Genomic DNA, 72,089 nt, shown 5'->3' on the forward strand with positions numbered 1-72,089 from the left:
TAAGATCCCAAAATAACTCTTTGCTGGCAGAATGAGGTCCAAGCACTTTTTTCATGGCAGACAAGGCCATCCATGACTGGGCCACCACATTTCTCTCTGGCTTCATCTCCCCATATTATAGAGCAGGGTTCTCAAACATTAGCGTGCATCAGAATCACTGGGCCCTCTCCCCAAAGTTTCTGATTCTGTTAAGTCTGGGATGGAGTCCAGGAACTTGCAGCTCTAGCAACTGATAAAAATGCTGTTGGTCTAGGTACACATTTTTAAAAATTATTATGCTAAAATATACATTAAAAATGTACCATGTTAACTATTTTTAAGTGTACAATTCTGTGGCATTAAGTGCATTCAGTGTTGTGCAACCATCACCATTATCCACTTTCAGAACTTTTTCATCATCCCAAACAGAAAGTCTGTACCCATTAAACAATAACTCCCCACTTTGCCCCTCTCCCCCAGGCCCTGGTAAACCTCTATTATCCTTCCTGTGTCTATGAATTTGCCTACTCTAGGTTCTTCATACAAGTGGAATCATACTATTCCACTGTTTGTATAGACTACATCTTATTTATCCATTCATCTGTAGATGTACATACGGGTACTTTCCACCTGGCTGTTGTGAATAATGCTGCAATGAACACTGGTGTACAAGTATACCTGTTTGAGATACGGCTTTCAATTCTTTGGGATATATACCTAGGAGGAGAATTGCTGGATCATATGGTAATTCTATGTTTAAATTTTTGAGGTCCTATCAAACTGATTTCAAACTGGAGATCAGAAGCTCAGAAAAGAGATCCTGGCATAGAGATAAGGAATTGAAATTGGAAAAAGAAAAAAAAAAGATGGTAATTAAAGCGATGAGAGTAGATGACATTTCTCAGGAGGGTTTCTGAGGCTGGCAACTACAGGGATAACTCTTGCAGCGGAGGCGGAATGGAAGCAGATGGCGGCAAGTTGAGTATAGAGCAGGGAGGAAAGGGCAGCTTTCAGAGGGCTCTTGGAGACCAAAAGTTTTCAACTTAGCTGATTTTTCTAAGGTTGTTCTTTTTTTTTTTTTTAATTTTAAGACAATTTTTTTAGAGTTTTAGGTTTATCACAAAATTGAGAGGGAGGTACAGAGATTTCTCATGTGCTCCCTTGTCCCTATATATGCATAGTCTCCCTCATTATCAACATCATTCACCAGAACGGTGCTTTTTTTTTTTTTAACCAAGGATGAATCCAAATTGACATACCATAATCACCCCAAGGACACAGCTTATCTTAGGGTTCACTCTTGGTGTTATATATACATTCTGTGGGTTTGGATAAATATAAATTGACATATGGGCATCATCATATTATCATACAGAGTATTTTCACTGCCTGAAGGATCACAAAAATATGTGCAAGAACAAATGACACAGAACAAGTGTTTTTATTTTGTCAGCTACCCTCAATGACCAAACTCCACCAAAGACTATTTGCTCTCAGTTGGTCCCATTTTCTGCCTGTAACTTCCTACAGTTGCCTCCCTGAGATCGTACCCCCTCTCCCTTCGGCCCTCTCCCCTCTCCATTTTCTCTAGAGCTACAGACTACCTCCAAGAAGCATTTCTTCCCTACACAGCTAAGACCAGGGGACCATCATTTCAGTCGATCTCACTCAACTCTAGTCCCTGGGCCTCACACTGAGCCCAGCTCTGGCTCAATCTATTTCGACACATAGCAGAATTCTGCAATTACAGTGTTTGGCCTCAGTTTGTGTTTCACTCCTGTTTGGCAAATCCCCTTACTAATTTTCAATCTGCTTACTACACTTTTCCCAGGCCCTTATGCCACTCCTATGGCCCTCCTTCAACCACCTCTGAGTTAATAACCTTGCTTCCTACTCCACAGAGAAAACAAGGCACCAGTCACACACTGAGGCCAGAAAGCTGGGCATAGTCTTTGACCCTTTCCCTTTTCTGAATGTAATATCCAATCAGTTGCCTTTTCAAATCATCTTAAAGTCTTTAGGGAAGAGAGGAACTAAAAATACATGGTAATCAAGTATTTAAAAAAATTTTTTACAGCAAAACAAAAACATACATTACTTTTAAAAAGGCCACATAATACATTAATAAAGTATCGATAATTTTATAAATAAAATCATTTTAAACAGTAAATACATGATAAAATTTCTCTGATACAAGATTACTTACATAGTTCAATGACCAATTTTGAAAATATAAAAATGACATCCTTCTTTCAAAAAATATTTAACTTAATTGTACAAAATTATCAAATAAAAAGTGCTAGATATGCTTCCATTTGTTCCATTTTTAAAGCAATTGTAGCACATCAGACCTTAAAAAGATAAATTAGGGCAAAAGGCTCATCCTATACTGCCTAAAAAACTTCAGAGACTGTCTAGGCAGTGGGAAAGGATGGGAAGCTGAGTTCAATGCCAGCGAAGGCTGTCATCTGCCCAGAGCTATTACCTGTCCTTGTTCTCAGAACCAGGAGATTCCTCCTTCCTGGCCCACACCTACAGAAGAGTCTTTCTATGCTTACTGGTTCCTAATTTTTACGAGAAAAGGTTTCTGAGAGAATTTTGATATTTACATCCTATGCTAATACTGAACCTCTTCTAAAGACTGAGGCATTTTACATTTGAATTTTATACAAAAAGTCATAATCTAATTCCAAATGAAAAGAGGACACTTCATTTGGTCGCTTGATTTCATATCATTTGTTGAGGTAGGATAAGTTTCTTCTTTCTCTGAAAACTGTCCCGACTATACAAACGGTGGTTATACTGGAAAGGGTTCTAATGCCTTTTCTGCATTCTTCCAGTTGTGAAAATTCTCTCTGTACCACTCAACTGATAAAACAAAAAGACAAAAATAAAAAACTAAACATCAGTTAACCAATATTTACTGAGTTCCTGCTAAGTAAGAAAAGCCTTGCCCATCAGCTAATGTGTAGGCAAGGATTGCCTAATGACGAAAACAATTTGATTTTGAACTAACCAATGATGTTAATCAGAAGATATTTCATCACCTGAAAACGTAGATTTAAAAATCAACAATTTTTTTCTTTTTAACTTCAAAAGTCCTTCAATACTGAATTTGCTGGTACAAGTATTAAAACATTCGAATTTTAGGGAATTCAGGGGGAAAGGGAGATAAGTCACTTGTACTGGTTTTAAAGTCATAGGAAAAACAGTGTAGTATTTTGTTCATGTAAACATCACAATACTGCATGATAGGCACAGTGAGATGATGTCAACTTCCTTTTGTTAATATGTAAAATTATTTTATGTTGCTATCCTATTAATAAAGTTTTTTTAGTTGAAAAATAATAAATTATCTTTGAATTTGCTTTTTTTTTTTTTTTTTTGGCTGCGCTGTGTGCGCAGCTTACAAAATCTTAGTTTCCTGACCGGGGCCCACAGCAGTGAAAGCACGGAGTCCTAACCACTGGACCACCAGGGAAGTCCCTGAATTTGCTTTTTCAAATTCAACACAAATATTTTGTATGTCAAGCTCTGAACTGAGACTTTTTCCTACACTTGGGTATCTTTTCTCTTGAGTACATTTCTAAACAGAATTTAACATATATGCACAGACTATATATACACTTATTTTAGTGGCTATTTCTGCACATACTAAATTTGCTTCCTATTTGTTTCAGTATAAAAAGACTCAAGATGCTCAAAGATGGCAACTGTCTCTACTTCACCAAACCTCAGATGCCTGATCTTAAGATGGACCATTACTTTACGTATTAGTAAGAAAGAAAAAAAGGTGAAATAATAAGACACTAGTGATTGTAAAACACATACCTCTCAAGGATGTGAAAAATGTGCATCTGAGAATCAATGAAACAGGTATCTGACAAATGCTAGTAAGACAGAGGAAGCCTACTCAGAAGTTAGCCTATGAAATTCAGGATACTTAATTACTAACGTTAGAAATACATTAAATGTAAAAATTTGAAAAGTGAAAGTGATTCACCGCAACGCTGTCTGTAGCGTCCTAAAATAAATTACTGTGCCTTAAAGTTTTTCTGATTCTCCCCCTCCCGCAAACGATCAACTCATAACATACTTGTTTTCTTTATTCCTTCTTTCCACGGCACTTTAGGTCTCCATCCTAAGCCATGTATTTTTTCTGATTTCATTGGATATCTCATGTCATTGGTAGGTCTTGGAAAACAAAACAGATTTAAAATGATACTGTGGATGTAAATTTACAAATGTATTTATTTATTTATTTTTGGCCCTGCTGCATAGCTTGAGGGATCTTCGTTCCCAGACTAGGGACTGAACTCAGGCCCTCGGCAGTGAAAGCGTGGAGTCCTAACCACTGGACCACCAGGAAATTCCCTATTTACAAATTTAAATATTGAGAGAAATAATGTGTGTCCATAATTCAAATTTTCTCTCAAAAAATTCTCCCTGCTGACACACTTATATATTTGTAAAATAAAGTATATGTTAAAAATCCTCTATAACCCAGAAGCCTAACCCTCTCTGTGGCTTACCCTTTTCTCATTTCAACCACAATCTAGGTATGAATGCAATGTCTCATACCTAAATGTTTGATGAATGAATGAATAAATACACATAAACTTGTTAGGACTCATGTTCCATGCCCTGGGTCTGGTAGTTTATATACATTATAAATTAAATTTTAAAATACTTCCATAGGCAAGATATTATTATCCCTATTTCACACTCAAGGAAATCTCAGACTTGGAAAGGGTCAATAACTTTCTTTAAGTCACACAGCTAATAATAATGCTACAGTTTATTGTTATGACATTTATTATCAGGAAAAAACATTCTAGCAGAAAACTCAAAAAAGGTAAACTTTTCTGGCTAAGTCCATACATTTTAAAATCTTATAAGTACCTAAGATTTCACAACCTTTCCCCAATATTTTAACTTGTTACTCACCTATCATTAACATAATCAACCCAGTTTTCCATTTCAGACTCTGAATTGGTCTCTTTGATCTGTCAAAATGGAGAAGACCTTCGAGTCAAATTATAAAGTGAGACCAGAAAATGGTATTCAACAACTGATTCAAAAGACAAGAAAAACAACCTCCTCCAAGTGGGGAAGACAGCTAAGACGAATAGCATTTTATTAACACTTTCCATACTTTATAACCTGAATTCCATCTGAAGCTCAGAGAGAATACACATTATATAAACTATAGGAGAAAATGAATTTTTTTGGCTTTTGGTTATTACTCAGTGTGATATTGTGATTTAAAATAAGAAATATATATTTGGTGTTTATCCCTGCTCCTGGCACAGAGTTCCTAAAACCTTTGGAATTTCCTGGTGATGAGAGATAAAGGTGTCTTTTGCTGTTCATAAGTTCCTTTCAACCACACCAGAGTTCAGGTTAATACGTGATTTTTGGAAAGCACCTAAGGATGAAGACTGCTTGCCAAGGGAACCAACCACGTGATTGGAGAGATGGAACTCAGCCTCCCTGCCCCCACCTCCAGGGAGGGGAAGGGGACCAGAAGTGGAACTAATCATCAGTGGCCATGATTCAATCAATCATGGCTACTTAATGAAGCCTCCATAAAAACCCAAGAGGAGAGCTTCCAGGCTGCTGAACACACGGAGGTGCTGGGAAGGCGGCACACCCGGAGAGGGCAGGAAGCTCCACACCCTTTCCCTCAGATCTTGCCCTATGCATCTCCTCCATCCTTTGTAACAAACTGGTAATCTAGTGGGTAAACTGTTTTCCTAAGTTCTGTGAGGCCCTGTAGCAAATTACCTCAGACTTATACCTCGTTGATCAAAAGCACAGGTGACAGCCAGGTCTTGGGGTTGACATGTGAAGTGAGGGCAGCCTTGTGAGACTGAGCCCTTAACCTGTGGGATCTGACACCATCTCCAGATAGATAATGTCAGAACTGAGTTAAATAGTAGGACACCGAGCTGGTGTCTGAGAATTGCTGGGCGTGGAAAACTCACACGTTTGGAGGACAGAGTGTTCTGTGAGTAGTGTAAAGGAAAACAAGTTTTTTCCATTCATTCAGTCGCTCTTTTTACTGAATCCTGAGATTTATAATCGATGCTCACTAGTACATAAAAACACTCATAACTATTATCTATATATCAATGTTCCTTGATTCTAGGACACACAATTTAACATTCGATTTACTGAAATTGAATATGTCTTACAATGGGTATGCACATTTAACGTTGTGGAATTGTTTTCCTGAAAAGCTGCGACTAAATGAGTGATGCAGTTTCAAATAATGACACATCTCTGCATACATATGGAATTATGAAGTTCCTTTTTTTACCGGTTCACTTTTCAAAGGTGTAAATTGTTGATTTTGACAAAATTAGTGATTACTGCCACTAATTTAGTGACAATTTTGAAAATACTACCCTTTTATAATATATACATACCAGTTGTATTAGTTCTTTGGCAAGCTGGAGAACTGACATTTCAAAATTGGTTCCAATGTTATAAATTTCACCGGGTTTTCCCTTTTTGAGGACAGTGAGAAATGCTTCTACTACATCAGTAGCATAAAGGAAGTTTCTTGTTTGAAGCCCTGATCCATGAATGCAGCTAAAAAGGTGAAATGAAAGGGAATCATAAAGTGTAAAAAAAAAGTAAGCTCTCCCAAACCAGGGTAAGGCAATGATTGGGTACAATTCCAGAGAAGGCAATTCCCATGAAGATCCTAGACATCTCTTACTGAAAATACAAATTCTCATGACTTCCAGATTTTATCCATAATTCTTAACTGACCTCCAAACCCACTGTGGGTGCTCACTAGGAAAGCGGCAAACATGTAAGTGACCCCTGCAGAAATATTTATTCATCAATTTTATACCTTAAGTTCACTTTGAAGACTATCTACAGTTCAGTTAAATCTTTTGAAAAAGTAAAATTATATAAAGATAGATGACAAATTTTAATGCTATAACTCAAAGTTTTAGGATGGATTATTTAAGAATTAAAATTATCTTAGTAATCAAATTATAAAGATGAATTATACTTTATAATTATTTTTTAAACTATTACACTGACTGTAGAAGGAATTCTTAAGTTTGTTGGGACATTAAATCCTAAGGCCTCCAACTCTAACACTTTATGATTTTCAAGAAACACTGACACTAAATACTCTAGCATACCAGAAAAACATGGGTACAAAGGTAAATAACATACCATTTCCTGTTGTGTTGAAGTAAAGATATAAATTTTGGAATAACCTAAAAGAATATTTAAATTATCATTTCAGACTTTGGAAATTCATTCATTAATATAAACCTGAACTCATCGTAAGATTAAAAGATTATTATTGTTAAGAAATACACTTATGGGCAAATTCTAATTCTTATCAGGAGTTCAAGAAACACTTCTTATAATTTTGATAAGTAAAAGAACTGTAAGATCATTTCCTATTTCACAAATACGAGTTATTTGCTAGATAAAAATGAAGATAAAATGATATAAATAGTGAAAAAGTTCAGAAGAAATCTTCCTGAACAGTTTTCTGTCACTGCAAGCTCACTTCTGTGTTGATTTCATACGAGCAGGAATCATATACTTTTTACTTTACATACAGTACTTATTCAATAAGTGCTTGTGAAATTAATAAAAAGTAATTCCAGTGCCACTGGATTCAAAGAAAATTTGTGTCAAACATGGTGAGATAAGAAATTATTAAATTTATAATAAGTGTTAAAAAATTAAGCCAAATATATATTAATATCAGCAGATCACGATCTGGCCCTTTCCTTTGGGCAGACAGATCAAGGCAACCAGCGGCTAAGAAGTGAGAAAACCCAGCTCTAAATTTAGGCAGTGAGATATATGTATAACTGATTCACTCTGCTGTACACCTGAAACTGACACAACATTGTAAATCAACTATACTCCAATACAAATTTTAATAAATAAATAAATAAGTAAATTTAGGCAGTGAGACTAGTAGTTACTTAACATTGGGCTTAATGATACAGAATCAACCACACACATTTTCCGCCTTTTAACTACATTTCTTTATTTGCTAAACTACTTTCTGGATGACATTCAGGCCTGCAACAATACAGAGGAGTTGGGGAACAGCTAATCGGCTGCCTTTAAGACAAGTTTATGTACAAGCTTCCTGCATCACTCTCTAACTAGTGTCTACGTTTCTGTACAGCCTGACATATGGTCTGACTGCATACTAGGAAGGAGTCTTCACTGGTGTGACAGTAGTGATGGGAGTACTCTATAGTGTTTTAGAATCCTGCAAAGTACAAGGCATTTTCACATACATCATCTCACTGGACTCTTCAAAATCCTTCCTAAGTATTATCATTACCCGTCGATTTAAAGACAATGCTCAAAAGACCTAAGGTCATCCCAGCTGCTGAGTATCAAGTTGAGACTTAAACTCAAGTTTTCAAACTCTAAACATGATGAGATTTGCATGTGGCCTATAAAGTATTTATAATTACGCTTAATTGCAACATAAATTCTTTGGACAAATAACTGAAGAGGGATTATTTTAAATAATGAGAAGTTACAATCACTAAAACACATCAGGAATTCAAAAGTAAAATGTACCTTTTCTGGATATTGATGTGGTCCATAAACATTACTGCTTCGTGTGATGACAACTGGAAACTTAAAGAGAGTTCGACATGAAGGTAATGGAAGGGTCCAATAATAATGATTATCTAAAGATAAGCAGTTTTAACATATGGGCACTTTTGACTGAATAATTCCACACACCTTAAGGACAGAAGCAAAGGGATTTTTTTTCTAATGTAAGGTTCCTGAAAAGACAGGAGAGGACGGGATTCAGATAAAGGCAGAGGTTCCAAAAGGAAGAAGAGGAATAGTGTCTTCACTGAGACAAGGGAAGGATGAATACAGATGGAGGCGGGTTTGTAGGTCTGATAGCAGGAAATTAAGGACATTTCTACCTGATTCTTTCAGAGACCACCTGAGATGTTAAACTTCAAGTTGGCTTTCTCTGTTAGACCAACCCTTACAAATAAAAAGAGCATCCGTGGAGGGAAAAGACCAGTGCTACTGGAACACAAAAGGCTAGAGAAGCTGAAGCAATCCCTTGGTTCGCCTTTCTGACCCAGTCCCTAATAACTCTGGAAGATCAGTGGGAAGCCAAGTGCAGGGGTTCCAGCTGATGATTCATAGTGGGCAAGGCTCCTGCACGGACACTGACACAGCCACTGGGGTAAATCTATCTCCCTTTCATGAGGGGCCGAGAGGAGCAGTGGCTGGTAAGGGAATCTGCCCTCCCACTGTCTTCCTTCACTCAGAGGACTCCTGGGAATCAGGACATTCCAACAGGGCTTTTCACTCTAGCTGTAACACTCTACCTATTAGTGAAGCAGAAAAAAATATATACATAAATTATTCCTTTAAATGATGAACTGGATAAGAAGAAGCAGGTCCCTGCTTTGTCCACACAATATTGGAAATCAGTTTTTAAAATTCCTTAATATATAACTTTTCTTAATCTATGTCTGCCATCCTAAAAATGAAATGTTGCTAATGCTAACTTGGAGTTTTAACACCTAAGTCCAAAGAAAAATGATTCTAGAGTTTCTGAGGTCAGTTCTTACCCTGTATCGTTCCCAGTAAGACTGTACAAAACACTCAGCAGCTGCTTTAGATGATGCATAAGGATTTGTAGGTTGTTTGGGAGAAGATTCATCAAATTCCTAATTTTAAAAAGACATATTAAAAAATAAGTATAAGGTATACTTTCTAAGTAGAAAAATCGGAGAACATATTACAAACTTGAAATGTAAATCAGTACATTTAAAAAACATGTATTGAGGACGTCCCTGGTGGTGCAGTGGTTAAGAATCCTGCCAATGCAGGGGATACGGGTTCGATCCCTGGTCCAGGAAGATCCCACATGTCGTGGAGCAACTAAGCCAGTGCGCCATGACTACTGAGCCTGCGCTCTAGATCCCATGAGCCACAACTACTGAGCCCACACGCCGCAACTACTGAGGCCTGCGCACCTAGAGCCCATGCTCCGCAACAAGAGAAGCCACCGCAGTGAGAAGCCCACGTACTGCAAGGAAGAGTAGCCCCCACTCGCCGCAACTAGAGAAAGCCCACAGAGCAACAAAGACCCAACGCAGCCAAAAAAAAAAAAAAAAAAAAAATTTATTGAAACCCAACTATGTGCCTGGCATTTTTCTAAGCACTTTACATGCAGTAACTTCTTTAAAGTTCATAACAACCCTGTAAGGCAGACAGACAGAACAGCAAGTGCAAAGGCCCTGAGACAGACTGTGTCCAATGGAACTACAAGGAGGCTAGTGTGAGGGAAGAGAAATGTGAGATGAGGTCTGAAAGCCAGAGGCCAGAGCATGTGGAACCTTGAAGGCCACTGTCAAAACACTGATGGGTTTTGATGACAGTAATATCATGATCTGACTTATATTTTAAAAAGCATTCTGGCTACTGTGTCAGATCTGATGTAGGCTGACAGGAGTACAAGCTTACCTGATAAAAACTGCAAAGAGAGTTTGCAAATGGTTGTTCCTCAGAAGTGGGATTGGGCACTGAGGAGAAGTGGTCAGGGTCTGCTTTTACTCATTATAAGTCTTTTCAAACTACTTCGTTTTTTTCCCACTATGTACGTGTTTTGGTAAATAAATGCATTTAAAAAATAAAACAAAACAAAATGAGGTCATCGTAAACACTGACTATGAAAAATACAGACTGGAGAATGGAGCCTCTCTTTGCATAAAAAGTATAATGTTTACAAATGATTAACAAAGGAGAACAGATTCCAGTTTCTACAACAATTTCACACTCACTCCTTGACAGTACAATATGCTTTGCTGAGTGGAAGAGAAGGGAGACAGGCCTTATGCTGCAGCGTAACTTACACATGCTTTGGCCCATGGGAATGACATTCATGATGTAAGACTGGGTGATCAGGGAAAAGCTGCTGCTCGCTTGCAAAATATGTCGGTCAAATTACATATATAAATTTGTACCAGACTAGGCTGTCGTTCCCCATTTGGGGTGGTACTATTTGATTTGAACAGAAGACACAACGGAATAATATTCTGGGGAATCCCGTAAGTGTGTATAATCAGAAGATGAAAAAAGTCCAGAGTAGGTTTTCATAAGACAGGTTTGTATGGTGGTATGGGGTAAGTAGGTGAAACAGTCATTTTCTTTTTATAATATCTGTTTTATTTATTTTATTTATTTTTGGCTGCGTTGGGTCTTTGTTGCTGCGCGCGGGCTTTCTCTAGTTGCAGTGAGCGGGGGCTACTCTTCATTGTGGTGTGCAGGCATCTCATTGCGGTGGCTTCTCTTGTTGCAGAGCAAGGGCTCTAGGTGCGCAGGCTTCAGTAGTTGTGGCACAGGGCTTCCCTAGTGGCTCAGTGGTTAAGAATCCTCCTGTCAATGCAGGGGACATGGGTTTGTGCCCTGGTCTGGGAAGATCCCACATGCTGTGGAGCAACTAAGTCCATGCTCTGCAGTTACTGAGCCTGTGCTCTAGAGCCCGTGAGCCACAACTACTGAGCCCACGTGCTGCAACTACGGACGCCCACGCGCCTAGAGCCCGTGCTCTGCAACAAGAGAAGCCACTGCAATGAGAAGCCTGCGCACCGCAATGAACAGTAGCCCCCGCTCGCCACAACTAGAGAAAGTCCGTGTGCAGCAACAAAGACCCAATGCAGCCATAAATAAATAAATAAATAAATAAATATTAAAAGTTATTTAAAAAAAAAAGTAGTTGTAGCGCATGGGCTCAGTAGTTGTGGCACACAGGCTTAGCTGCTCTGCGGCATGTGGGATCTTGCCGGACCAGGGCTCGAACCCATGTCCCCTACATTGGCAGGCGGACTCCTAACCACTGCGCCACCAGGGAAGTCCGAAACAGTCATTTTCTAAGCTCACCTTCTCAAGACTGCCTCCATAGACCTCATCTGTGCTGACATAAATAAATTTCTCCACTCTGGCTTCATGAGCAGCACTTAGCAAAACGTTAGTGCCATAAACATTAACATATGTAAACTCAAAGGCACGGACAAATGAAAGATCTAAAAAAAAAGAAGAAAAAGCTAGAAGAATTCCACTCAAGGGACAAAGCAAATATTAAACAGTAGACTCAGGCTTAAGGAAAGCTCTATTCACTTTTCTTCATTCACCACAACTGCAATGGTGTTAAAAATAACATAGGGTGCATTGCTACTTATGATTTCTTTAAACACAAATTACATAGTACATGTGAATTATTAGAACCTAGAAAACTATCAGTGCTATATTGCAGGAAACACTTTTTTTTAATTCAAAAAAGAAATGATACATCTAAAATTTAAAATGCTCTTAAATTTAAAAAAATTTTGGAACTAAAAGGTAGGAGGGTTTGCTTTGCTGGTATCAAGAATTATTATAAAGTTACAGTAATTACAGTGTGGTCATGGCATAAGGATAGACAAAGACCAATGGAACAGAACAGGAGCCCAGAAACAGAACCATGCATATATGGGTACTTGATCTCCAACAAAGGTGGCAATGGGGAAAGGTTGATTCTTTCAATAAATGGTGCTGGGTCAAACTGATATTCATATGGGGAAAATATCTGAATGTAGAAGGCAAAACAATAACTTTTATGAAGAGAATATAAGAGAATATCTGCATGACCTTGGAGGTAGGAAAAGAGTTCTAACACAGAACGCAAAGAGCACTGACCATAAAGGAAAAGGCTGATAAACTGGACTACACTGAAATGAAGAATTTCAAATCATCAAAAGATATCATTAAGAAAGTGAAAAGGCAGGGAAATTCCTGGCAGTCTGCTGGTTAGGACTTAGCACTCTCACTGCCAAAGGCCTGGGTTCAATCCCTGGTTGGGGAACCCAGATCACACAACGCAGCTGAGGTGAGGTGAGGTGACGTGACGTGAGTTGAGGTGGGGTGAGATGAGATGAGATAAAATAAAATAGAAAGGAAGTGAAAAGGCAAATCACAGATTGGAAAAAAGGTAGTGGAAAAGGTTTGAATTCAGAATATATAAAGGACTTATAAAAATCTGTAAGGAAAAAACTGACAACCCACTTGAAAATGGTAAACAGACTTACACAGAAACCTTCTAAAGAGATATACAAATAGGAAAGGGAGGAGGATAATCCAGTAAACAAATGCAAAGGTTTTTAACATCATTCATAATCAGGGAAAAATATAATAAAACCACCAAAGATTGACAACAGGAAGTACTGGTAAGCATCTCATAAATTGTTGGAAGGAAAACCACTTTATCGTTAACCAAGTAAAAGGATTTGTTCTACCAGATATGAAAACACTACATTAGTCAATATACTGTGTGATCAGCACAGGCACAGACAGATAACACAAATGGGGAGTTGAGAAACAGATACTCATATAGATGCTTGATACATGACAGAGCAGTGGAAACTGGTGAACTTTCCCATAAGTGGTAGAGGTCCAATTGGCATTCAAATAGAAAAAAATGAAATTGGACTCTTATCTAATACTGCATATAAAAATGAGTTTCAGATGGATTACAAATCTAAATGTGAAAGGCAAAACTATAAAGCTTTTCAAAGATAACACAGAAGAATATCTTCATGACCTTGGGGTAAAAGAGAATTTCTTAAGACCCAAAAAGCATTCAGCATACCATAAAAGATATATAAATTCACTGAGAATTTATATAAGAACATCTGTTCATCAAAACACACTAGCAAAAAGATGAAAAAATAAGCCACAGAGTGGGAGAAGATATATATATAATACACATAACAAAGGACTAGTATCCAGTGTGTGTGTGTATACACACACACACACACACACATATATATACACACACATATATATATATTCCAACAAATCAATGAGAACTGATTTAAAAATTTTAAAATGGGCAAAAGATTTCAACAGCATTTCACAAAAGAAGAAACTGAAATTATTAATAAACATATAAAAAGTACACAGCTTCATCAGTAATCAGGGAAATACAAATTAAAAGCACAATCAGATGCCACTCTACACACTACTGAGATTGACAAAAATGGAAAAGACTGACACAACTAAGCTTTGGTGAGATCTAGAATAACAGAAGGCCTCAGATACTCCTGCAGGAGAAGAAACTGGTATAACTGCTTTGGAATACAGTTGGAAATTATCTCCATGTTGAAGTGTGCAGATCTTACAATTCCAGTTATATATTGAGAGAAATGTGTATTTATGTGTACCAAGATGCATGGGTAAGAATGCTCATGGTACTATTGTTCAAAATTGCTCCAATGTGCAAACAATCCAAATGTCCATCAAGAGTAAAACAGACACAGGAATTGTGGTATATACTTAGAATGGAACATTGTATGTCACTGACAAGGAACGAATTACACCTACACCCAACTGCATGGATGAATCTCCAAGGATGAAAAAGCAAGACCAAAAACCCTTCATGTTATTTTATATATGCATTTTTATAAAATCTAAAAACAGGCAAACTAACCTATACTGTTTAGAGATAAATACAGAAACAGTAAAACTGCAGAGAACACCAAGGGAAATTATAACTTAAAAATCAGGTAATAAGGCAGTAGTAATACTACTACTAAAGAGGGTTCAGCAACATTCTTTTGTTTAGGTGATGGCTACATGAGTATTCACATTATCATTATTCATTTAACCTTACTTCTAAATTCTTCTGAATATATATTACATTTCACAATATAAAATGTTAGACAAATTATTAGAAGATATCTTAGGACAAAACAGTACAGATAACAATATAATGTTCAACTGTGTATCTACCACCCACCTTAAGAAAAACAACATAAAAATATAGCTGAAGGCCCATTTCCCCAGAAGTAATCACTAATTCTGGATTTGGCTAAACTCAGTTTTAAGGTAACATTCAAGGTTACATTTTACCCTACGCTAACACAAGGGATCTGAATAGCACCAAGTATCTAGATGACAGAGTGACTATGGGCTTTTCTGGTAAAACATGGTATATGTTCTTTCACATACATTAAGTACCTACCTGTTCAACCCCATTATTGGACCTTGATTTTGGCTAGTTAGCCACTGGAAAAAAACATCTGCCCATCATTAAACAATGCTTACCTACATGTGTTTGTGCAGCAAAATGTAGTACTATGTCTATTTTCTCTGTTTCAAAAAGTAGTTTCACGAAGTGAGAATCACATATGTCACCCTATATAAAAAAACAAACATGAAAAATCTAAGTTTCATTGAGCACTCCCAACCACAATAACCATTTTACTTCATGAACAAAAACATGATAAGAAAAAAAATTAATCCCCTCCCCCAGGTATAAAAGAGAATATCTTGAAAATTCAACTGAGGGGTCAAATACAATAATGAGGTATTTCTTCAGCATCCTAGGATACCAGATATTCAATTCAAAATATGTTTTTGCAAATAATTGTCTAAAACAGTATTTTTTTGAGCACCAACTACTTCTGTGGACTGTGCCAGCTTTTTTTCTTAACATTCTTGCCAAACTAAGGTAACTATGTTAACAGGAAAAAATTTAAACATACTTTTAAAAGTTTGGGATAACCACTATTGAAATATATTCAAAGTAAGTATAACAACTGGAATGATGGATTTCACCACAACTAAGTAAACTTATAAGTATTTTTAATGTTATATGTACGTTTAGTTCTAAAAATACGTATTCTCAACAATTCTTCAGTGACTAAAGGAGACACTTTGAAATAGAAGAAAAAAATTATGAAATGTTTGCTTAGTATATTCTTTAAGATTTGTGGTTAAAAAGAGAGTTTATAGAATCACTTTAAAAAACATAAATCAGGGCTTCCCTGGTGGCGCAGTGGTTGAGAGTCCGCCTGCCGATGCAGGGGACATGGGTTTGTGCCCCGGTCCGGGAAGATCCCACATGCCGCGGAGCGGCTGGGCCCGTGGGCCATGGTCGCTGAGCCTGTGCTCCGCAACGGGAGAGGCCACAACAGTGAGAGGCCCGCGTACCGTGACCTGGCTGCTTGGTTTATACTTTGGACTACCATGGGCTTGTATGGTGGGGTTTTTGACTACTGACTGGCCCGCGTAATACCCTACTTTATTACCAATCTCTTTAAATACCAGCAAGGCCTTATGAAGAAGGCTAGTTGAGGACCTAAAAATCACACACCATGGAATTTCAGTCAGCTACTCATAGATCTGCCAAGGCACCAAAAATAACATGTAGCTTTATATGCAGTATCAATCTACAAGTAATATTCTCTATAGCACATGGTACTACTGGAAATTAAAAAGGTCTTTAATAAGCATGCTTCCAAGCCCATATTACACAAGTTTACAAAGTAGAAAGATATAATGTCTAAATGACTAAAGAGGCACAGTATAAAATAATTATATAACTATAAGAATACTTCCATACCTGTATAAATTTGTAATTTTGTTTATTAGAAATGGTTTCAAGATTCTTCAGGCTTGCACAGTAATCCAGCTTAAAATAAGTAAGGATGGGGGAAAAACAACACAAAAAGTGATAACAGCTTTTCCTATAAAATATCAATTTATTTAAAATACTATAGATTTCTGATCATAACACAAAAACGTGTCTTCTTAAAGTGTTTGCTCTCAGTGTTTTTAGAAGTTTCTGATAGCTTAAAAGTAAAAAAAAAAACAAACAAAAATATGTAATTTTTTACCTTTTCAAAATACAAAAAAATTAATTTTTATAAGCCTCTCCTTTAAAAAATTTTCCTGCCCAGATTTGCCTTCAGTCACTGGGGGCTGTAAGAGTTCACCATTCCTTACTGAAAAGGAATTAGTGATTGAATACAATTACACCTGTGTTACACATATTGTAACTCATTATGCTTCTTCCTGAGTTAACCGTTGGTAAATCAGTGTATACAGATGGAGGAAAAAATTACTGTCCATGATATTATGGCAGGCAAAAATTATTAAGACTTACAGATTATTTTTTGTCTCTATATATTTTTTACTATTATGTTTTATAAAATTAAGGTAACTAATTGTATCTTGTGTTCAAAGTCAACAACACAGTGATTACCAATCATGGCTTTCAGAATCTCCAGGGAACTTCCAATTATTACAGAAAAATTCTCAAAACTAAATTAATTTACGTGCACTTTAGTTTTTAAAATAAATATATAATTTTCAGGAGGTGGCAGTTATAAAATCATATAATAAAATAATCAGAGTATCTCAATGCCAAAAAAGGTTAACAATCACAAGATTACACTAAATACTGAATTCAGAGTGAAGATTTTCTTTTAGTAAAAATACTGTACTTAAAACCTTTACGTTATGGGCTATCATAACAAATTTAAAAGTTTCAAGACTTTATGTAAGATCTAAAACTGTATGAACACATGACTATATAGGCTCCTAAGCTGCTAAAATGACTAAATAAAAAACTAAGATATCAGCAGGACAGGATTCTAATACTTTTTTAAAATATAAATAAGTATCAGCACACAGGGCTCTTTTTTTTTTTTTTTTAAACACAGAGCTCATTTTTATAAAACTTACCTTGTCTAGATTTATGATCATATAGTTTGGATAATCTTCTACTAAGGAGACAATCACATGTGATGCACTATAGAGAAAAGCGTATCTTGTTAGCAGAAAATTTAACCTTTTCCTTAAATTCTCAAACGTTATCCTAAGTTGTTGAATATTAGGAAACTATTCAAAGATACCTTCAAATTGTTGCAAGATAACAGAAATGATATAACTATGCTGAATATATACACATCCACACTTTTCATTAATCTTCTCAACAGTACTGATATACAAAGTCTTACACTCCCTTTACACTACGGTGAAGAGAGAATTTACTGGTCCTGGGTATAAGAAAATAATTAACCAAATGATGCTGTCCATGCATACTTTGAGCGTGGTAGTAAAGCAGTATCATGAATACAATGGGTGGTGTTCACTGCAGATGGACTTAAATGACAATGTGCCTTTTCAGAGACTGCAGGTATAAACTATGTAAAAATTAAGCTGTTATGAGCATAGGAGTTGTCCATGTTCACAGTAGCCTATTGCAATTGCTATTTCTTGGTATAAGAATTTGGTGGTGTAAAGTGGTAAACCTAGGTTTCCAAGGCTAAGAACTGCTGAAACCATCCTGAAGTTAGTGGCACAGAGGGTTTTAGAGGACCCTGAAATGGAGCCAGAGGCATCTCTCAGTGAGATGATCCACCAGATTTTTATCATATACACCAAAACATTGGGCTCCTAGGAACAAATTATGAATTCAGAGTTTGTACTTGACAGCCCTTTCACAGAACTTTCTAGGACGTACCTTTCCTGGACCAGCACTGTTCCACCCTTTTATGCCCACGCTCCCCTTTTCATTAAGTGAAACTTGCCTGGTACCCTTCTCCAAACCACTGTCAGATTGGAAGAGGTGATCTAATATACTAATGGGGGAGGGAAGCATTCTTCCAGGTGTTGAGAGAACCACAGTCTCTGCCCTCACTCGGTTTACATCCTAGGGTTGGGATGCAGGCAATAAGCAAGTAAACACAAATACGCAATATAGTTTCAGGTAGTGATAAGTGTGTTAGTTGGGAGAGGGGCTATTTTAGATAGGGTGCTCAGCTAAGGCTGGGAGGAGGTGACCTCTGTGTAAACATCTGAACTGAGAGATGCAAACAGCCTAAGCAAAGAGGAAGCAAGTGCAAAGGCCTCAAAATAGGGGAAACTAGCCTCCTGGGTTCCAGGAACTGCAAGAGGCTCAGAAAAGCAAGAGGTGGAAGGACAGGAGATCCGGTTTGAGCTTTGACACCTGAGCGTCTTCCAGACATGGTAAAGAGTTTACATTTTATTCAAAGTCCGACAGGAATCTTTGGAGTGAAATTACGCACTTATTTACTTAATAAACACTGACTTGTGCGTGAGAACAGGCTTTAAGGGAACAAGAGTAGAAGCAGTGTGACCAATCAGGAGGCTACAGTAGCAGTCTAGGCAAAAGCAGACATTAACAGGGGCTAGGGTAGAACAGGGGAGAAGAGTGAGAAGTGGTCTCTTCGGAAGGAGTGAGAGAAGACTTGCTGATTAAATATGGGTGTGAGAGGGAAAGAGGCTTCAAACGACTAGTACAGGTCAAAACACCGACAGAGGATTTTTTTAAGTCTGCTGAATAAATGAAACCCTTATCATAATCCCAAAACCGGTTCATGGAGCCTATATGTCCAAGGCCTGTGTATCGTGGGCCCTTGGCTCGGGTTGAAGCAGTTGGTGAGAAGCTTACTGCAAAGGGGGCGCACTCAGAAGAGTGACAGGTACCTCTCGGGCCAGATAGAAAGGTGGACAGTACCACAGCACTTCTGCTTAGTTTGGGAGGCGTTTAAAAGAAGTCGTTTCAAAGGAGCCACGCACGTCTTTTCACAGGCCGGGAAGTGGAGAGAAAGTGGGATGATCCTAGTCGTGCGTTAAGACCCTCCCCCTGTCAATCAGATCCCCGAAGCTGATCCCAAATTGCCAAGGGCAAGCAGAGACGCAGGGAAAGGTTGGGGTTTACTGGGGAGCCACTACTCTGCCAGCGGCGCCGTTACCTACATGAAACCAGCACCCCCGGTCACCAGGACCCGCTTCGCAAAGCCGTTGGGAGGACGCAAGGGCTCGGGCCGTCCCGCAGCCGACATCTCCCAGCTCAGCAGGGACTGGAACCGTAAAACGCCACGTTTGTAGATCGTAGGGAAGTTCCACTACGACTTTTTGCGACGCGTCTCCCTCCCCCGACACGTTAACGGGGCAGGCAGCGGTCGCTTCCGGAGCTCGGGCTGACTTGTCCCCGCCCACTGACGGATGGGCGGGGCCTCCGGGTGTGCTGTCCGCGCAGCGCCACTGCGCAGGCGCAGCTCTTCTCTGCCAATACTTCGGAGGATTGGAGTGACTGGAGTAGCTGGGAAAGTAGGGTCTTAAAGGTTCCGGGGCAAATAACATCACCGTGGATTAGGCTTTACTTAGCTACACATGTGGTCGGAGTTAGGAATGATTACCTTCTTTTCATTCTTGAACTACAGCGATCTCCACAGATTACTCACCGGTTGAGCTGAGAACTCCAGTTCTCTTACTTCTCTTCTTGCAAACTGTGGAGATGGGAGGTTGGAATTGCAAAATGGCCTTTTACTTTCTCGTCGGCACCATTTACAGACAGTGCGGGCCGCTTGCAGTCGTGGTAAAGATGTTCCCTAGATCCTATCCTTAGATCCTTTCCTACTGTTCTCTCCCTACTGCCCACCCTGCCTCAGCCTCCCTGCCCTGCTTTGGTCTTCCTTGCATTTCCCAGGCATGCTTCTTCTCTTGGGCTAGGGTGCACTTTCCTCAGATGTCTGCCTAGTTTTTACCCTCAGGTATCAGCTTGAATGCCACCCTAGTGGAGAGTCCCTCCTTGATCACTCCAGTTAAAATAGCAAGCTGTACCCGAGCCCTGCCGAGCCACTTTACCCTTCTTTATTTTTCTCCATAGCCATCTTCAACATTTATGTTGAATTGCTTATTGTTAACTGTTCCATGAAGGTAGGGCCTTTGTTTTGTTTCCTGCTATAATCCCAAGGCTTCAGGACCAGGCCAGGTACAGAATAAACCATCAGTAAATACTGTTTATTCAGATGAATAAATATCTTGTTTTTTTGTTTTTGTTTTCCACATAATGTGCTGGTGAAGTCTAAGAAGAATAGGAATACCCAGTATATGTGGATGTGTCATTTGTTACAACCATTTTGGGGGGCCAAGTGGTAACATAATGAAAAGTTCAAATGTACACACCAGTCTATGATCCCCAAATTTCATGATGTATAATATAGATAATTGCAGAAAAACAAAAGTATGTTCATTGCTATAATGAAAAACTGGATACAATCTAAATGCCTACTAGTATTGTCTCACTTCTTCAATGCAATGGGCTGATATATAGCCTTTAAAAATAATGTACCAACATGGAATGAGGACCAAAATATATTGTAGTGAATACTTACTGTTCTATCTGACCAGACTTCCCTACCCTTTATCATCTCCCCAAGTTGACCCACCCAGGCAGACCACAGGATGTGCATCTGACTCACCATAGGCTAACTGAATCCTCTTCCTAGGAGTTGGAATTGGACTGAGGTTTTAGCATAGTGTGATGTGGTTGCTCTTCTTGAACTGAGGACCTATAAAAATTTGCAACTTGTTGGTAGCTATACTCATTCAAATGAAACGGGGAATCAAGAAGCCTGTTTTGGGGGCTTCCCTGGTGGCGCAGTGGTTGAGAGTCCGCCTGCCGATGCAGGGGACGCGGGTTCGTGCCCCGGTCCGGCAAGATCCCACATGCCGCGGAGCAACTGGGCCCGTGTGCCATGGCCGCTGGGCCTGCGTGTCCGGAGCCTGTGCTTCGCAGCGGGAGAGGCCACAACAGTGAGAGGCCCGCGTACCGCAAAAAAAAAAAAAAAAAAAAAGAGAGAAGCCTGTCTTCAGTGAGAGAGAAAAACAAAGTTGATTATGAAGAGAAGAAAGAGAAGAAGAAATATTCACAGTATTCAAGGCCAATGTTCAGACTTTTTTCAGGACCAATTTTATTCCTGTCTTTGGTTTGCAAACACCACATAATTTGTAAATGCACATCTTAAAGGATCCACCCTAAACTATTAACAAGGAGTTACCTTTGGGTATCCGTATGAGCAGGGAAAGAAGGAAATGAGGACTTCAATTTTTACTTCATACTTTTTTTTCCCCGTACTTTTTTGACTGTGAATTTTTTTCTAAGCTGCATGAATTACTTTTATAATTAAAAATAAATAAAATATTTTAATAAATATTTTAATAAATAAAAATCTCATATATTAATATCTCCAGTTTATTCCTGGTCATCCAGAGATATAGAAAACGCTGGGTATATATGAAAGGTTCCCTCAAGATTTCTTTTTCTAAATGATGAGGTCTGTTGTGAGAACTTGATTATATGTAATAAAAGCTTGTTGTCAAATGAAAATAATTTATATACATTTATTCATGAAATGATTTTTGAGCTTCTACTCTCATCAAGACAGACATAGTCTCTGACCAGCTGGAGCTTACCATATAGTAAGGGATTCAGATAAATTCATAGACATTTACAAAATAGTGTGGTAACTGCCCTGGTAGGGCAGTAAGGGATTCTGGTACCAGGGGTATCTAACACAGATGTGAGGGTTTGAGAAAGGCTTCTTACCGTGCCTTGGGAAAGTAAAGTAGGAAAAGGAGATGAAGTGGAGGCTGAATGGTAGAATATGTGAAGTATTCCAGCAGGAGGAATCTGCAAGTGCTATAGGCCCAGAGGGGAGAACTTGGAGTGTGTTTAGCAAACTGACAGTGGCTCAGTAAGGATGGACATCAACTGTTGAGAGATACAAATTCGAGAGACTTGAAAGTCATATTCTGAAGAGTTTGGGTTATGTCCTAAGACAACTGAGAGACTTTGAAGGAAAGCGATACAGTCATACTGCGCTTCCCAAAGCTTTCTGTGGTACTAGGCTAGAGATAGACTGTGTGTAACCACTTCGGGAAAATTGACTGTTGCCAGGTTAGTTGCCATAGGCCAAGTAAATAATGGTAAGATGGTGGCCTGCGTAGAATAGTGGCTGGCACTTCCTAACCTAACCGTCCAGAAGAGGCGCTAATAAACTTGTTTCATTGAATTGATTGGATGTAGAGGTATGAGGGGTGGTGGTAAGGGTGGGGGGGGGCGGTGTCGCTATAATTTTCATCTGGCCTGTTGGATGATGGCATAGCTCAAGAAGACAGGAAACCTAGGAGGAAAAAGTCGGTTGAAGGTGCCGAGAGGCCAGGCATTAAATGGACAGGGGCAGTTAGGTGCTTTTGAGACATTAAATTGGAAACGTCCAGTACGTTACATGGGCACGTAGGGCTTTCTTTGCTGGAGTATTCCTCGCCCCACCAGAAGCATTGCTGTTGTGTGTTTCTTAGTCCTTTTCGTATCCCACACATCCCTGGAAACCTTTCGGGCCCGTTCCGCGCGCCCGCGCATGCGCAATGGCACCACGCGCGCGGAGGAGAGGAGGGCAATAATTTTTCCGTAACCTGAAGCAACATCCTCCTGAGTCTCCATAAAAAAGGCGGGAACTAGCCAAAAGGCCGGGGAGTGATGGGACTTGCAGATCTGCAGTCCCGCCCATTTCAGCCTCTGATTGGTGGGTATCCTTGGCTCGTGGTGGAGGGGCCCCCTCATTGGCTATTAGGCCCCGGGGGCGGGCCCGCGACGCCGGTCCCTCTCCCCTCACCTCCCCATCTCAAGCTGTAGACGTGGGGCCGCGGCCACAGGCGGTTAGGGGCAGGGGTGTGAGTGCCGAGCAGGAGGCGGGGATGGGGGGGCTGCGGCTGCTGGCGGTGGCCTTCACTTGCTGCTGGTGGCCACCCGGCAGCCAGGGTAAGACGCTGCGAGGCAGCTTCAGCAGCGCCGCGGCCCGAGACGCTCAAGGCCAGAGCATCGGGCACTTCGAGTTCCACGGTAGGTGCGGGGGCGGGGAGAGGGATGAAGGCTCGTGGGCCCATCCCGCGGCCCCTCCCTCCCCGCCTCGCGTGGGGAGCCGGGAGCCGGGAGCCGGCGGCGGCGAGGCTGGGGACTTCACCCAGCTCACCTGCGCTTCCCGCGTGGCCGGCAGCCGCCCCCGTCGCAGCTTCCCGGAATCGTGGGATGCGTTTATGGCCAGCCCCTGTGTTGCTGCTCCCCAGATCCTTGTAAGCACCTCCCCCGGTTGGTGGCTGTGTTCTGCACCTAAAAGACCGTTTCCCCTTTCCTCCCTGTCCTAACGAATGTGCTGATGACTCTCCTGCTGCCAGTTTCGAGATCCTTCGCTTAAAGAAGCATCCTTTGCTCGCTCCGTTCTCAGCCTGATTGTATACACTAAGGCACCGTAATTCGTGAACTCCCAGAACTTAGATTTCCTGGGTTTTGTTCTTTTTGTCTTAAGATCAGTTTGCTAAAACCTACTTGCAGCAGAGAGGTTTTGGAATCACCCACCCCTCCCCCAAAACACCTGATAATCTAGTTGTCACAATTGCTGGGACAGTTTGGTTACCTCCCTACGAAAGGAGTAGCTTTACTGTGGACCACGAGGGCTAGAATTAACTTTACAGAAATGCGTGCAAGTGTATCTTGGAAGCTTCATAATTTGTATCCTCTGTGGCCCTTCTGAGTGAGATTGCATTCGATTCTTCCCTTCTGGTCTCCCTCAAAAATCCATAATTCTTCAATGAATGAATCTGCATTCCTTCTAATTTTTGCCCTATTTATTTGCACTCTCAAAATTTGGACGTTTTTCTTGGTATATACTACTTAATTTGACTACTACTATATCTCAAATAATTATTTGCTTTGATGAGGTTAGGATCCTTGATTCATAGAGTCTTTAGCATTAAAAGATGCAAGATCACAATACTGTCCTAGAGAGGATTCTTAGAAGAAGATAATAAAAACAGGAAGCTAATTGGTTGGGAAAGAAATTGAAAGTATTGAATTACAGAATTGTTGGTGTGAAGGGAAGGGAAACTTTATTATTTTTAATCTGAAGTTTTAAAAATAACTGAGAAAAGGAGATGCAATCCATTTAACAAAATCTATTGTGGAGTAGACCTTGGGTGCATGAAGAAGAAACTCGAGGGTTTTATTATTTTTTTAGGTAACATTTTCAGTTACTTAATCAACTGGCTGTAACTATACTTTGACTATTGACAGTGATAGTAATGTCACTACAATAAATGGTACAGTCTGGACACTACCAGAAAATCTGGCATGTATGGAAGCTGTGACGCGGCTTGTTACTCGTGACTCCCAGACAGGTTTTAGACAACCCTGATATTTCATGGTGATTACCTGATAAACATAGAGGAGAAACATGTAGTAAATCCAGATTTCTCAGGTAAGATTGAGGAATAGAGTGTTCCCAGTATATTAACATACACACTTTCTATCTTTTGGGTGTGTGTATTTTACTATTACCAATTTTCAGTGAATTCGAATTCAGGAAAATAATAATACTAAGACCATACAGTACTGAAATATGAACTCTAATTCAGAATGTGATTTAAGATGTTAATAGGGCCTTAGAGTCACTTTTAAGGCTGTTGATAATTTATAACGTAATTAGTTTATATCAGAGACTTAGACGGTTTTTGATACACACTATAACTTTAAATTTATTTAAAATGTTTAGTCAAAGTGATAATAGTAAAAACAACAGAAACAGGAGAATAAAAAGATCTTCAGATGAAAAAACAGCCCTGTTTCCCTTCTCCTCACCCAGAGTCCCTTTCCCTAGAGGCAACTACTTTTTGCTGTTTCTCTCCTGGGCCTTAAATGTAGTTGCTGTGTGCAACAAGGCTCATTCTATAGTTGTCTTACAACATACATTGTTCTGAAAATTCCTTTGTAAAAGTCACAGATGTCAAATTTTGTATCAGGTCTACCCCAAAACTCATTTATTTAACCTTTCTTGCTATAAGATGTTTTTTTTTTATATTAAAAAATAATTAAATATTAACAGCCATGTTATATTAAAAAACAAAAGAAATTTTGGCAGGAAATTTCTATCGATAGTTTATAGGCAAGTGTTAAAGATGTGGAGTGGTTGTAAAATGAGGCAAAATTCTATCACAGTGAATGTCTACATACAGAAGTGGCTGTTTATTCAGTGAAAAACCATGCGTTATCAGCTGAAGTATAAGGAAACACCACACATTGTTTTGGATAATTAATGTGAATAATCTCTTGACTTGCATCTGAATGGGATGGTCATTCTAATGTGACCTACCTAGCTAAAATGAGATTTAAGAAAAACTGTGCTCTTTTAATTCCCATTTTGATAAATAGAGGTATTGAATTGTCCTACCGTCTCAGTCCCATACAAGACCAAACTAGTTGATAATTTTTGTTCTAATGTCCAGGTGACCATGCTCTTCTCTGCGTCAGAATCAATGACATAGCAGTAGCCATTGGAAAGGAAGCTAAACTCTACCTGTTCCAAGCCCAGGAATGGCTAAAGCTGCAGGAAAGCGGTCACGGTTATAGCTGTAGCGAAAAATTATCCAAAGCTCAGTTGACAAGTGAGTATATCCTTTTTTCTTTGATCGTTATGTATATATTTTTCTTCCTTAATGTCGGGAGTATAGTATTTACATATCTAGATGTTTCATGGCACAGCACATATCACACTCTGTTGAGTACATTTTAAGCTAAAGTTTAAGGAAACTAATCTTTTCCTTGATCAAAAGATAGAATGCCTTTTTCCCCTCTTATTCAAAATATTTGAAAAAATATCCAGATAATTTATAAAGGTGTACGTTCCTACATTCAGACTTCTCACAGGTCACATAATTCATACCAATATGGCAGATATATTTTGACCAAGTGGCAGCATGGAGTGAATGATAACATTTGTTGAATGCTTATTGTCTGGTAGCACTGAGCTAAACACTAAGCTTGCATTATCTCAGTTAATTGTATAATTTAGCCCAAGTGATGCTGTTTTGCAACATGTTATTGGGACTCGGGACCAAGTCATATGGTGACACAATGTGTCATTTTAGAATATACCAGCCCCACATCATTTATAAACCTCTAGGTTTGCCTCTGGAGAGGCTCTACTTTTATTATTCTAGTTGCCTGAATTCTTGAGCTGTTCCATTCTCATCAACACTGTCCCATGCATTAGGGTGTTTGCCATCCAGAGTGAGTGCAGATCTTTTTAATATAGAGATGAAGAGCATATGCCATGCTACCCATTTTACCCCTTGGAAGTTAACTGGTTGTTAATTAGGAATATGAGACATCCATGAGAAAAAAATAGGAATTATCCCTCTCCCCTTTCCCCCCTGTATTTCCCCTACCATGTTCTGCGTAATGACGAGTCTCTGACTCTTCTTTCAGTCTAGTCAGTAAAGCACTGCCATTTCTAAACATCCAGTCTTAGTCTTAGCAGCTGTCTGGTTCCCTCATAACCTGAGTAGGGATAAGAGTGCAAGTCCCCAGTCATTGCCACCCATTGTGGGGATCTTTTGTCTAGGTTTGTGAGATGACATTGACAGTATGCTGAAGAAGCCTGAATGACTGGATTCAGATATCAAAGACAGTTACGTAAAGTTATTTACCTTAACCCTGAATTTTAGAACTTATCTGGGAAATTCATACAAATGCTCATTATCAATTCTCTTTTCCTTTCTACCCCAATTTAATCATCTAGGTGTTGCACATATGTATAAAATGTTCTAGCCTTCTGTTTCCAGTTATCCCCTTCTTGTTTCGTAAGTTACCTCTCAGTATCTCTTGATTTCATCTACTTTTCTTCATCTCTAACCCCACCATGTTATTCCAGGCTGCCGTAATCTCTCGCCTGTACTATTGCAGTAGCTCCTACCTGGCCACTGCAGCTATGCCGGTCCCCCTCTGGAATCAGAGTGATTTTTCTGAATGGCAGGTTTGATCATGTCACATTGGCATCCTCACCAGGACCTTCAGTACTTCCGTGGGTTCCTACTGCTCTGGGACAAAGGCGGCCCTCCTTAATCTGATCAGCAGAGCCGTCCGAGTCTGGCTGTTACTTACCCCCGACCCCAGCTTCATCTCACAGCACTGCCCCGTTGGGCCTCATTTTATTTGTAGCGCAGGTGTTCTTTGATTGCCACCCTGGGCCTTTGCACAGGCTTTTCCTCTGCTTTTTCTTCCTTCTCCTCTTTGGCTCGTCCATCCACTAACACTTGAGTTTTTAGAGCCTGTTGTTCTCCTCCACAGCATTTATTTTAGTTACAAGTTTACATTTTATTTATTTGTTATAAAATCAATCAGTGAGAGCAGCAGGGCTCTTTTGGTCTATTCATTCATTCATTCATTCATTCACAGCACTTCCAGTACTATGCTAGGCACTAGTGATACATCAAGGGACCAAAATACTGACACTCTTACAGTCCTTAAGGCTGCTGAGGGTATAAATAAGTTCACTGTGAGTAAGTGTGAAACTGCTATTGTGATAAGGACTATGAATGTTAGTTACATGGTACTATGAGTGAGAATTTATGATACACTAGTGCTCAGTTAAGCATTGACTTAGTATTTGTAGGATGAATTGTCATGGAACTTAGTGCTTGAGGGGTTTTTCGTTAGTAGGTCATTTGCTTTGTACTTCGCACCTCAAAGTCTTTTTCTTTCTCTATTAAAAACTTATCAGGGACTTCCCTGGTGGTCCAGTGGTAAAGAATCCACTTTCCAATGCAGGGGACGTGGGTTCGATCCCTTGTCGGGGAACTAAGATCCCACATGCTACGGGGCAACTAAGCCCGCACACCACAACTACCGAGCCCGAGCGCCTCAACTAGAGGCTCGCGTGCCTCAACTACAGAGCCCACGTGCTCTTGAGGCTGCGCACCACAACTAGAGAAAGAAAACCCACAGGCCACAACTAGATAGAAGCCTGCACACAGCAACTAAAGATCCCACATGCGTCAAGGAAGATCCCAAGTGCCGCAACTAAGACCCGGCACAGCCAAATAAAATAAAGTGAAATTAAATGAAATAGTAACTTATCAGACAGTTTAAAGCTTTGAGCTATAGGAATCAATTTGTTTTCTTATATTACATGATCAATATTATACCATATACTATATACGCTTGCAAAAACATAATTTTTTTTTTATCAGTCAAATACCTTCAGTCACAGAACTTACGTATATAGAGAGACTTGCTGCATTGCAATGACAGCTAAACTTGAGAATCACTGCTAGTAACTTGTAATAAGATCTTGTTATCTTTGAGCTGCACTTCACCTATCTGTATAACAAGGAAGTTGGACTAGTTTTCTCTAAGCTTCCTAAAAGTCCTAAAATGCTGTGATTCTAATTATGACTCTTTAGGTGGAGTTGCATATGTAGAGAGCTATAATTTATAAAACCTCTTGCTGTTGTTTCTTTTTCTGTTTTTCCTTCCTCTTCCCTAATCTTAAGTGCAAGGGTATTCTTTGGAATTGTTGGAACGGAAGATCTCAGGAAACTGGAATTTTTGAGGAATGAAGATTTTTTGTTAAATTTGGAGGTCTGAAATAAATTGAGTACTAATGACATATATATCAGTTTCTACATATGTAATCAGTTCTTTTTCCCTTAACAAAAGCCAAGTCTTAACAAAATCTGTATTCTCCAACTTTTATATATTATTTTCATATTTATAGTATATTGTCATTTAGAAGCTTTGATGCATTGAAACAAAAAGCATATCCTTAAATTCATGACAGTGTAGTAGTATCACGTATTTGAAAATAATTCCTTATAGAAATAATTCTCATTTCCTGACCATTAATGAGACTTTTAAGAATTAATAGCCTTTCACCTACTTGGTGATGAGCCCATTAACTATGCCTAACTCCTGTGTAAAACCTTATTGCTGCTGTAAGCTATGAAAAGATTAGTAGATTTGAAAAATCTCAGTGTTGAATGTTGCTTGTGATTATACATTCTCCCAAATTAATATTTGAGAAATTATTTTTCAGTCTTACTTTTTGCTTTTTTCTCTTTCAGTAATTCATAAAACATCAGATTTTTTTAAATGATAAAAACTATTTTGTAGGTTTTTAAAGCAAACAAAGAAGATATTTAAATGCACAGAAAATGATGAGTTTATATGCAAAAAAATTTGCTGTCAGATTATAAGAATTAAATGTAACTTTGTGTATAAAACATTTTCAGTATTATCTTTTTACATCATATGCATATATTTCCTCTTGTACATTTGGTGTATTGTATAAATCGCTTAAAGGTGTTAGTATTTTATTATTCTGGGTAATTTTGTTAACAGTATTCATTTCCTCTATAATATTTTTGGGCGATTAGCCTTTCAACACCATTCTCTGCAATTCAAGTTTTGTTAATATTTGAGGTACTCATTACATCAGCATACAGTAAGCGTGCTGTGCTGTAGTCTTTTGTTTCAAAAACAATGAACATGCAGTTTTGTCAAGAGGCTTATTTCCTAGGCGTACTGAAAAAGGCAGCAAGACAAAAACTGAGGCCAATATCACTTTATGAAGCACACTTTTGTTTTTATTTGTTGTAGATCTACATAATTTAAAATGAAACATCAAAAAGTGTATTGGTGAAAATATAATGATTAAATTTTTATATTGTTTTATCTAAGAGAAAAAGTACAAGTGATAAAACCTCAACACAGCAAAGCCTTTATATAATGAAGTCCAGATTACATAATTTTGAGCTGCACATTTCAAAAGCCTTATTTCTGAGCTGCTATTGAATTCTTATTAAAGGTCATCAATTTAACAGAAACTAGAGAAACTACAGTCTTTGCTACTTTTTTCTAGAAGCTGTGCAGTAAGAAAAAGAGTATAAATGTCAGCTAAATTAAGCTATCCAAAAAAACAATGCTGTGGTATTCTTAACAAAATCATCTTGTCCAGTTTAACTACTATTAATGAAATTCCCAAATGTAAAGTTTAAGTCCTCAAAATTTGAATTCTGACAAGATAAATCTGTATCTCATTTATAAAGACAACGTATAAATAATATTTCTCCAACTTTTTATTAGGAAAATTTTCAATTATACATACAAGTTGAAAGCATAGTACAGCCAACATCTGTATATCCTTGGCTTAGATTTAATAATTTTATCAATAATATTTTGTTATATTTGCTTTATGTTTGTATGTGTGTGATTTTCGTTTTTAACTGAAATGAAAATAAGCTATGGGTGCCTTGAGCAGTTCACCGTATTTCAGCATACATCTTATAAGAGTAAGGACATTCTTCTCCATAACCATTACCATAACAATACCATTACTGCATCTAAGAAAATGAATAATTTCATAATAACCTCTAAAATCTCTTCCATATACAAATTTCCAGTTATCTCAAGAAATGTATTTTATTTATTAGAAAGTTTCATTTTTTCAGTTGAGGAAAAGATCAAGACTGACTGGCATGCAGTGGGGGCAATCTAGACTTAGGAATTGCACCCAACATAATCATATATTTTAAGAATACCCTACTTTACAGAGAATCAGACTCTCCACACAGGACTTTCATATACTGTCTCATTTGCTACTCACAAGAACTCTGAGTCAGATAGGGCAAGTATCTTAAGTTTACTACTGAAGAAAGAAATTTAGAGAGGTTAAGTAATGAATATGATTCGTAAGACTTGCTTCTCTGACTCTTCCATTGTCTTTATTACACATAGTGTTTGAGACGCCACTTTCCTACAACATTCAGGGTAGTAGTGAGTTTCTCTTAGGTCAGAATCATAGTTTTAGATTGAGAAGGGATCTTAGACATCATTTAGTGTTTCTCAAAGGGGGTGCTACTGGCATTTTGGGCAGAACGGGTCTTTGTCACGTAAGCTTGGATTGTATGAGGTTTAGCACAGCCCTGCTTCAAGTATCTTGAAGTTGAGAACAATTGCTGTGACGACAGAACTGTCCCTACGCATTTTCAAATGCCCTGCAGAGGAGTAGCATTACCCTGGATTGAGAACCACTTATTGGTATAATCACCATATTTTAAAGAAAGGAAAAGGACAATTAACCTTTATTTAGCAACTACTATATGACAGATACCATGTTAAGTGACTCATATAACTTAGTCCTTGCATCAGCTCTTTGCTGTATTATCTTCATTTTACAGATGAAGAAAGTGAGTGTCATTGCTTATGTAACTTGCCCAAAGTCATATAGAAGGTAAGGATTGGAACCAGGATGCAAGCACAGGTCTGTGTGAGGCCAACATTCATGAGTTCCCACCCCAGCCCAACACACTGTATAGATGTGACCCAGTATGACAACTCATATTCCTGTAACTTCTATTTTTCGACTTTTAGTACCTTTTTAAAGAATAACAAATCAGGAAGAGATTTTGGGAAATCTTTTGAAGGTGTTTGTCAGTCATAGTTTTTAGATATAATAATTTCCAAAGTTGAATGCTCCATTTTAAATTTAACTCAAGTAATTTTCAGAAATGTTACTGTGATGGCTACACAGCATTGTGCATATACTTAATACAGAACTGTACACTTAAAAATGGTTAAAATGGTAACTTCTGTATTGTGTACATTTTACCACCACAACAAAAAAATTTTTAGTGTTGCTAACTCACTTGAAAACTTTGAAAATACTTAAAATTGAAATTCAGAGTTTCAGTGAAACTATTCTAGTCATTTGTGGTATCTCATAGAACTTTTATAGTGATTCCTTTGGTTGGTTAAAATACATTATTTTTACCTGCTTTATGACTTACAGAACTTATTCCAATACTACATCAGGGCTTGGACTACTGAGACAATAAGAACTAAACAAAAGAATTCTCATTTCAAATTGATTATGTGACTAAAACAATGAATACATTTGAGAATTTTGCTTTGAAAGTGCTATTTTTTTTCTCTTTAAAGTAGCCATGAATCAGACTGAACATAATCTGACAGTGTCTCAGATTCCATATCCACAAATGTGGCACGTGTTCTATGCAGACAAGTATACGTGCAAAGAGGACAATGAGAATTCTCAGGTGGAAGATATCCCATTTGAAATGATGTTACTAAACCCGGATGCTGAAGGGAATCCATTTGATCATTTCAGTGCTGGAGAATCTGGTAAGAATATGTATTTAAATATATGTCCTAAATACAGAAAAAGATTTATGCACAAGTACCTTCATGTTATGTTTTTAGAATACTGAAAATTAAAAACAGCTTGTGTCCAACAGTAGACAAATGGTTAAATAAATCTTGTAGAATTGTAACAGCTGTACTATTAAGTTTTAAAGCAGAACTGGAAATTTTGTATTGTGTGGTTTCAAGTGTGTTAAAAAATGCGGAGAATAAACAGAAGTACAAGAATAGTAACAGATTGTTTCCATATTTTGGGTGGTAGAATTATGGATAATTTTCAGTTTCTACATTCTAAATCTTTTTGTTTTTATGATAAGCTAGCTTTATTTTTATAAACAGAAAAATGTTAAGAAACTGAGCAGTCTAAATTAGTAACCCAGTGATTAAGTGAGATAGAAACTCCACTACTTTGTATAGCTGTCCTTTACTAGGTTGTTTGAACATATTTAGGGGTTGCCTTTATTGGAGATTGCAACCATTTTTGAAATGATCAAAATTGATAAAACTTTCCAAAATTAAATCTACTCCCATAAAATATTTCATCAAAATTTTAGGTTGACAAAATTTTATGTTCTGCCCTACTGAAGTGAATTCCTAGCCCAAACAGAAATGAATGACTTCTTGTGATTAATGGTGGACATGCTATAAAATATTATGGATTTGTAAATTAACATGTCAGAATGAAAACTAAAATCTCTAGGCCATCTGTCAAAAAAAGGGTTAGGTGTTTACCTCTTCATGAGTTCATTACCCACTTGGAAGAGTTAGTCTGCTTAGAGAAAAGTGCAATCCCATTGCATTACATTTGCCATCAAGGTGAGTGGGTGGAGGTAGGCCAGGAGTTGAGGCCACATTAGACTAAACCAGTTGTTAAGCTCAAAGTGTAAATTGCCACAGCTAGAAAAGCAACTCAAGGAGCTTGTGTTATAAACAATAAGTCACAAGTGACTTAATGTATGAAGAAAGAAACTTTTTTAAAAATATCCTTTAGTTTGAGAAAATACTTACATAGTGACAGAATGGGGTCCTAAACATTTAAAAATAATTCATTCTAAAAGTCTTTACTGTGAAGGAAATGACATAATTGTTTTTGAGTGCAAATGAATGTAAAGGTTAAATTTCACTTGATACTATTTTGGATCAATGTAGATCATTATTGAAAGTTAATTCTGTCCTACCATTTCTTTTATCTTAGTAAGAGATATTGACATTTATTTTACATAGTTTGGAAAGGCATTGATGAAACCCAGGTCTAGTGATAGCATTGGATGGGTGGTTGGATTAACTTGCTTTTAAGGTTTCTTTTAACTATAAGGCTTCATTATTTCATATGACACTTATCTTTAGGACTGGTCAGGCTTCAGCAGGAAGTAATGCTCTTCTGTAGTCGCTGTACATGCAAACCCTACTGCCTCTAGTGGAGTCCACATCTGGTAGCCCTTCCCCCTCCTGCCTTCAGGCAGGAGAGTGGAGGCTCGAGGTGGTTTTGTTTATTGTATGGATCCATGAGACTCACTGGATCCTGATATTCTTTTTCTTGCCTCCTTATTAGGCTCTCATTTCTGGACTCTTTCCGCATTCCCAGTTTGATATCTGAACTTAGACCGTAGGCCATAAGGCAATGACATTTGTGCCCTGTGTGGTGCTTGGAGTACTGAATGTCAGTCATCCTTACCCTGGCTCATCCTGAACCTTGCCCATGTCTTCTAGTGTTTTTTTCAACACCCTGAATTATGGCTAGCTTTTTCTTTAGGGTTCCCACTAACCATTCTGACTCAGTTCTTAGTCCTGACTCCTTTTGACCTGTCTTCTCCTGTGACTGATTTTGATTTGATACTTATAGTATGTCTAAAATCTGTCTTTCTTATACTAGAATGGGGAAAGTTACTTTGGTCATGTCACCAAGAGTATTTAAATGAGGGAAGAAATTTCACTATAACATGGATTTTCATTAAGCATGGGATTCTGTGCAAGGCTAATCTGTAGGGATTGATTATTAAAAAGTGCCATAAGTACTCAAAAGTATTCATTGCTAGATGTCTGGCATAATTTCCAAGGATCACATCATTTTATTATTTAAATGCCTTAAAATATGATTAATTCTACATTGAAGTCTAAATCGGTGGTTCTCAACCTGTCACTGTGTATGCATGTGGAGAGCTTTGGAAAAAGTACAGATGTCCACCCCCAGAGACTGAGAGAGAGACTTGGTTTTGGAGTGGAAGCTAGGCACTTGTAGTTGGTCAAAGCTCTGGAGTTGATTCTAATGTGCAGAACCACTTAGCTAAAAGTCCATATTCCACATTGTTTTGGTAATGTGCTGGTTTCAACGTAGAGCCTTAAGAGGGATTCTTCCTATTCTGTAGCCTCAGGTATAGAATTTGTTTCCAGGGAATAATTCCCAGTTAGTTCATTTTAGAAACTTTTCCTCATTTGACTAATTTTCTGCCCTAAGTAGAGAAAATTGATTTGCTATGCTTTTTACTGAGAATTGACTGCTAAAGCATGTATCTTAGAGGTTTGAATTAGAATAACCTGGTGCAGAAAGCTACAATTAATGTTATATGCTACTCTGGTTAAATCTTACAGTTTGTTTTCTTTCAAACCAACTATGTATTTTATATCTATGAGACTTTAGTTAGTCCTGTATTTTACAGACTTAGGTTTTTTTGTTTTGGAGGGGTTTTTTTTTAATGTAGACTAAGGCAAGTTTGATGCTACTTGACAAAATACTACATAGGAATATCATGCTTCAAGGTAGAATAAAATAAAACTACCTCTTAAAAACTTAGAATCCTTGTTAACTGTATTTGTGATTGGTAGAGACCAAAAGAAGAAGTACTCAGAATCCTGAGAATTAAAGCATTATTGTCTAAAGTAGACTGGTTTTCATTGGAATGGTATTACAGGCTCTGTCACACCTGCCATCTCACTGTTCTGAAGATTCCAGATATGTTTATTATTTTCTCTTGTTCCCTTTTCTCCTCCGTTATCCTGAAAGATAATGGGTTGGATCTTACCTTTGGCTCTGTAACTTAAAGTAACAGAAAACTCTAATGCAAGTGGTATAGACAATAAGGAAATTAATTCTCTTACATGACAATAATTTCTGAGGCTTCTTCAGGGTAGTTTATTTAACATTATCCTACTCTGTTATCCTCTGACTGTCAGCTTTGTCAGCTCCCTCATATTCAAAGTTAACTGCAGCAGTCTGGGCCGTACATCTAGGCAATTGCAAAATTCAATGTCTCTTTTTTAAGAGCAAGGAAACCTTTCCCAGAAGCTCCCTTATTTCATTGGCCAGAACTCGACACGTGACCTTGTTGTCTAACATCATAAGAGAAATGTAAGTGAAGGTATCAGAAAGGTGATAAGGGTAAACCAACATGTCGAAGTAAAGGGTTAGGTTTACCTCTTTGGGAAAGGGGAATATTGGAATTTCTCTAATTGGTTTAGACTAATCAGGATTTATCTTGAGACCCTTGAAGGTAGGATGGCCATTGGGGTTCTGAGACAACAAGCATCACAGGTAGGCGAGAGTGTTCCAGGGGCTGCCTCATGACCCATTGACTCTCTCCTTTTCTTACCCTATTTTCTCCCATCTCCCATCATTTAGCCAGAACTGAATTTTTTTAAAGCTGTCCTGGAAGTTTTCTTCCTACTGAATTTTGCCAGTGCTTCCAGTTAAGTTTGCCTTAAAATCTGCTCATTCCCTTATAACATAAGTGTTTGTCACCTACTGCATGCTCATTTAAGAGTGTTTTTCTTCTTTTGTGTATATGTAAGTTTAATACCTAGTATCCACCTGTTTTTTTTTTTTTGTGTTGTTTTTTTTTTTGTGATACGCAGGCCTCTCACTGTTGTGGCCTCTCCCGTTGCAGAGCACAGGCTCCAGACGTGCAGGCTCAGCGGCCATGGCTCACGGGCCCAGCCACTCCGTGGCATGTGGGATCTTCCCGGACTGGGGCACGAACCCGTGTCCCCTGCATTGGCAGGCGGACTCTCAACCACTGCGCCACCAGGGAAGCCCTCCACCTGTTTTAAAATTAGATTTTAATTTCAAGGTGAACGTAGATTACTTTCCTGTGAAGGATGGTGGCAGAACAAAAGTAAAGTTGATTGAAGAGAAAAAAAAAAACCAGACTTTTTTCCCTAGAGGTGGTTTATTTAAAAGAACACTTGAGTGCAGACCCAGAGTTTTATCTTTAAAGTATCAGGGTAAAGGTAGGAATAATTTATGCAAAATGCAATGAGCAAAGTGTAGGACAAATGTCCTAGTTCAAGTTATTTAATATATTATCTCAATGAAATAATTTTTTGGTTACCGTGTTAGCTTTTTATGGAAGATACATTTAATCTTGAATAATCCTAAAACATTTTTTGCTAGTGACATGTGTCTTATTTTCAAAAGTCCCTTCCTCCTATATTATTCTGGTTCTCAATAAATAGTCTGGGATTTTCTTTTCATGGTGCATTTCTAAGCTAATAGCGTCTGAAACCTTATCTTGTAATGAATATTTTGTAAAGTATTATAAATAAATAAAAATTTAAATAGAATGCCATATTTAATTCTTTATACTAAGAAGAAAAGGTAAAAACAGATTCAGAACACAGGATAGCATACTTTTACTGACACACAGTTATAATATGTTTAGCTTATTTTCTGCCTTGTTCCATTACTATAACAATCCCAGGTTTATTGTCCCATTATTTCTAAAGCTAGAATACGCCTCTGTTTCAGGAATTTTAAAAGAAAATATGCCCATTCTGTTCTTTGATATTCTCTTCCTGAAGTCTAAACATACTTTCTCACCTAGACTAGAGAAGTGGACCATCAACATTTATGTACGTAGAGCAAGAGAGACACCCAGTGGCTGAAATACTTCTTTTTCTCTCTCTCTCTCTTTCTCCTAACAACGCCAAAAACATGATTGAGATTGAACTGTTTATTGAGTATTTTTCCTACTGTTTGCATCTTCTGGATTACTTTTCTAAAATTATTTTCCATACAATGTAAATATTCCCTTCTCTGCCTGTTGTTTGGAGTTTATCCCACATGGGAAGCCAGAGCAGATTCAGGGGTCACAGTTGGAATGGAAGTGAGTACAGTTTAGACGTTCATACACAGATTCAATGGAGACAGCTACAGCCACTGTCACGATATCCAGTGTTATTTAGATAGAATATAAAAGCCCTAATATTAGGGACTAGGTTTAGATGTAACCAAGTAAATGTAAGCCATTAAACTCAAAGCTGGCCCCTGGTTCGTTATAAAATTTTCTGAAATTTCCGAAAAATGAAGACACAGTCAAAAGATTCCAGGTAACACAGAAAAAGGGGTGTTTATCTTGAGGATGTGTGAAGACTACTGAAAAGCTGCTGGTAGAAACTGGAGGCTGCTTAATGACTGGGACCATTTTTAATATAAAATCTGCACATTCCTATGCTCTGTTCTTGTCTCTACCAACCAGCTCCCTCTGCTCATTCAAAATTTCTGCTTGCCCAGAATTTTGGTTTCATCATGGCCTGGTTTGACTCCTTTGGCCTGCTCCATCATCAACTCTTTTCAACTCCAGTTTCTCTTGCCTCATCCTTTCTATGTTTTGTGGTTTGATGTCCCAAGAGAACATGACTGGCTTCGTATCTGAGAACCAAGTGATGCTGCTGGCCAGTGACTAGTCTTTGGATTGGTAGCCACTTGGTCAGGTGTTTCAGTTTCAGTCACCTGTGGAGTGGAGTCCCATGGTCTCCATAGATTTTCCTCTTTGACAGAGCTGAATGCCATTTACTTCAGAAGGAGGCCTGGTCGTGACAGGTATTTTGACGCTTTGTCCAAATGGGAATTTAAGGTTATGATACATTCCAGGGCTTCGTTCTTAGGCTTTAGCTGTATCAGAATCACTGAAGGACTTATTAAAACCAGAATGCTGGGTCCCACTCCCAGAATCTCTGATTCAGTAGATATGGGTTGAGTCCCAAGAATCTGCCTTTCTAACTACTTCCCTACTGATGGTGCTGCTGGCACAGGGCTCACACTTTGAGAATCATTGTCAGGGTATATAAAACTCTTATTGACTGACTAAATCTATTTTTAAACGTCTTATAAAAGAAATCCACTTTGGGGGGTAAAAAAGCATATCTAACTGAATGCTGAAATCATTGTTTTAATTTACTGTTTCGACCAAAACTGTGATCTTGTGGTTAGTCTTTGGGCTTATTCCCTGACCAATATGATTTCTTATAGATTGACTTCAGTTTAATCTGCGTTCTTTTAGTTAAAACTGTATCCTAAAGTAGAAAATTATTTGTTTCAACAGTCTTCCTTTTTTTTCTTTCACAAAAGTAAATGCTATGACTTCAGTTAAAAAGCAAGTTCTGGAAATATACTGATGGGAAGGTTTGAAAGCAACCCAACACTATAACTGGCTTGTTCCTTTCTTCTCTTCACAGGGTTACATGAGTTCTTTTTCCTCCTAGTCCTAGTGTACTTTGTGATTGCTTGCATTTATGCGCAATCATTGTGGCAGGCTATTAAGAAAGGAGGACCCATGCACGTGGTTTTAAAGGTTCTGACAACTGCATTGCTGTTACAAGCTGGTTCAGCTTTTGCTAATTACATTCATTTCTCCAGGTAACTCAAAACCATTAAAACTGTGTTCATCATTACGTCTAATTAATCCTAATTAGTCCACCAAAATTATGCTTGCTTTGATTATGAATGATTTTTTTCACACTTGTAATTGATGCTAATATTCTCCTCTTCAATTCTTCAGTTACTCCAAAGATGGAATAGGGGTACCTTTTATGGGAAGTTTGGCAGAATGTGAGTATCTTACTGAGCGTTTTTTTAAAACATAAACTTGCTGTCTGCTTCTTGTATGTTTTCCTTTTTTGTCAATTACTTTTTGTCATAATACAGTTTTTTTATCCAAGGTTGGTTAGATTCAGCTCAACTGGAAACAAGGTTATACATTTAGTTTCCACATATCCTATTTAGTTTCTTCTTAGTCATAGGTAATGTGTAGAGCTCTTCATTGTCTTTAGAGCATATTTATATGCATTCTCTCTTTTTTTTTTCATGTGGACCATTTTTAAAGTCTTTATTGAATTTGTCACGATATTGCTTCTGTTTTATGTTTTGGTTTTTTGGCTGCAAGGCATGCGGGATCCTAGCTCCCCGACCAGGGATCAAACCCGCACCCCCTGCATTGGAAAGGCCAAGTCTTAATCACTGGACCACCAGGAGATTCCCACATTCTCTCATTTTTGTCCTCAATAAAAACTCAGTGAAGTAGATATGCTTATCCCTATTTTGCAGATAAAGAATCTGGGCTCAGTGACAGGAAGTACATTCCCAAATGTCAGTCAGCTAGTGAATGGTAGAGCCAAGATTTAGACCCCAATTTTCTGACCACAAAGCTAAAGGTTTTTTTTCTCTTTTTCATCCCTTTTGTGACTCTTTTGTCTCTATTTCTAACCCAGAGCCATAGAGTATACCTGTAATTGAGCTGACCTCTCAGCTTTGTTCTTTAATTTATAAGAGGAACTTTTGTGAAGTAGTTTTTCAGTTAAATATGATGGTGAAAAACTAAAAGTTCCTATAATCATGACTTTTTAAAGGGAACTTTAGAGGGACATCAGGTCATATGCCATTCTCAATCCTGAAAAACAAGTTAAGATTTGCTCTAAAAAAGCATATTCTGAAAACGAAGACATTCTAGGATTTACTTTCCTTATATTTCCATATTTCTCTTCTAGTCTCCTCACTCTTTAATAGGGTATCTTATGGTAATCTCCATAAACATCTCAGGACCCACTTATCCTGATCTTGCTGCCTATTTTAAGATTCTAAAACTTCTAGAACCTTTCCTTTTCCTTGTGAAGAGGATGGATACTGTTTACCTCTTGGGCATGAACAAGAGTTGCTTCTCCTTTTTTGACATTACTAGAACCCTGGTTTCAACCCCTGTTTTCTCTTAGATGACTCAGGATGTTTAAGAGAATCCTAGAGTTTTAAAGCTGGACAGAGCATAGAAATAATTTAGCTTATGCATTTTAGATGAAGAAATTGTGGTCCAAAGAGGCAAAGCACACAGAGACCCATCAGTAGCAAAGCTGTTACTAAAATCAAGGACTTTTGAAGTTTTGTGAGTGTCTACTGTATTCAAAACAGTGTTTTAGGCTGTCTGGCATCTTCATGGTAAGTTAAAAGCAAAAGTCTTTTTAAAAAAACTGCAATAAATCAATGTTGATCATTTTTGGTAGTTCTGACAACAGGTTTGGTTAATGAAGATTTTTAATCAAATTCCACAGAATGGGGTTTTTGTGTCATCTGTGTATTTTATCTACATTAGTTATTTTTCAAGAACAGATAAGCAGTGTCTACCTACCCTCACAGTTATGGTATTATATCAATATGTGCATTATTTAGTATGTAAAGAAATGAGCCAGTGTTCCCTCCTCCCCAGTATTTGTTTTTGCTAATTAGCAACTTATCTAGGGATATTCCTTTGGCTAACTTCTTTAAATAACTGAATATGTATTTGTGAAATGTTTAATAAAAATAATTAGCATCACAGTCATTTAAAATCTATGGTGTAAGAAAATTGTGCTTGTTCTGAAAGGCCATGACACTTTATATCATTAAAGTGTAGTGACAGTTCAGTATTAGAATTCGCTATTACAAGTATGTAAGCATAAATGTAAAGTATCTGGTTTTAATTTGGGTGGCAGAGCTGGAGAAAAATATGGCAAAATAAAGCTGAAAAGGTCTATTATTAATAAGTTTTTGGCTTGTAACTTTTAATATAAGTTTGATACTACAGCTAGTTTTATGTTTCTCTAAGAATATCTTTATATAAAAGAAATAAAAGTCATAGACATCAAAGTTATAAATGGCAATTTGAAGAAAGTTTTATTTTATTGAATTGTGATCACATGTTTATCCCAAAATCCACATCAAAATACACTCCGATGGAAAAGTAATAATTTTTTAAAAAATCAGTAAATAGAACTTCTAAAATGAATACACATGGCAGTTGAAGTATTATTGCTTGTTATTTTCTTGTCACACTGAACTGGGTGCAGGCGGTTTCGTTGCGTCTTTTCTACCACAGCCAGCTTCCCCTGCAGTGTAAGCGATGGCCACCGGGTGGCACATCACACTAATGCATGGAGCGCTTCATTCGTCTTCAGGACTCTTGACACTAGGGCCAACATAATTGGATGTTACAGCAGCTCTGCGTTTTATTGTCATGCTATTTCTTATTGATAGGTTTAGAAAATACTCTTCATATTATAGGTCAGCCACCAAAAAAAATTAACAACCCAGAAGTATTCTCCACATTGCAGAAGTTATATTTAAAATTTGTTTCTTTTCATAAGCAGTGAGTTATAGATTGTAATTAGAAAAACTAAGAAGAATAAGAAACACAAAGAGATTTAAAGTTGGCCTTAATAAAGATATGATATGGACACATATATATTTTTAAAAATAGGAGTATTGCCATTGTTTTAACTATTTTCAGAAAGTTTACAAATTTAATGGCAAAATTTTAATTCTTTAGAATTATTATACATGAATATCTCTTATTGAATTTCATCAGTTTCTTTTTTAAAATGCCTGTCTTTTGTGGTTAATAAAATAATTATATTCTCAATGCAAAAAGGATAAAATTTGGGAATTCCATGGTGGTTCAGTGGTTAGGACTCCATGCTTTTACTGCTGAGGACACAGGTTCAGTCCCTGGTCGGGGAACTAAGATCCCGCAAGCTGTGCAGTGTGACCAAAAAAAAAAGGATAAAATTCTTTGTATTGTGAAAACTCAGTTGACTTTGCTTTTCATTTCCCATTAGTTTTTGACATCGCTTCCCAAATTCAAATGTTATACTTACTTCTGAGTCTATGCATGGGTTGGACAATAGTCAGAATGAAGAAGTCTCAGAGCAGACCTCTCCAGTGGGATTCTACTCCTGCGTCCACTGGCATTGCTGTCTTCATTGTCATAACACAGGTTAGTAGTGATACTAAATGTTTCTGCTTTGCAATATTGAGAAATGCAAATTTGAACATATCTCATGTCAAGAAACCTGGGACCCATGAGGAATTTGTGTCATTTTAAACTATGAATTTAAAGAGTGATAGATCATATATGAAGTAAGTGAGAAAGAGAAAGACAAATACCATATGATATCAGTTATATGTAGAATCTAAAATATGACACAAATGAATTTATCTACAAAACAGAAACAGACTCTCAGACATAGAAAACAAATTTATGGTTACCAAAGGGGAAAGAGGGAGAAGGAGGGATAAATTAGGAGTTTGGGATTAGCAGATGCACACTACTATATATAAAATAGATAAACAGGGTCCTACTGTATAGCACTGGGAACTATATTCAATATCCTCTAATAAACCATAATGGAAAAGAATCTGAAAAAGAATATGTATATATATGTGTAACTGAATTACTTTATTGTACATCAGAAACTAACACAACATTGTAAATCACCTATACTTCAATTTTTAAAAAATGGGAAAAAAAAAAAAGAGTGATAGAGGGCTTCCCTGGTGGCGCAGTGGTTGAAAGTCCGCCTGCCGATGCAGGGGACGCGGGTTCATGCCCCGGTCTGGGAAGATCCCACATGCCGCAGAGCAGCTAGGCCCGTGAGCCATGGCCGCTCGGCCTGCGCGTCTGGAGCTTGTGCTCCGCAACGGGAGAGGCCACAACAGTGAGAGGCCCGCGTACCGCAAAAAAAAAAAAAAAAAAAAAAAAAGAGTGATAGATAAATAACCTGTTAATTTTCTGAGTGCTGATATATGTATATTGTAGAATTTCATTGTAATTTACCTGAATCTGAGCTTCCTATCAGATTATTTCAGTGCAGTATATTTAATATTCAGTTAGATTCTCATTTCCTAATTAAGAGCTTTCTTTCATATTTTCTAACACTTAGTAAGTACTCAATATTAAATGAGTCAGTTAATGAATTTGAGATTCATTCATTGGCCAGAATCTACTTTATACATGAAAGAATTCAAGTGAATATCAGATTAAAGAAAAAACAAAACATAGAATAAAAAAGAATAGGATCTTGTTTTTGAAAACAAATGTAAAAACAAACTTGGTCTTTTAGAAGAGTCCTCTATGCCTTTTTTTTGTTTTTCTCTATAGTGACCTATAGACATTATTCTAGGATCTCCATATGCCTACGTACAATGGATTTATAAAAATTAAGAAGAAAGCTATAAACATAAAAATTTGTATTGAGTTTGTGACCATCAGCTATAGATGAAAATGAAATATACATCTGGGCTCTGTAAAGGACATCATAATCTAAGTTTTAATGCATTAAATAAATTGAAAAACTCACTAGTGAAGGGTAAGGCCTGTGCCCATCTACCTCTAGTACTTATTTTAGTACCTTAGGTGCTGAGTGAAGGTTTATTGAATTTACATGATTGATTTAGAAAGAGACCATATCACAGATATTGATATTTAAAAAGGAGATAATGCCAGGATGGGAGGGCTAGTGAGAAAGAACTGAATTAGGGGTGATTAAAGTAAGGGTAAGTTCTGCCAACTTAATGTTTTTGATCCAGGATTTATGGAGAGTAGTGTTAATATCAGGTTAAATTCTCATTTCTCAATAACTGTTTTAAAAATTGAATTTTCATTATTTCATTGCAATTTAAATTCATTATCATAAACAAATACAAATTGACATTATAACACTACCCTAGAGTTTATGTGAGCATTTGTGAAGAATGTATTAGACATGGCCCTGACTCTCAACAGCAGCCAGACTAGGGGGACGAGACAGGCAACAAGAGATCACGTAAATGTGTACAGTGTATTCCACAGGTCCTGCGTTAGCATACGTATGTGGAAATATGGGAGTATGAATATGTAAAAATGTGAATCATGGGAAATAGTAGTTTGGGGGGTTTTTTTGCTTTATTGGGTTATAATTGAAAAATAGAAATTGTATAGATTTAAGGTATACAACTTGATGTTTTGATATATTTATACATTATGAAATGTTCACCACAATCAAGCCAGTTAACATATCCATTACCTCACATAGCAGGAAATGGTAGTTCTATAATAGCACTTCTTTGTTGTAAAGAGTTACGTTTAGAAATGCAAGTTAAGGAATCAGACGGGTATAATTTGGCGTAGAGGAATGAATTTCTGTAATAAAGATCTAATTTTTGTTTCAAGAAGGAAATTTATGTGTGCAAGATGAGAAAAGAGTTCACCTAGCAAGAATGGTAGCTGGAGTAAAATTAGGGTGGAAGATTTGAGAATGAGGAAAGGAAGTGGTTGCTGGTAAACCCCATAAAGCCTAAAATTGGATTTAATAATGGAGTTTCGACCTAAATTCTTTGGAAGCCACTGAAGACCCAATTCTGAAGGCTGAGTTGGCAAATGAAGGGAGCACAGAGGGCTACTGACACGTGTGATGGTGAAAATTATCATAATTGAAGTGATTGCTGTTTGGTAAAGGTGGAGGCAATGTGGGCACTGATTTCTACTGAATAGCAGTAAACAGAACAGCTTAATGAAGAACTTGCGAGCTTTACACTGGGATAGTAACAATATGGTAAAAAAGGTGAACAGACAAATAAGGATAAGTAACTGTGCCCTGGATGCTACGTTGGACATTGAAAATCTCCTCTCCTTTACCCAGGGAAGTTACCGTGGGAAAAGAATGAGGTCTGAAATCAACAATTCTGACTTGTTAATTTCTGGATTACAAAAGATACTGAGATATTTGAAAGTTTATCCTGAGATAATGGGCTTGAATGCAGAACGGTTTGATTCCTAATAAGGTGTTGAAGTAAGAAAGAGATTTAGAAGAAAGTTTTATGTTTATTCTCTTCATCTTTTCGACTTATTTTCATCATTAGAGCTGTCTTACTTGAATCCTGGTAACAGTAGCATTTTTTATCTCTTGCATGTGGTCTCGTTCGATTACAATCCCTTTTCTCCAGCTGAGGGTATCAGTGAAGGAAAAACTGCTTGTGCTTTATTAATCAACACCTTATATAGTCTGATAAATCTTAGAGCCTCTTAGGAATGTTTATATACTGGTTAAGGGGATATAGGAAAGAGTTGAAAAAAGTACCTTACTGTAAGTAGACATGACTTTTTTCTCTAAATATTGTTTTTTACAGAGTATTTTGCTACTTTGGGAACAGTTTGAAGATACCAGTCCTCACAGCCACCATTCACACCACAACTTAGCAGGGATCCTTCTAATTGTTTTAAGAATTTGCCTAGCGTTGTCATTAGGCTGTGGACTCTACCAGATCATCACAGTGGAAAGAAGTACACTCAAGAGGGAGTTCTATATCACTTTTGCCAAAGTATGGGTTTGGTTAGAAAATGACTTCTTCACATTATCAACTTCATTTTGCTTTACTTGGGAAGTTAAGGAGCCACCATATGCTAATATTTAGTAAGGTTTTATTACGTGCCAGGTACTCTATGTGCTTCAAATCATTTAATCTTCATAACTTATGAGATATAGATGATATTATCCCCATTTTGCAGAACTCATGAAACAGTAGTTTCCATGTAATCTTTGGCAGGTCCGTTTTGCCTGTACTATAATTTCTTTATCAATAGGGATTTTACATTTCTTCTGTAGTATCAGAATTTTTTTAATAAAAAAATTAGGATACGGTTTGCATGTCTCAAAAAACAGTCATTAATGGACTATGAACTGTTACTCCCAGAATTATGCAATGTTTTATAACAAACTATGAAGAGCCGTCCTTCAGCATAAGCAGAGGGAGCCAGGAGGCTGAGTACATACTATGTTTCAGCCATTTCATGTCATCCATATGAGATCATGTTTACTTCATTCCCCCTTGTTGTGTCCTTCTTATGCTAGTGAGATCTAAAGGCAAATGGATTTTTTTTCTGTACCCATTTAATAAAGGAAAAGATCAGGAGACAGGTTGAGTCAGTAACGTTACAGAAGCCTTCCTTCCTAGAAAGTTATATTTTTTTGGTCAGATTGAGAGAATCCGTAACCCATCATCTTGGCAACTCAAAGCACCATTCTGATAAGCAGTTTGGTCAGCCCACCCTCGTTGACAGTCTCAGTAGAACGAGGCTGAGACGGAGGAGGGCCAAATTCCTTCTTTATTCCAGATGTGGAGCATTTTAAAGCTGCTGCTGCAGCCCTAGGAACCCATGTCAGGCCTCTGAGTACCAAACAGGCAAGGATATGCCATTTCACTTTGGAATTCTTCCCAGAGACAGTAGTGCTTATTGTTTCAAAAGTTAGTATATACCTCAGGTATTTAAAAACTAAATTTCTTCTTTTCTTCTATGTTTAAAACAGTACAAAATTTTTTTCTTAAACTTTAATTTTTATATGTTTTAATATAACTATTTGAATAGGTTCAAACATCCAAAAGTATTTAAAAAGCAGCAAACGTGTTTCTTCTCTCCCATCTATGCAGTTATCACCTCCTCATATAATCACTGTTATTAATTCCTAATTTATTTTTTAGAGAATTTAAAATATATTACTATATACACTAATATGTATAAATGGATAACTAATAAGAACCTGCTGTATAAAAAAATAAATAAAATTCAAAAATATATATATATTTATATTTCCCTTCACTTTTTACAAATAGTAGCATTGTGAACACATTTTTCTATATCTTGTTTTTTTTTCTTATAACCTCAATATACCAAGCATTTCAACAGCTACTAGTATTAACTTATTATTTTATTTCAAATTTAATTTTGGAAAAGGATAAGTTGCCATGTTCTAGGATAAATAGAACATATATATTTGAAAAGTATAGTGTTAAAAAGTTTCCCATTCCTACTCGCCTAATTCTGTGTCTTTTGTACTAAATCTCAAACAGGTAACCGCTGCTAGTCAGTTTTTTGTGTATTCTTACAGAATTTCTTTGTGTATCTATATGCAAATATGAATGTATATTCTTATTTGTTTTTTATAGAAATATTACACATTTGTACCTTGTTTTTCTCAGATTTGTTACTTATATATCAAAACCTCAAAATATATGTATGAGGAAGATGTAAGATTTTAAATACTCCAAAAACACCCATTTGATTAGAAACAGAATATCATTGTCACAACAATAGCAGATATATTGCTACATTTTATTGCAAGTTCTACTATACAGGCCAATTGAGATCAATCATGACCTCCTAAATATGCTGGTAATGTTATTTACCTGGTACATTCTGAAAACAAAGCATAGCTGCGCTTACTTGACTTATTTTTCATTTGTTTCAGGGCTGTATCTTGTGGTTTTTGTGCCATCCAGGTCTTGCATGCATTTCTATCATTTTTAATGACTACCAAAGAGATAAGGTAAATAATATACATGATCAAAATAGTTTTTTGTAGTCTTTATTGGGAAATTATTAAAGTAGGAAAGGCCTGTTTATCCATTCAGCGGTTTCTTGGATTCTTTAAAATAAAACTTTGAAACAAAATATTGAACCAGTGAGTATTTAAATTTAGTTTATAAGCAGAATGATGGAAAATAGCTTTTGTTATTCTTAGCCAATTTCATAATACTGTTTTATAAATTAAATTATAAAATTTATAACTCATCTTTGTAGTTAAGAAAAAATGATTAAAATTTTTTGCTACATAATGTTAAAAATCAAGACAGCTTTCTAAAAGTCAGTCTAGTTGCTTTAACAGCCTGCAGACTGGAATGCCATGCTCAAGTATGCCACGTTTTGGTTGTATTGATACCTACCTTCTTAGGTGAATTACTCCATCATTTCGAAGTGGAGTTCTGCCAGGAGCCCTTTACAAGCAATGCAGTGTGCGGTTGAACACACAAATGTTTCTTGAACCTGAGGTATTTACAAAGGATAAATAGATAGGAAGGTAGTCTACAAAAATAGAGAAGTGACTTGAGAATTTCGGAAAGGGCTTTTAGAGCACTCTCCAGCATTCAGGTAGGGGCATGCTTTATTCCTATTACTAGATTATTATTCCTATTCCTAGATTAGGAATATTATTCCTATTACTAGATTAGCCAGGAGTCTGATTTTTCCTATTACTTTCTTTAGTGCATGCACCCTGAGAAGATGGTTTAGCAAATTATTCTTTTGTGTCTTATTTTGACATCTATAAACTAACTGTTAAAGGAATTTTACTTTTGAACAATTATAGTTGAACATTAGTCTCATTTTCCTATTGAAAATTTCTTTTACAAAATGTACACACAGTAAAGATGGGACAGATACAGTTTTTTATTTATATATATTTATATAACATATATATAAGTTTATATATGTGTAAAGTATTTATAGGTCCATGATAAAATGAATATAATTTCTGTTTTTGCATGCAGTAAAGCATTCTCTTTCTTTTCTTTTCAGGTCATTACAGTAGGCGTTATCCTTTGCCAGTCTGTTTCCATGGTGATTCTCTACAGACTCTTTCTATCCCACAGTCTTTACTGGGAAGTTTCTTCACTTTCCTCAGTAACACTGCCACTGACCATATCATCTGGACACAAAAGTCGCCCTCACTTCTGATACTTGATTTTCTTTAGAGGAAAAGTAAATTTATTTACCAGAGTGCAATAAGGATTCAAATACAGTGACTTTTCTTTTCATACTTTTGGTATGAAAAATTGAACAAAGAAAGCAGAGCATGTTATTTATACGACTGCATTTAAGCAGTACCAAACTGAAAAAAAGGTAATAAATGTTTTGAGATATACTTAATAAACTTTCAAGAAAGAGTGTTGTTATAAGGTCATTTATGCAATTTCCATATGGAAATAAAGATGAAAAGAATTATATGATATTTTGGTAAGAAATTCACCACTTATAATGCCTCATCTTATATCAATAATTAACTCAGGTTTGATAGTCTTATAAAAAGTAATAAGTTAAATGATTACTTGCTTATACATGTCTAAACCAAGTCCAGTTATGAAATCAGTGTAATACACTGGTTAAAAACTGCTTCTTTTTATGCTTTAAGGAAAATGCATTTTGTATTGGAGTTAAAGAAATTGAAAATGAAGTTACTTCAGAAAATCGGTATAAAATATATTCATAGTTAAGTGAATAAGCTTTTGTTTATTTGTGGGTGGGGTTATTCTCCATTTTCTTCTATTTTAGCTCTAGCTAGGTTTTAGCTTGATTAGCAAAGCGTTTTTGACAGATAGTTTATGAAAAACTTAGATACATTGCATTGGTTTTACAAAGGGTTTTAAAATCTGAGCACTTAGGTGAAGGGACAAGCTGGTTTACATGTTGAAAAAGAAAGAAGGAGAAAGTACTCTGTGATATGGTACTAAAGTTTTAATCCTGATATAATTCATTTCTCTTACACTGAATCCCCAATCATAATTAAGCTGTATACACAGATTAAATTAACAGAAGCATTTCACATAAATGCTGGTTTCAGTCATCAACTACCCATGAATTCCTGCCCAAGGATACTTAATCAGGATTAAATTTTCTATGAATAATTGAAAAACAAAATACTCACTGGATTTGTTATAATCCGTGTTGGCACTGGATTCTAAGTAGTTGCCATCTTGAATCCTTTGTAATAAAGCCATATTTTTGCGTATGATGCCCCAGTATTGAGTATACACTCTATCAAGTGCCTGTTTAAAAAATTGCTGAATTGTTGTTGTTACCTGCTGTATAAAATGACTATGCCCATTAATAGTCACTGATCAGAAATTATTCTGTTTCTGTTTTTCAAGTCATTCAGGCCTTTACATTTTTACCTCTGGCTTATTTTAAAGATATTTTTTTATCTACTTGCAAAGGTATTATGTTTTTAAGCAAGAGATGGTACACTGATCTGGTAATTAACCTTTTTAAAATTAAACAGTTAAAGCAACATAGCACAACTTAAAAATCTCTTTGATGTTGTCTGTTTTTCCCTTACATCTAGTCTCATTGGAAATGAATAGTATTCTGCTTCATTTTAAAGGGAAAATACGTGTGTTCATGACTAGCAAAATGGCAGAATGACAGAGTTCAGCCTGCTCATTAAATCCTCAACAGTTCTTTGTAAATTATTTAATAAATGAGAGCTACAGGATGAGACTAGAAAATCTGAGGTATATCTTAGGTTTAGGTGTTGTTCTGAGTGGTCATGACCTTTGCTTTTACCACATCTCACTAATAACCCCAGTTATTGTCTGTTGTGTTCAACTGAAGTACAGTTAACTGAGCTGGGGAAAAAGAGTGAAGCCTTTTCATAAATTTTGTGAACTTGCAACAGTGGGAAGAGAATAATCTTTGTGTTATTTACACAAAGAACATGGAAACTGTAATCAACATATATGAAATATATTGCTGTGCTTGCATTTATGAGGCGCGAACAGGGGTTTTTTTACTCTATTTTTTAAGTTATGGTTGAACTTGCTGATAATTTATTTTGTTATTTGAGAGCCACTGTTAAATGAAGAAAAACAGTTAGTAAATATATAAGGCAGTTGTGAATAAAGGTTCTAGGTCTAGTGCTGTAACCACACTCCCCTTTAACTGAGTATAAGAGAGAGGATAAATGGTTCCCCATAGTCACCTGACTTTCCTTCACTTTTCTACTTTACCCTCATGATTTAATTAGCACCTATTAGATGTTGTGTTGAATTTTAGTGAGAATGAATGGCTATCCATAGTTAATTTTAGCTGTTGGTTTTTAACATTAAACCTGCAATTGTGCTGAAAATCAGAAGTGAGCTTGAATATCTGTACCCTCGATATTTGAACACTTGGCTTTCAGCCAGACAGTATTGCTAGCAGGGAGAGATAATCCAGGCAGAAGAGCTTGCTTTAGGAAGAATTTTCATGATCTCAAGTAAAATAAGCCATGTTTGATGAAAATGGGAGATATACAAGTCCAAGATCAATTCTAACGTAAGGAGACTAGAATCTATACATCAGCATAAACATTGGCCCCTTCACCATGTTTCCTTTAGGCAGTTATGCATATTCTCTGGAAATTCTTTGGAAATCTGGAATTATTTGTGACACGTTCACTTTAAATAGGTTCAGTGGTGTCAAATCTTTAAGGTTCTTTGTTTTTGAGAAGTGATTGATATAGCCAATAAATTTGAGACTAGACCTGAAGAGGTAATAGCAATTTTTGTTCCAACATGTATTTATGAATTGAGACTAAAATAATGAGATTGGTTTTCCAATGAGATCTGAAAACTGAACTTGTGCAGTAGTTCTGTAATATTGCTGTTTCCACACTTGGGTGCCTTCTCTGCACAACTCCAAGGGCATCACGCACATTGTGCTCTAGGAGTGACAGTTACATAGAAGAGCAAGAAGCTTGGAGTTGTGGAAGGGGTGGTCCTGCCCGCTACAGCCCAGTCTCCACAAAGCAAAGGGTAATCACCCGGATGATGGAGTTCTTTGTGCTAACCTGGTGCCTTTTATGTTTGAAATTATTTTAAAATAGTTTAGAAATGTAAATCAGATCAAACTACTGCTGTCTTATTAAAAACTCTCCACTTGCTTCTCGTTGCACTTAGAAAAGAGTGACTCATGCTCATCACCATGTTCTACAAGGCCCCACGTGATGTGGTCCCTCCCTCTATCTCTGATCTCATTTCATACCACTGTCCCTCTCACTATGCCCCAGTCTCATCATCCAAAAATACCTCATTTATATCACTGCCTCAGAGCCTTTGCACTAGCTATTTCTTCTGCCCGGAATATTCTCTTCCAAATCTTGATGTGGTTGTATGGTTGAATCCTCATCCTTCAAGTTGTCAGCTCAGATATCTTTCGGAGACCTCTGACCATCGGTGGTGGATTTATATGAGGCCAATGTAGCTAAGCTGGAGATATGTTTCTCAGAATTACCTCTGCATAATTCCAGAATAGCATGGGTCAAAGAGATGTTTGGAGTAAGATTTAGTGGGCTGAAGTAAAGTAGCCAGATCCAGATTGTTTTTAAAACTGAAAGGTCCAAGCAAGGCACGCACTGTTGCTGCTCACCCAGGTTATTGCTTATCTGCTGGTTCATCTTCTTGGTGTGTGGGCCAGCAGCCAGGTCCACAGAACACCAGCTCCTACTGGGTCACCTCCTTCAGCTTCTCTGACTCCTGGGCCAGATGTGTGTATTACTCTATGACAAAGGGTGCTGGGTTGTGCAGGACAACCCGACTATCGAGGTTGGAGACTTGCAGTCCATTCTCATGAGTTCCACCCAATTCCCATGGGTTTTGCTCATCCTGGCAGGTCCCAGTGCATCTTTGCTTTCCCCACTTCACATTCATCTTCCCTCTCACTTGCCAGACACAAAAGGAATAGCCCCCTAGAATCCCTATAATAAATGCCTTATTTTATATATTAAAAATGGAGTGTGTGTGTGTGTGTGTGAGAGGGAGAGAGAGCCTAGTGGTTTTCCTTTTCTGAACAGACCCTACAGATACACCATCCTGTCTAATGCTGCACCCCATCCTAATCACTCTATTACAGTATTTTCTTTTCTGTTTATAGTACCGCTTTATCTTTGCCTCTTGCCTCTCTCCCCAACTAGAATGTAAATTCTGAGGGAGTTTGGCCATGGTCTGTATTGTTCATTGCTGTATCCCTAGCACCTAGCACATTCTCTGGTGCACACTAGATGCTCAAAAATACTTTTGAATGAATGGATAAAAGCAATTCTGGAAAAGTTTCAGGCATGTATTTAGCAATACCAACTATATAGTGACTTCAGTAATGCCTTGCTGTTCTTTATTAAGTTATATGGAACTGAGAATGTGTAAAAATCTTGAGTGGTCAAGTAGTTGTTAAATAAAGTCTAACCTCGAAAACTCATCAATTTTAAGAGGATTCCTCAAGTTGTCAAAGAGCCAGTTTCCCTTTGTTTTAAATAGACCGTATTGGGACCATGTGACTGGCATTTTAGCCTACCGCACTAAAAGCACCAATTTAAAAGACGTTTAAGTTAGCTAGAGGAAGGAATGTTGACAGTAGTCAGAAGCAGCTGGGAGAAAGAAAAACTAAAAATGACCCTAACACTCAAATCACAGCAGCCTGGGGTCATTTAATATGGGTGAAAACAGCCCTGTGTGCCTCGATTGGCACTTAGAGCTTTATTGTTCAATATAGCTCATGACAGTAGCCCTTAGGATTCAAAGATTAAATTATAAATTATGTTCAGTACCCTCAGAGAAATGTTCAAATACATTGTTAATGTTTTATTCTTGTTAAGTTGGTAATATATGTCATTGATTGTACAAAAATTAGAAGGTTAAAAAGGGTAAAAAAGCAAGTCCTTGCAGCCACTTATTTCCCTCCCCTGGATTCAACCTGTTACCAGTTTCTTGTATATTTTTCTAGAGATGGCCCCATGTATATATAAACATGTGAACACAGATTGGAGCATCCCATACAGGTTGTTTTGCACATTCAGCAGTTTATTTTGTATCCCTAACTACTGAGTTGCCCCATCTTTTCATCGATTGCTTAGAATTCCATTATATGAATGAATCTTAATTTTTTTAATCAGTCCTCTGTTACTAGACTTGGTTTCCAGCCTTTTGCTATTACAGGTAGCCTCTTAACTCTTGGAATAAAAAATTTGCCTGGCCCTCTTCCCCTACTCCCAGACTGTCCTGCTCGGCCCCCACCCTCAATCCCACTTTCTAGGATCTAAATCATTGGAATTTTCAGAGTGCTAGAAGTGTCTTTGTTATTCATGGTGGAAACTGATAGTTTATGCTAATGAGATGACTCAGTATGAAAGCTGACCACACCAGAAAGACCAAACATATGATTAGAGGGTTGGGGCTTTGAATCACAGTGATATCAGCCTGACCTCTGGGGAAGGAAAAGGGGATGGGGATTAAGTTCAACCCTGTGGTCAGTGAGAGACTCTATCATGCCCATGTAGTGAAACCCCAACAAAGACTCTGCACACTGAAGCTCAGTTGAGCTTATAGATTTTTTTAAATACAGGTAGAATTAAAAGTTTTTTTTTTTTTTTAATGGTCACTGTGTTTTACCTGTGTTATAGATAGAAAAACCTTACCTCTTGGAGATTATGTTTAAATCCCTCATATTTTCTTCTAACAGTCTTTTTAAAATATGTTTAAAGTTTTGATCCACCTGGAATTAGCTTTGCTGTAAAATGTGAACTAGGGATACAACTTAATTTTTTTGAGATGGTTGCCCCCTTATTGCAACATCATATATTGTATAATCCACCTTTTATTTATTGATTTGTAGCTAATCTATTTGGGGACTTTTAAGCCTTTTCAATAAACTGTTGATTCATGGTCTAATACCACACTTTTAATTATTATAGCTTTAAAATATGCCTTACTGTCTGATAGGGATAATTTCCTGTTAATACTCTCCTTTTTCATAATTTTTAAAATTATTCTTGCCAATTTTTTCATATGAGCTTTAGAATCCTTTTTCTTCTGATTTTTTTAAAAAGAAAAACAAATCCTGTTTACTGTTTTTAGTGAGATGTATTAAATTTCCATATCAACTTAGGGATTTGACTTCCTTAACATGTTGGATGTTAATTTCACAGATGGTAGCTTGTCCTTTTGGCTCCTTAGCCAAGCATGTCATCAACTGTCTGAACTGTGGTTGCTTCCATAGTGATTCATGAAACTGGTATGAAATACCTTTCTATTTTTTTAATATGAGTGTGTGTTTGTCAATCACTTTTTAAAGACTTCTTTATATAGAACTTATACATTTCTTGATAATGCCTAAGATATTTTAATGTTTTCTTTCATTATATGTTGTATATGGCTATTGTTTTACATGTGAAGACTGTTGGTTTCTGTATTTTAATTTTGCTTTCAATCACCCAACTGAAATCTCCTAACAGTTGTAATAACTTTCTAGTTGGTTCTTTTGTACTTTCTAGATAAACAGTCATGTCATCTGCAAATAATGACCATTTAACTTCTCTTCTTCCCTTTTATACCTCTCATTTTTACTCCTTATTGCTAGTATCTCCAGAACAAGGTTAATTAGTTTTGGTAACATGGTGGTAAGAGTTAGACATTCCACATGAAGTGGTTCCAAGTAGACTTTGAAAAGTTAAATATTTATACTGTAATCCCTAGAATAAGAACTAAGAAAAAAACAAACTATATATTTTTTTTGAAAATGCAACAGGAAAATTAAAATGGAATAATAAAAAACGTTCAAAAAAGAAAAGAAAAAAAGGAAAGGGGAAACAAAGGAATTAAAAACAGAGAAAAATAGAAAAGCAGAAAACAACAGAATGATAGACCTATATCCAAACACATCGATAATTACGTTAACTGTAAGTGTTCTAAATCACCAGTTAAAAGACAGAGATTGTCAGAATAGATTTTTTTTGAATGTCCCAACTATATGCTATCTGTAAGAAGCTCACTTCAAATATAATGATATAAGTAAGTTGAAATAAAATAATGGGAAAGATATACACATGCAGACAATAATCAACTAAAAGCTGGAATGACTATATTAAGATCAAAATAGACTTCAGAGTAATGAAAATTACCATGGATAAAGAAAGGATTAAAAGATAAAAGGGACAATTCACTAAGACAACATTGCAATCCTAAATGTATACATCAAACAATAGATCTTTAAAATACATACATCAAAAACTGACAGAACTGAAAGAAGAAATAGACAAACTCATAATTATAGTTGGAGACCTGGGTTCTCTTAGTGATCAACAGAACTAGTAAAAAATCAGCTAGAGGGCTTCCCTGGTGGCGCAGTGGTTGGGAGTCCGCCTGCCGATGCAGGGGACGTGGGTTCGTGCCCTGGTCCGGGAAGATCTCACATGCCGCGGAGCGGCTGGGCCCGTGAGCCATGGCCGCTGAGCCTGCGCGTCCGGAGCCTGTGCTCCGCAACGGGAGAGGCCACAACAGTGAGAGGCCCGCGTACCGCAAAAAAAAAAAAAAAAAAATCAGCTAGAATATAGAATTGAACACCACCACCAATCAACCAGATCTAGTTGATAGTTACAGATCACTCAACCCAACATCAGAAAAATATACATTCTTTTCAGGTGCACATGGACCATTCATTAAAATAGACTGAAAAAAAAATGATAGACTATATCCTGGGTCATAAACCATAACAAGTCTAAAAGAATTGAATTTATACAAAATATGCTCTCTGATCATAATCAGGAGCAGAAAGATAACTGGGAAATCTACAAACACTTGAAAACCAAACACTTTTTAAATGAACCATGGCTTACCAAATATATTTTGAATTGACAGAAAATGAAAATACAGCATATGAAAATTTGTGGGAGGAAGCAAAAGTATTTCTTAGAAGGAATGCCAAATGCTTGTATAGGGACTTCCCTGGTGGCGCAGCGGTTAAGAATCCGCCTTCCAGTGCAGGGGACGTGGGTTCAATCCCTGGTCAGGGAACTAGATCCCACATGCATGCTGCAACTAAGAGTTCACATGCCACATCTAAGGAGCACATATGCCACAACTAAGGAGCCAGTGAGCCACAACTAAGGAGCCTGTGAGCCGTGACTAAGGAGCCCACCTGCTGCAACTAAGACCCGGCACAACCAAAATAAATAATAAAAGTAAATAAATAAAATTAAATAAATTTAAAAAAGAAAGGAGCTATCAAGCATGAAAAGACATAAGGAAAACTTAAAAAATAATGCTTGTATAGAAAAGAAGAAAAGTCTTAATAATCTCAGCTTCCAACTGAAGAAAATAAAGAAGTGAAAAATAACCCCAAAGCTATCAAAAGGAAGGAAATAATATGATAAGAACAGATATCAATGAACTTGAAACCAAAAAACCATGAAGAAAATCAATAAAACCAAAACTACTTCTTTGAAAAAAATCAGTAAAATTGATAAACTGCTAATAAAATTGACAAAGAAAATAAGAAGAGACACAAATTACTGTTATCAGGAAAAAAAGAGGAGATTTCAGACTCGGCAGACATTTACAGACTAACAAGGAAATACTGCAAAACAAAACCAAAAACAAAACCTCTGCTAACATTACTATGACAATTTAGTTTAAATAATCATTTCCTGAAAACCATATGTAAAGAACTATGAAGGGTCTGAGATTTTACCCTACTTACTACCTAACTAGTTAACCTGTTACTGCTTCATGGAGACTGCAGAACACATCAGACTCCTAGGTCAGAGACAAAGGACTTTATTACTCAGAACACAGCATCATGAGCTTCAGGCTGTTTTGCATTGGTTACACATACCTCTAAGTCCATGGGGGCAATACTGGTAAGACTAGATGGATGTTACACATGCAGTGGATTTGTGTAGCCCCCAAGGAACTCTGAACTTGGGGAATTTCTCTCTTTTGTAACTGGCTTTGTGTTGAGAGGGAGAAGTTACCTCACCTTTCTCACTGGAAACACAATCCTGAGAAAGACCCAGACAGACAGTGTTTGGAGCCTTGCCTTCTTGACATACCCAGCAAAGGCATATGCGGGGATTCACTGGGCTCATGATGGATTACCTCTTCCAATACCACAAACCACCAAAACCTACTCAAGATGAACTAAATATCCAAAACTGTCCTATAATGACTAAGGAATTCTTGTTTAAAAGGTTTAAAAGCCTTCTGAAATAGAAATCTCAAGGCCCAGATGGTTTTACTAGTAAATTCTACCATGCATTTAAAGAAGAAATAATACCAAATTCTACACAGTCCCTTCCAGAGAAATATAAGAGGAAAGAGAGAAAGATGCCAAGGCAATTCAGTGGAGAAATGAATGCCTTTCCAACAAACAGTGTTGGAACTATCGGACATCCACATGCAAAATAAATGAACCTCAACATAAACCCCACACCTTATACAAAAATGAACTCAAAATGAATCATTGATTTAAATGTAAAACTACAAAACTAAAACTTTTATAGAATACATAGGATGAAATCTTTGTGACTTAAAGTTAGTCAAAGAGTTCTGACATACCAAAAGCACAATCTACAAAAGAAAATATTGATAAATTTGACTTCATTAGAATTGAAAACTTTTGTTCTGCAAAAGACACAGTTAAGAGAATGAATAGACAAGTTACAGTCTGGGAGAAAATATTTTAAATCACTTATGCAATAAAGTGCTCTATATTAAAAAATGTGTAAAGAGCTCTTAAAACCCTACAGTGTGAAGACAACCCAATTAAAAAATGGAGCAGGGAATTCCCTGGTGGTCCAGTGGTTAGGACTCAGCACTTTCTCTGCAGAGGGCCTGGGTCTGATGGTTGGGGAACTAAGATTGCACAAGCTGCACATGCAGCCAAAAAAAAAAAGGACCAAAATCTTGAACAGGCACTTCACCAAGAGAACATATATAGATGACAAATGAGCACATGAAAAGATGTTGAACATAATTAGCCATTAGGGAAATGTTAATTAAAATCATGGTGAGATACCCCCTATTAGAACGCTAAAATAAAAATGCTGAAAACACCGAGTCCTACCAGGGGTGTGGAGCATCTGGAACTCTCCTGTGTTGCTGGTGGGAATGCAAAATGGCACAGCCACTCTAGAAAAACTGTTCTGCAGTTGCTTCTAATGTTAAATAAATTACCATATGACACAGCAATCCTACCTCTGGGTAATAACCCTAGAGAAGTGAAAACTTACGTTCACACAAAAATCTGTACACAAATGTTTATAGCAGCTCTATTCACAATCATAAAAAACTGGAAACAACCCACATGTCCTGAATTTATAAAGTATGATATATCCATGCAAAGGAATAGTGTCAGTAATAAAAAGAAACAAACTTAATTCACACAACTTGGATGAGTCTCAAAGGCATTATGCTGAATAAAAAAGTCAGTCTTAAAAGATTATATACTACATGATTCCATTTAGATGGCATTTTCAAATAAACAAAAACTATAGTCATGGAGAAAAGATCAGTGGTTGCCAGGAATTACAGGTGGGAGAAGGGTAAGACTATGAAGGGGTAACACCAAGGAGATTTTGGAGGTGTTGGAACTTTTCTGTATCTTGACTGTTGTTGTGGCTACATCCATCTATGCGTGTGTTGAAAGTCAAAAAGCTGCACACTAAAAAAATCAATTTTGTGTCATAATTTAGAGAATAAAATAAGTTTTTAAAAATGGATGTTGGATGTTGTCTAATGCCTTTCGGCATCCAAGAATATGATGGTAGGATTTTTCTCTATTGTTCTATTAACTAGTGAGTAGTAGTATCAGATTTCCTGATGAAGAACCATATCTTTTCGAAAGTCTTACCATCCCAAACTAATGAGATTTTTAAAAACTAGGATAGTTAATAGGGTATAAACTTTAGCAGTTTAGAGAATGAAAACATTCAGGTTCTCTCATTCTTTGAGAATGTCTTTTCTTATTTTTTTTAACATCTTTATTGGAGTATAATTGCTTTACAATAGTGTGTTAGTTTCTGCTGTATAACAAAGTGAATCAGCTATATGTATACATATATCCCCATATCTCCTCCTTCTTGCGTCTCCCTCCCATCCTCCCTAACCCACCCCTCCAGGTGGTCACAAAGCACTGAGCTGATCTCCCTGTGCTATGTGGCTGCTTCCCACTAGCTATCTATTTTACATTTGGTAGTGTATATATGTCCATGCCACTCTCTCACTTCGTCCCAGCTTACCCTTCCCCCTCCCCGTGTCCTCAAGTCCGTTCTCTACGTCTGCGTCTTTATTCCTGTCCTGCGCCTAGGTTCTTCAGAACCTTTTTTTTTTTTTTTAGATTCCATATATATGTGCTAGCGTATGGTATTTGTTCTCTTTCTGACTTACTTCACTCTGTATGACAGACTCTAGGTCCATCCACCTCACTACAAATAACTCAATTTCGTTTCTTTTTATGGCTGAGTAATATTCCATCATATATATGTGCCACATCTTCTTTATCCATTCATCTGTTGATGGACACTTAGGTTGCTTCCATGTCCTGGCTATTGTAAATGTCTTTGAAAGACAAGAGTCATGTGTTCTGAAAAGTGCATTTAAAATCAGTTGTATTATTTTGAATTTTTGCTTTATGCATCACTTATATTTCAGGGTTTTTGCCACTAGATGCTTTAGAGTATAGCTGGTTGGTTGTAAAAGGTGCCAAAATCTTTCATATTTAGAAGGTAGTATTACCTACTAGAAGGAACAGGGACTTTTTAACAAGGCAGACTGATTTCAATCCTGGCTCTGCCATTTTTCAGTCATTTTCTCATGTGTAATCTGGTTTTGGAGCAAACAGATTCCTTTAGCATGGAGAAGGGGTCTTACTGAATAGAGTAAGGAGTGTCCAAAAGTGAGAGATGGGTTCTAATATTACTAACTCATAGGATTGTTGTAAAGATTATGTATGGTGCTTGTGCCTACTCAGTGCGATGTTCTTTATTTATAGACCTGAAGGTTGTGTGCAAAACTTTCAGCGAACCTGAGGTTCTTCCTGATCTATTCATTCATAGAGATAATATTTAAATGTCCATGAGTTGAAAGTGTTTGTTTTAAATAATTGTACATATGTGGTTAGAACAGAAAGTAGGTGTGACTGGAATATATTCAAGATTCTATCTAATTCACACGTGACTACATTCCAACATACACCCACACAAAATAAACTTTAAAATCTCTTGCCTAGCCTGTGAGCCTCATAGATCTTTCAGAAGATTAGCTTTTAAGACTTATCCAGAAGTTAGAGTGTTTGTAAAAGATTTTGGGGGGGGGAGGGGGGTGTTAAAGTAGAAAGTGGTTTCTTCTCAGATACACCAATTTCTATGACCAAAGTTCCTTATCAGATTAGTAAACTATAATATTCTTTTCTTCCTTTTGTAAAGATATCAGGGTCTGTAGAAATAAATGGCATTCAATAGTTATTAAAGTTTACTATTTCCAAACTAACAATCCTTTTAAGCCCCTGTAAATTCTATCTTTGATTGTTCCTAAAATCATATAGAGTGGTTCATAAGCTTAATTTGAGAATTCTAGATGGAAAGCATTCTAAATGTAGTAAAGTCAGGCTTTAAGAACAATATCAAAAATCACAAATTATGGCTCATATCTAGATTTCAAGGTCATAGATCTCTCACCTTTTTAAATATAAATTCCTTTCCAGAGAGCAACATTTCACCGCCTGCTCTTCAGCTTCCGGGAACCCATCTCTCTCACTCTATCCAGTAGGACCCCTTCACAGTGTTGAAAGAATCACTGTGCTCCGAACCAGGTGTCTTCCCCCAGGGCTCTGCTTTAAGTCGGTAAGGCAATATTTCCTGCCCTTTGTCTTCTTTTTTCTCATACTCTTTACCATAATGTTATTTTGCTGTTTCTAGTTCTTGATGATACACCACTGTCAGCTCAAGCTCACGCTATGACTTTCAACAGCTATGACATGTCTAAACCGCATTATCTTGAAAGTGTTGGCACAAGTGAAAAATAGAAAGGAGCCAAATTAATAAAACAAAACATTTCAAAGGGTTCCTATGGATACACCCTGAAACCAGGAAGTACACTTCGGGTTGAGTTGACTCATTCGCCTATAATCACCTCTCCTATCCTCGCTGCATCATTTATGTACACACCGTGTAATACGGGCTTGAGGAGAATCAGAGCATCTGATGATTGCGATCACATCACCAAAGGTGTGCCTCTCAGCCTATAAAATCCATTCTTAAATGGGTTATTGTATTTGAAGTGATTTATTACAATCTTTAGAGATAAAATATGAATACTGTACAAGAGGTGTGGAAACCGAGGTACAAAAATGGCATGTTCTATGTAGAGGAGCAATCAGAAACTAATGAGTATGCATTCTAATAAGAGTAAAGGCACTGCAGCAGATTGAAAAGACTTCCTTTGATTGAGAGTTGAACCTGTGCAGAGCTGGACTCAGTAATAAAGCGGTGTTATGTTCCTTTGCATCTGATTTTATGAGACCTTTATGTGTCAGTGTGACTCTCCTCTTTATGTATTCGTATTTTAGTTTCAATATATTTGCTTAGAGTTTGGTTTCCTTTAATGAGGTAAAGCTTCAGGGTATAAATGTAAATGCTACTGTATGGCCCCTGAGTTATGAGTGGCAGGCGAGGAGTCAGGAAAGGAGGAATATAGTCTGAAGTGAAGATCAGCTTTTTTTCATTTAAAGAGGAAATGCTTTTTTGTCTCCATATATGTAGTGACTTTTTTTTTCTTGGGTGATTTACCTATACCTGACCTTTTCTATTTAGTTCTTCATCTTTTCCTTTATACTTCCTAAGAGCTTTACCTATAATGCATATTGGAAATATTTTTACTAGTTTGTGGTTTGCTTTTCCGTTTTGTTTGTGATTTTTTTGGCATTCAGAAATGTAAAGTTTTCACGCAGCTAAATATATGAATATTTTCCTTTGATGTTTCTGCCTTTAGAGTTCTTTAGTACCCTAAGATTATATATACAGTTACATTTTTATTCACTAATTACATGGTTTCTTTTTTTTCACAATTTTTTAATTTACTTGGAGTTTATCTAGATGTAAAACAATAGTTCTCATCCAGGGCTACACATTAGAATTACATGAGAAAAAAATTTGTGTGTCTAGATGCCATCCCAGACTAATTAATTCATTTAGACTTTCTGAGGGTGGGGTCTGGACATTGTATTTTTCTTAGAATTTCTGCAGGTGATTGACGGTGTGCAAACAGAGTCAAGAATCACTGTTTAAAGAGTCAGGTATGAATCCAATGTTTTGTTTTTCCAAATTGTTCCAATCTACCTTACCAAGATGTTTTTGAAGAATATTTACTAATGTGAAAATGGTCATGATAAAATAAGCGTAAGTGAAAAAAATTGACATAAACTTTACACATGTGTGGCATATATGCCAATACCCTCTGAATCCAACTTTACACTAATGTATATAGAACTATACCAAAGGCTGAAAAAATACATTCAAATCTTAGTGATGATTATCTCAGAGTGGTGGAATTCAAATTATTTAGTTTATTCTTTTCTGCATTTTCCAAATTCTCTACAAGGAGCATGTATTACCCTTTATAATAAGAAAAATTAAAAAGATTAATTTCTAGTCTTATTTAATTTTTTAAAAGATTTTTTAAAAGATTAATTTCTAGTCTTAATTATTTTTTAAACAGTACGTAGTGTAATAGGAGAAATGTTTCAACTGTGACAATTTTCATTAGATTAGGTCTGTGACATGGGAAGGTGGCTTGTAAGATGAGGACATTGCACTTGCATACATAAGTTTTACTGTTTGCTGCTTATATTTTTATAAACAAATACATGTTTATTTTATAGACAATGATTTAAATTATAACTGATTTTAAGTTTATGAAATGTTTGCTTTTTAAAAATTTATTTATTTAATTTATTTTTGGTTGCATCGGGTCTTCATTGCTGCGTGCAGGCTTTCTCTAGTTGTGGTGAGCAGGGACTACTCTTTATTGTGGTGCATGGGCTTCTCATTGTGATGGCTTCTCTTGTTGCGGAGCATGGGCTCTAGGCGTGTGGGCTTCAGTAGTTGCAGCATGCAGGCTGAGTAGTTGTGGCACGCGGGCTCAGTAGCTGTGGCGCACGGGCTTAGTTGCTCCGCAGCATGTGGGATCTTCCCGGACCAGGGCTCGAACCTGTGTCCCCTGCATTGGCAGGCAGATTCTTAACCACTCAGCCACCAGGGAAACCCCAAAATGTTTACTTTTTAACATCAACTTATCTCTGAGAATAAAATACAGTTTGGGGAAGACTGATAAAAAGAATCTGTAGAGTTCAGCATCTGATTTCTTTGGCCAATGAGGAAATCATAGTGGCCAGTATGGTTTTATCTTAGCTTGTGTTGGCACATTTCCTCATTCTGCAGAAGGGATTCAATTTAATACTAAGACCTTGCATTCATGTAGGACTTCTGTAGACATTAGGAACTAAGAACTTTAGACAACATTCAGTCCATTCTCCTATTGACAATTAAAAAAAATTTTTTTTAATTGAAGTGTAGTTGATTTACAATGTTGTGTTAGCTTCAGGTGTACAGCAAAGTGATTCAGTTTTTCAGATTCTTTTCCATTACAATTTATCACATGATATTGAATATAGTTCCCTGTGCTATACAGTAGGTCCCTATTGTTTATGTTGACAATTGACGAGACTTTTTGAAGACCATTTATTACATTGGCGCCTTACACAAGTTCCTGTATTCAGTTGGCGAGATTTTACTGTATGTAATTGAATCTAAGATTCCGTTGTTTTTAAGATTTACCGTTAATTTTACTAAGAAACAAATTACTGCTAACCAAATTATGACACAATGCTTTCCAAACACATCGACTATTAGATGCATTCAATTTCAAGATCTTAAAATTTGAAACATAGATGCATCTTAGAATCGAAACACAGGCATTTTTCTCTTCAAATGAGAATACAGAAAGATGAGGAGACTTTATTTTCCAATACATCCAGGATTTAAACTTTAATATTCAAATGTTCTATACCATGAGGACAACTAATTTGTAGAAGTTATAACTGAGATTAGTGAAGAAAGGATTTGTATGATAATTTGTTAAGAGCTGTACTAGTCCAAGTGATAAAGGTATTATTGTGGGAGGTCAACCTGAGAAGGATCAGAGGCCACGTCTTCCTACCAATCGAAGTGACACTGGAGACATTTGTTTCTGCCATATTAAGTGTAAAGTCTTATTGCTAGTAAGCGTTCTTCTGCAAAAGCTTTCTAATTAGTTAAATGACTCGGGCTCCCTCTTTGCCATAGCTTTGACATCTTCCCTAAGTGCTAGAGGGGAGTGAGGGAATTTGAAACGTTTTATCGTAAATATTTGACTAGTTTGACTCTGAACAGAGTGGCAATTATATTAATTAGTCAAATCTTACAATCACAGATTTGAAAAGGAGTCTTAGAGATTCTCTTAAAACAATCCCCTCATTTTACAGATAAGGAATCTAGAGGCTCTGGGCAGGGGCAAGGGGGTGTAAATAATTTGCTCAAGGTCACATGGTCACATAGAGGCAGACTCAGGACTGGAATCTAGGCCCAGGTTCCCAGTCTAATATGCACTTTCCACTGTTACACATTCCCAGTATTCAGGGATATGATGATTGTGGTTTCTAAGTAATTTTAAATGCACTGAATTTGTAAATCATATGCTTATTTGGACATATTTGTTTTGTAAGTGTTTGCTTCATCTACTCTGGGGAAAATCTAAAAGAGAAACCAGCAGTGGTGACTTATCACTTACAGAGTTCAAGGCATTGGCCAAGTACTTTCTCTAATGTAATCCTCTCAACAACCTTAAGAGGTAATGCATTCAAATAGATTAAGTAATTTACCCAATGTTACACAGTTAAGTGACAGAACTGAGAGTGTGTCAGGCTCTAAAGCTTATTAGCTGCCACATGATACTCCCTTCTTTTGATTAAAACAAACTTCAAGTGAAGTGTTTTATACTGCATAGAAGATGGACATCCTGGGCCTCTCACGTTTGCAGAAGATACTTTCACAGACTTGCCAAAACATTCATAGCCCCAGCCAGGAGAAGAATAGGAAGGGCATTTGTGGGGAGGAGTCCTTCACTGATGCTGTTGTGCTGTACTTGTGGGGAGGGGAAAGAAAAGCATTCGAATCTCCTAGGTCAATCAGCCAGATAGGCTGATTTTTATTAGTAGCATAGCATCTTTCTCATCAACCAGATTATTCCTCATTTTTATTAAATATTATGCTTTTTTGAGGTGTGTTAAAGAAAATAAGGATCTTTTATTTTATTTTGTTATTATGTTTTAAGTAGTGTATTTACTCATCTCATTATTAACAATTGTAATTTTTAAGCATGTTTTCATCCCTTTGCAAATACATCCCATAAAAAAAGTATTAAGCATGGCCTCAAAAATAGGCATGTCATTGGTAAGAGCTATAAAATGCTTTCTTCAGGAATAGTATGTAGCACTTACATGTCGCTCTGTCATCGCAACATTTTCTTTAAAAAAAGTTTTAAATGAAATTCTAAAATTTGAGTTAAAGTTTGTTCTGTTCACACACATTCCTGCATGATTTTTTTCCAGGTTTATGAGGTATAATTGACATATAGCACTGTATGAGTTTAAGGTATACAGCATAATAATTTGACTTACATATATTGTTAAATGATTACTGTTACCGTAGTAAGTTTAGTTAACATGCATCATCTCATATAGATACAAAAAAGAAATAAAGAAAATGAAAAGAAAAAAAATATTTTTTCCTTGTGATGGGAACTCATAGGAGGTACTCTCTTAACAATTTTCAAATATAGTACATAGCAGTGCTAACAATGGTCATCATGTTGTACATTACATCCTCAGTACTTACGTATCTTAAAACTGGAAGTTTGTACCTCTTGATATCCAATCCCGCCTCTCCCCACCTCCTGCCTCTGGTAACCACAAAGCTGATCTCTTTTTCTATGAGTTTGGTTTTGTTGTCATGTTGTTGCTTTAGATTCCACATATAAATGAAATCATACAGTATTTGTCTCTGTCTGACTTATTTCACTTAGCATAATGCCCTCAAGGTCCATCCATGGTTTTGCGAATAGCAGGATTTCCTTCTTTTTTATGGCTGAATACTCTAAGTGTATATATATGAAATCTCCATTCATCTATTGATGAACACTCAGGTTGTTTCTGGTCTTGGCTATTGTAAATAATGCTGCTGTGAACACGGGAGTGCAGAAATCTCTCCTTGAATGATTTTATGTACACATGTCAACACAAGATATAAGACTGCTAATCTATTTAAACAGACTTGTCAAGACCCTCGCAGCAAAGAGGGGCTGTGTTGGCTATTGTTTTGTTGGCCAAAAGATCCATTTTGAAATGTTTTATTTAAAAAAACTGACTTTTTTTCAAAAATTATATTTATTAGTATTAAACAGTGTATAATTTTAAAGAGGTAATCAAAATATTCTTGAAAAATGAGAACAAAATTGGATTCACATGAGTTGATTTTAAGACCTACCATAAAGTTACAATAATCAAGATGATATGGTTTTGGTGTAAAGACAGACAGATCAGTGGAACAGAATATAGAGTCCAGAGCGGACCCACACTTACCTAATCAAATGCTTTACAACAAACATATCAAGGCAATTAAATGAGGAAAGGAAAGTCTTTGCAACAGATGGTACTGAAATGACTGGATAGATGTATGTAAATAATAATGAACTAATGAACCTTGAACCACCTACCTCATACCACACCCAAAAAATTAATTTGAGAGGAATAATAGGACTAAGATATAAAAACTAAAATTACAAAACTTCTAGAAGAAAACTTTGTGACTTTCAGGTTGGCGAAAAATTTCTTCAGACACAAAAAGCAGTAAGCTTTTTGTGAAGCTTAGAGAAAGTTTACAGTGTCTTCATCAAAATCAAAACTTCTGCTTTTCAAAAGATATCATGAAAAAATGAATAGTAAGACACAGACTGGTAGAAAATATTCACAATGCATATATCAAAAAAAGGACTTTATCCAGACTAAAGAAACCCTATAATCAAATAAGAAAAGCACAACCTAATTTGTAAAAATGGGCAAAAATCTTGAACACAGAAAAGATATATGAATGATTAATAAGCACATGGACATATGTTCAACATCATTATCATCAGAGAAATACAAATCAAAGCCGAATACCACTTCACACCCAGTAGAATGGCTGAAATTAATAAGGCTGTTTCCAAATAGTAAGACTGTGGAGCAGCTCAAACTCATATACATTGCTGTTGCGAGTGTAAACTGATACACCCACATTGGAAAATTTATTGGCAGTTTCTTATTTATTTATTTATTTTGGCCACACAACGCGGCTTGTGGGATCTCAGTTCCCCAACCAGGGATTGAACCTGTGCCCTCGGCAGTGAAAGCACAGAATCCTAACCACTGGACCACCAGGGAATTCCCTATTGGCTGTTTCCTATATGGTTAAATGAACATTGATCCTAGACCCAGCAATTCCACTCCTAGGTCTTTATCCAGAAGGAAAAAACATATGTCCACAAGTCATTTGACTTAAATAAGAATGTTCAGAATGGCCAAATCCTGGGAACAACCCAAATATCTGTAAACAGGGGAATGAATTAAAAAATAGTGCTATATTCATGTAATAAAATATTACTCAGCAATAAAAAGGAATGAACTATGATATACGCAACAGCATAAGTGAATCATAAAAACATTATGTTAAACAGAAAAAGCCATACGTGAAGGAGTATGCTCACATTCATAGGAAGTTTTAGAGCAAGCAAAACTAATCTGTGGTGATAGAAACATGAACAGTGAGAAATGATTAGAAGGGGACAAAGAGAACTTTATGGCGTACTAGACATATTCTTATCTTGATTGGATGTTTGTTACATGGATGTACACACATCAAAATTCACCAAATTGTACACTTAAGATCCATGCATTCTACTCTATATAAATTTTACCTAAAAAATATTTTTAAAAGATACCATTGTAGGGCTTCCCTGGTGGCGCAGTGGTTGGGAGTCCGCCTGCCGATGCAGGGGACACGGGTTCGTGCCCCGGTCCGGGAAGATCCCACATGCCGCGGAGCGGCTGGGCCCGTGAGCCATGGCCACTGAGCCTGCGCGTCCGGAGCCTGTGCTCCGCAACGGGAGAGGCCACAACAGTGAGAGGCCCGCGTACCGCAAAAAAAATAAAAAAAAAAAAAGATGCCATTGTATTCATAGCTATGAAGGTAGCTAACAAAGTTGTTTCACATAAAATGGGGGTATAACTAAGTAACACAGGGTAGGGGCTTCCCTGGTGGCGCAGTGGTTAAGAATCCGCCTGCCAATACAGGAGACACAGGTTTGAGCCCTGGTCCGGGAAGATCCCACATGCCGCGGAGCAACTAAGCCTGTGAGCCACAGCTACTGAGCCTGTGCTATAGAGCCCGCGAGCCACAACTACTGAAGTCCGCACACCTAGAGCCTGTGCTCTGCAACAAAGAAGCCACTGCAAAGAGAAGCCTGTGCACTGAAATGAAGAGTAGTCCCCGCTCACCACAGCTAGAGAAAGCCTGCATGCAGCAACGAAAACCCAACAGAGCCAAAAATTTTAAAAATTAAATTAAAAAAAAAAGTATGCACAGGGTATCGAAGAAAAATTCATATTGGACTACTGTTGAATATTACTAAACAATGGAATATATTTTACCCTACAAAGCCTGGATGTACTAAATGTTTAGAAACATTACATGGAAGAGCTGGAAATGCATTATTTTGTTACTGAAACCAGTTCAATTGGATTTTAGTATTTTGAGAGGACTATGGACATATTGAAGAGCGTAGAAGACAAAGCAAAAGTGTGGTCGTCTCTATGAGAAAATGTGAAATGAGTGACAGTTACAGATTCAAGAAATGGCAGAGGGGCTTCTTAAAAAACAAACAATAATGTGAATAAAAGAGTCAATGGAGGAAATAGCTCTTTTATATTTCACAGATGACAATTATAGGCAATAATTCAAAACTATAGTAAGAGCAATTTAGTTTAGACTTTTAGAAAGAATTTAGTGATTGAACATGTTCGCACCAGCCAAAGGTTAGACACTGGAGCCTTAAAAGTTCAGTGTTGGTAGTTCTGCCTGCAAGCGCATGAAGAACTACTGGACATTTGAGAGCCCCTCACGGCCCTGATCTGGTGAACCCAGGATATCTGGGATCAGTTAAAGGAAACCCCTAAGTCAGTACACACCCTCATTCATTTCGGTTCTCATGAACTACAGAATAAAGGAAGGTGTTTGTTAATGATTTTTTTACTAATAAGAATCCCCTGACTTTTGATCTTTGGGCCTCAACTTAAGTGTTAACTCCTCTGGGAAGCCTCTCTGGCTCACCCTTCTCCCAGGCAGTGTTAGATGTTCCCCCCTTATGCTTCTGCTTACAGGTTCTTGCCTTAGTATACTGTATCGAGTTTTCCAATTTTCAAATTATCACAAACTTAGTGGCCTAAAACAACATACATTTATTATGTCAGTTTCCATGGGTTGGGAAACCAGGCATGGCTTAGCTGGGTCCTCTGCCTAGAGTCTTATAAAGGTACAGTTGTGGTAGCAGCCGGGCCATCTTCCTTCCTGGAGCCCAAGGTCTTCTTCTAAGCTCATGCGGTTGCTGGCAAGGGTCAGTCGCTTGCACCTGTTAAGACTGAGGTTCCTAGTCTCTTGCTGGCTGTCAGCCAGGGGTCACTCTCATCTCCTAGAGGCCATCCACATGTGGTCCTCTCCCAATGTATAACATCTGAAGTAGCTTCCTTCTTCAGAACCAGCAGGAGAATCTCTCTGACTTCTAGATCCTCTTTTAAAGGGCTCACCTCATTAAATCAGGCCCATTCAGTTTCATCTTCTTTTTGATTAACTCAAAGTCAACCAGTTAGGGGCTTTAACTACATCTGCAAAATCCCTTCACCTTTGGCACACAGTGAGTGTGAGTGCTATCCCACCATACTCACAGGTCCTGTCCACACTCAAGAGTGTGGATCATGGGGGTTCACCTTAGGATTCTGCCCAGCACAGGTAATGTGTCATGAATTGAAATAGAAAATACATGAAGATGGGCAATTTTATTGGGGTTAAATATTGAGTCTAATATTTGAGGCATTGAGTTTGAAATGCCCGTGTGTCACCTGGGTGTAGAATACTGTGTTTGGTGACTTTACCCACAGTCCTCAGGGACTTTGGCAACCATTCCACTCCAGTACAAATACTGCAAAATCATCTTCTGAATAACTGTACCCATCCAATGGGACAGAAGTAGTAGTTGCATGAATGATAAGAGCATCTTAAAATTTCTTTGACTGTGTCATTACAACCTTGATGTAAATTTTCAATCTTATACATTTTACTTATAGTTTTGTGCATATGTGTATATACACATATCTCAAAATAACGTGAAGTTCTTCCCCATGATATATTTGCTTCTAAGTAGTGTGAGATATTCTTATGAAAAATGGATGCACAGACCACATGTTTAATGTATTACATCAACAGTGTACATTTATTTCCTAATATTTTCTGGGTTCTGTGGCTTTAGGACAGAAACCAAAACACATTCTTTCTTATGCTTTGAATTCTAAGAAGCAGCATCCTTATAATGATATGTTATTATGTCCTTCTACAGACTGTGATCTCATGCAGTAAAGTGTAGTTTATGTGCTACCTGATATTATATAGTTGGTGTCCATGAATACTGTTGTATTTTGCATTTGCAGCATGTGGGTTGGCATTTTATGGGAAGAGTCTGTGTTACAGCTACACAGTTGCCCCACAAGGATAAGACAGCTGCCAACTGAGAGTAGGCACTGCCTGAGGCCTTTCAGAGCTCCTTTTAACTACAAGAACAACATCAAACAAGATGGTGGATGGCTTCATTAACAGCCTGTGTGAATAGCATTTTCTCACTTTGAGATAA

General features: G+C 37.1%; 2 protein-coding genes across 7 annotated transcripts; one reads left to right on the forward strand and one right to left on the reverse strand.

The window, feature by feature from the left end:
- Window positions 1–1,223: 1,223 nt before the first annotated feature.
- Window positions 1,224–19,737, reverse strand: TGDS (TDP-glucose 4,6-dehydratase). 3 transcript variants are annotated; one of them, XM_059995722.1, is made up of 12 exons: window positions 19,573–19,737; window positions 17,533–17,599; window positions 16,409–16,477; window positions 15,109–15,199; window positions 11,908–12,050; window positions 9,594–9,692; window positions 8,569–8,628; window positions 7,180–7,223; window positions 6,411–6,576; window positions 4,927–4,985; window positions 4,076–4,173; window positions 1,224–2,847 (listed from the first exon to the last, which is right to left on the reverse strand). In XM_059995722.1, exons 1-12 carry the CDS (start codon window positions 19,656–19,658, stop codon window positions 2,777–2,779), a joined length of 1,053 nt encoding a protein of 350 aa, XP_059851705.1. In that variant the 5' UTR covers window positions 19,659–19,737; the 3' UTR covers window positions 1,224–2,776. The 3 variants fall into 3 exon arrangements, with proteins under 3 accessions (XP_059851705.1, XP_059851706.1, XP_059851707.1); XM_059995723.1 differs by having other exon boundaries at window positions 19,265–19,647; XM_059995724.1 differs by lacking the exon at window positions 11,908–12,050 and having other exon boundaries at window positions 15,113–15,199.
- Window positions 19,738–23,351: 3,614 nt separating this feature from the next.
- On the forward strand, window positions 23,352–50,720 carry GPR180 (G protein-coupled receptor 180). 4 transcript variants are annotated; one of them, XM_059995728.1, is made up of 10 exons: window positions 23,352–23,503; window positions 25,939–26,097; window positions 32,432–32,632; window positions 39,101–39,281; window positions 39,424–39,473; window positions 42,506–42,663; window positions 45,834–46,025; window positions 47,951–48,028; window positions 48,434–48,530; window positions 49,057–49,185. In XM_059995728.1, exons 1-9 carry the CDS (start codon window positions 23,359–23,361, stop codon window positions 48,521–48,523), a joined length of 1,254 nt encoding a protein of 417 aa, XP_059851711.1. In that variant the 5' UTR covers window positions 23,352–23,358; the 3' UTR covers window positions 48,524–48,530; window positions 49,057–49,185. The 4 variants fall into 4 exon arrangements, with proteins under 4 accessions (XP_059851711.1, XP_059851712.1, XP_059851708.1 ...); XM_059995729.1 differs by having other exon boundaries at window positions 48,458–48,530; XM_059995725.1 differs by lacking the exon at window positions 48,434–48,530 and having other exon boundaries at window positions 49,057–50,720.
- The last annotated feature ends 21,369 nt before the right edge of the window (window positions 50,721–72,089 follow it).

The sequence above is a fragment of the Delphinus delphis genome, chromosome 18 (assembly GCF_949987515.2).
Source record: "Delphinus delphis chromosome 18, mDelDel1.2, whole genome shotgun sequence".
In the NCBI taxonomy this organism is placed as follows: Eukaryota; Metazoa; Chordata; class Mammalia; order Artiodactyla; family Delphinidae; genus Delphinus; species Delphinus delphis.

Excerpts from the sequence above, each read along its gene's own strand:
- TGDS (XM_059995722.1), bottom strand. The coding sequence starts at position 19,658 with ATGTCGGCTGCGGGACGGCCCGAGCCCTTGCGTCCTCCCAACGGCTTT. Across the intron at positions 9,693-11,907 it reads ATGGAGGCAGTCTTGAGAAG|GAATTTGATGAATCTTCTCC; the intron begins GTGAGCTTAGAA and ends TTTTAAAATTAG. Across the intron at positions 8,629-9,593 it reads CTTACTGGGAACGATACAGG|TTTCCAGTTGTCATCACACG; the intron begins GTAAGAACTGAC and ends ACTCTCTTTAAG.
- GPR180 (XM_059995725.1), top strand. The coding sequence starts at position 23,359 with ATGGGGGGGCTGCGGCTGCTGGCGGTGGCCTTCACTTGCTGCTGGTGG. Across the intron at positions 32,633-39,100 it reads TTTCAGTGCTGGAGAATCTG|GGTTACATGAGTTCTTTTTC; the intron begins GTAAGAATATGT and ends TTCTCTTCACAG. Across the intron at positions 39,474-42,505 it reads TATGGGAAGTTTGGCAGAAT|TTTTTGACATCGCTTCCCAA; the intron begins GTGAGTATCTTA and ends ATTTCCCATTAG.